Raw genomic sequence first — 70,301 nt, forward strand, 5'->3', positions numbered from 1 at the left:
AACATGATTTCAGTTTTTAAGTATAGAGAATGAATCTAGACAACCAATGTAATTACAGACGAAAGTTCATTTTTATGTATTTCAATATAAGAAAAATAACAATTTTCTGAAGTAGTGTTAGGCTCACTGGTTAGTATTTGCCGATAAATAATAGTTTAGCGTCATGGTATCCTCGATGTGTTTATATACTCACTCGAAAGTTTTGCTTTTCTAATTTGATATTTTTATATATACTTTTTTTCTTTGGGATGAGATATACAAACTATTTTATTTACTATTTTAAAATGCACATTTTTTTTAATAAACGAGGCCCGGGTATTAAAAGAATAATACGAAATTTTAAAAGCTTTTGTCGTAAATTTTAAAAGCTTAAATAAATTCATGTTTGTAACATTCCTTGGGGAATCATTTCGAATGCCAATCCTCCTATTGCAGGGGGACAAAAACAATCTATAATGTATGTTCAGCACAAGCGATGTAAGATTATAAGCTTAATCATAAATCCAAAACCTCAATACAAAACTGGGACTTCTCTAAGTGACACACTGGCATTTTATAAAACTGGGATCCTAAGTGATTGTTGAGTGAGTAGATCTCTCGATCAACAAAATTCTTGATAAAAGAATGTTAATTGAATTCTTACACTACTTGTTCAAGGGTTCCTCTGATAATCTAGCTAGTGCTTTCCTTGTGGCCTACTTATGACCGACTTAAATCCGGACTTGGCAACCTGAATCTACGAGCTAGTTCATCCATTATCGTATTTACTTCTTCAATTCCCTCTTGGACTTTATTTGACACTTTGAAATTGTGAACTATATTTTTCAAGTCCAAAAGACTGCTTCCAGGTATTATCCCTAACCTTCTTTCCTTAATCAGCTTTTGCACTCCAGAAACATTCTCCCATTGACCAGACACGGCATAAATGATCAGTAGAAACTGGTAACAGACCAGGTTCTTAGGATCCAAGTTAACAAGAAGCTTAGCAATTCGTTCCCCCAAGTACACATCCCTCTTGAAACGACACAAACCAAGCAAACTTGCCCATAAAAATGACTCACATGACGTATGCCCATCAAATTTTGCCATGCTATGCAGAAACTCTTCTGCCTCATCAGCAAGCCCCACATTCGCAAGAAGGTTTGCCATGCACCAAAAATGAGCATAATTTGGCTTCAGACCAAACACCTCAGTCATCTGTTTGAAGTAAGACCTGCCCTCAGCCAAAAGCTCCGCCCGAGCACAGGCACAAAGAATGCCAATGAAGGTTACTTCATCAGGGAGCAACCTCAAACTCTCTTCCCTGTCATTTCCATCCATCCCAACCATTACGCCAAACAGGCTTAGTCCATCTTCAGGATTCCCCTGAATGCAGCTCCCTAAGATCATTGCATTCCATGAAATCAAATTCCTTTCTGTCATCCTCTCAAACACTCTCCGTGCAGCCTCGACCCTCCTGCATTTAGAGTACATATCAATCAAAGCCGTATCTATGATCAAACTTGACCTCACGAACATCCTAACAATGCTCCCATGAACCGATCTCCCTTCCTTGAGTCTACCCGACCGACCACACGCTGTAGCCAGACAAACCATAGTCCTGGCATTACCCCTCATTCCCAACCCACCCATTGTGCGAAACAACTTCATCGCATATCCAGGGTTCCTACCCTTCAAATACCCGCTAATCATTACGTTCCAAGTAACCAAATTCCTCTCAGGCATTTCATCAAACAGTCGGTGTGCAGAATTCAACTCCCCAACCATCATGTGTCCATCGATGATCGAGTTCCACGAGACCAAATCCCTTGTCAACATGCCATCAAACAACACCCTGGCAAGCTGAACACTCCCACAACAAGCATACATGTGAATCAAAGAGTTCTGGACAGGCAACACAGAGTCAACACCATTCTTGGTGGCCTGCGCATGGCACTTTTTCCCATAATCAATGCAACCCATCTTCGCACACGAGCCAACGAGTGGAACAAAGGTGTGGCTATTCGGAAAGAACCCACGCATCAAAGAGCGAAAGTAAAAGATAACAGTTTGATGAGGTGCATCACTATCACGATAGGCGTGGATCACGGTGTTGACGCAGAAGGTGTCAGAGGAGTTAATGTGACGAAAGATCAAAAGGGTGTAAGCGACGTCGCATAAGCGGGATGCTCGACTCAAAACGGTGCGTGCCAAGAAGTGGTTGCGGAAGAGGCTTGAAGTGACGAGGAGAGCTTGAATTTGAAAGAGGTGGCGAGCACTTTGGCACGAGTTTCGAAGAAGCGTTTCGAATTGTGAGAAGAGCGAAAATCCTGGCTTTTTCGCTTCAGTGAGCGAAGAAGATGAAGTGCGAGTGGTGGTGATGGGGCGCGTGAGAAAGGTTCTTCGGAATGGGAACCGTTGGCGCGTGGAGATTCTGGCCATTCATTTGGAGATTGGGTTTCACAGTCTTCTTCCGATGAGGAAAGCTTAATCGCCATTGACGGCCAACATGCCTCTCTTCTCAGCTCGCCTCTTCTAGTGCGTGCCTTGTGTTGTGTTCATGATGCAAACACTAAACGGTGCGTTTCATCCAAGCATACCACAGACACTGTTTCAGGTTATGTTGCTTTTTTGTTACGTTAAACTTGTTATCAACCAAGTACACATTTGTAACTTTTAAAATACTTCTCAACAGAAAAAAAATAATTAAAAAACTAGGGTAAAAAATTATAAATTGTACTCATAATATTCATAATTAAATGGAGCATAAAATAGAAAAAAGTACATAAAAGAGTTTTTGTATATGAACTTAAATACGAATTAATTTGAAGTTATGAAAACAATAATTTAATATTTTTTTCTTTTAAAAATTTCTTTAAACAAATATTTAATGATGGCATAAAGTTATTTGTATTATTAATATATATTTTGTACCAGTTGAAAATAAGTATTAAAACCTAATATTTAGTTAATTTTATATATCATTTAAAAATTTAATGATTCAAAAGTGTATCACGTACTCTTCAAAATTAGGCCAAATCTAAATGTTTATGAAAGTAATCTTCGTTAAAAGAAGAATGTGAAGCACGTTTTCTCAATAGGCTGGTTTAAAAAAAAAAGAAAAAATCTTTCCTCATAAAAAAACATTACTTTTACATACATAAAATCAGCAATCTATTTCTTAACATAAATTTGATTATTTATTTTGAAAAATGGGACCTATCAGTCAAGCTTTCTCAAAAATTAAAAATTTTCATTCTTTCTTCCTCCATTGTATAAGGGTTTCCAAACATAATTTCTTAAAATTTAATGTTTTTAAAATTAATATTATTATAATTCTAGAAAAATTAATATTACTGTTACAATTAAGATGAATTTTCTTTGTCCAAAACCAAGTTGAAAATATTTTGTTTGATTTGAGTTAATTTTTTTGTCAAGATAGAGTTGAAACTATTTTTATAAAAACGCTACACTTAATTTTAATTGTAAAATTGTTATATCCTTATTGAGATGGAATAGATAAAAAAAAAGAAGTTGAAGATATTTGATTATGATATAGTGCAAAATAATATATTTCAGGTGATGGTAAATATGTTATGTGTAAGGTTGAAACGAAGAATAATTATAAGAGGAGGTGAATTTTAAATATTTTGAGATTTTGACTTAAATTTTAAGTAAGATAAAGTTTAAATTATTTTAACCACAACCAAAGTTAAAAATATCACAATCAAGACATACTTTATCTAAGTTGAATTAAAAATATCATGATCAATAGGGAGTTACTCCCTGTACCTCCCCAATTCCAACTCCCACCCCCCAACTTTTTTGGACTTTTTTTTAAATATAAAATTAATCTTTATGTTTTTTTATTTTTACCGTTTTACCCCTAATTAAACTACCCTACCTCTTTTACAGTCTGCTTCAGTCAAAACACACATACTCAGATTCCTCTTCGTATTCCCACCCCCATCCCACCAAAGCTTTTGAAATGCTCCTCCTCCAAACGCTCTGCAACTCTCACTCTCCCACTTCTCGAAGGTTCTGTTTGTGCGGCCTGGTGCTGTTGGGCGGTGCGGTTGTGGTTGCTGCACAGAGGGTGCTGGTGCGGCGGGTGTTGCGGCGGTGCGAGGCGGTGGTTCTTGCTTCGACAGGTTAGTTTCTTTTAATTTCTTCTTTTTTTTTTAAACGTATGCAATGTGTAGTGTAGGATTGGGTAGCTTTATCTGGTTGGTGTTTCTGTTTGAGTTCTGTCATCTTTGTGTTGTGCGCATTGAGGAAGAAGACAGGCACCGAAACACAGATGTCGACATCCGTTTCCTATTTTTATTTTTTTAGTTTATTTTATAAGTAATTATATTTTAACTTTTTATTTTCAATTAATTTTGTTACGTTTGTTTTAATTTTTTGTTTTATTAGTTTATTGTATTTATAATTAATTTATAAAGTATTTAAAACTAATAAAATAAAATCTTAAAATATAAATCTTAAAAAAATAAAACTAATAAAAACAAATCTTAAAAAATAAAACTAATAAAAACAAATCCTAAAAAATAAACTAATAAAAACAAATCTTAAAAAATAAAATTAATAAAAACAAATCTTAAAAAATAAAACTAACAAAAACATAATATAATCTAAAAACGCTTAAACGGATCTGGGAATCCGTCAACGGATGTCAACATCCGTTTAAGGATAAACGGAAGTCGCCATTCGTTTTAACGGTTTTACGAAAGTATTACTAACCTGGACTCCAAGAGGATCGCTGCTGAGGTTGGATAGAACACCACCACACCAATGTTGAGGTTGGATAGAACACCACCACATCAATGTAATGCAGAGATATAATAATTTAAGGACAAATTCTTTCAGAACAAATCGATATCTCAATTATCACTTGAAATACAAGAAGAATGGGAGAAAGAATTTCTAGAAAAATAGAACAAAGAATTTGTGGGAAGAAAGCGTAAAGATAAAAGCATGAACATAAAAAAAAAAAAGAATAAATAGGTTATGTGGGGGTGAGAGAATAAAATTATAAAATTGTATTTCTAAATATAAATTTTCACTAAAGGATAAAATTGGAATAGAAAAAATAGAGGAAAGGGTAAAAATAGAATGGGGTGAGGGTTGGAATTGGGGAGGTGCAGGGAGTAACCCCTCATCAATATTGTATTTAACATGCTATGGACAAGGTTAAAACACTATATTAAGACTTTTCGAGATCAAATAATATTATTTTATTAGGGATCAAAACAAATATATTTAAATAATTAAGAAAAAAACCATTTATTAAAATTGTAAGTTTTTAAAACTTTTTAAAACAATTTTATAATTTTAGCCAATTTTTAATTACCCATAATCTTGGTTCCTATATTTTGTTTTATGCAATTTTGACTTCTTAAGTTTTAACTATTTATAACTTTATTTATTTTTTATTTTAAAACGTATAAATCTTTCATTTTTACTTTACAAATTTAACATATTTATATTAATTTTGTAATAGACATATATGACAATTACTAAAAATTAAACATTACTTAACTGTTTTAAATATTAATAAATATAAATAAAATAAAAATTGGTGAATTAAAATTATATTTTTTTTCTTATACTAAGAATAAAATATATTAGTTTTTCTGCATTACATCCACTATTTATCTGAATAATTTATCCAAAAATATGAAAAAGAACTAATTTTGTTATTTTTCAGGAAAGTTATTTCTGAGTATTATGTCCGAAAAAAAATAATTCCTGTAAACACGATGGAGGAGCCTGAGACCTACAATAACGAAAATTCATTAGAGGGCCATTTTGCAATTTATGAAAATTACTTGATAGGGGTTGCCTGGCAGTCTAGCGTGAAATTGAACGGAAATGGTGAGAGGAAGTAAAGAGGTTCTGCAAAAAGCAGCCAAAACCCTATCCGACATCCTCGTTTGCCCTCTTTCTAAGCAACCTTTGAGGTTCCCCAATCAATTTCTCCATAACTGTTCATATTTTTCTTCATTTTTTTTACTAATAATCTTTCATTTGTTTTGCAGGTACTGTGAGGAATCAAATTCCCTGATCAGTGATGCTATTGGCGTTGCCTTTCCCGTCGGTTCTAATTCCCCTCTTCTCTTTCATTTCAATTTCACTTTCTGTTCCTTTTTTATCCTTTTGGGAATTTTAAGGATCCTTATCAGCTGACAATGTTGTTTTGTTGCCGAAATCCTAATTTTCTCCGCGAGGGTTACTGCATAAGCCCTATTTTCCAGCATCTATGAATCTGTAGTTTGTTCCATCTGTAAATTCAAGAATCTTGAAGGATTATAAAATATTTGTATTGAAAATGTTCATTACAGGGGAAAATCACCCCTCTCTCCAATAATAAACGTGCATATTGTTTAATGGTGAGTGTTGATTCATGTAGTTATGTTTTTTTTTTTTTTTTTTTCTTTTTACTTGTTAGATAAAAAATGGAGTACCGTGCTTGGTTCCAAGAGATGGGAAGATACTCGAGGAAGAAGATGCGTCAAAACATGATAGTGATACCAATTTATCAGCTGTGAATTAAGAGAGTCATGGAAGAAATGCCTAAGATTAAGTTGTAAGATTTTTCTCTGTTTGGATTTCAATTCCTTAGTGTTGGTTGCTGTTGTTCCTTCTATGACGATCAACTTTCTGTGACTCTGCTGACAGTGTTTTCACTTGGAGGGAAGAATCATGTTTTTCTTTTTTTCATCGAAAGAAAAGAATTTGAACAAATTAATCTCACTTTCCCCTTTCGTTGTTTGCATTAATAGCTGATTTGTATCTCCTAGAGTTCTCTAACTGTATGATTCGAGGTTTATTATTATACTCTTGTGAAAATTAGTAGTGAAAAACAAAAGTTGTAATTTGTTTGGTTCAATTACAAGTGTTGAGGATACTAACCTCTGTTAAAGTGATATAAGGTTATGGAGATCTATAATCAATAGCTTTATATAAAGATGAAGCTGGTCCATGGTGTAGGAAATCGAGAGCACTTCCAATTTCTTTTCTTTGGTGTCTTCTCCCTGTATATTCTTTTAACTTATCTGCATTTGTTGGTTTTTTTAGAACTAAGAAACCTAGAGTAACTTACTTGAAGGAAAAATACTTTTGTATTCTTTCTTGTGTTGTATTCTTTCTTATGAAATAATGAGAAACCGTCCAATATTTAAAACTTAAAAAACTACCCAGACATTTTTACCTTAATTTTAATCCACTACTCTAATTCATAATTCAAAAATTAACTAACTCCTAGAACAAACTTTGACTCAATTAAAATTAAAAATAAAATATTCTTAAAGCATTTTCCTAACACTCCTCCAGGAACTGCAAAAGTCCATGAAAGTTAATCTGGCTTCTGTAAAAAATCTCTTAATCCTGAACTGTGAATTCCAACATAACTCTTTGTACACCTCGTTTCAATAATGTATTAAATTGTTTCCTGATTTATCCATGGTTGTAATCATAACCCTAGCATTTTAGCTAGAAGGGGGGCATGTCCTTAACCCTATCGACGATTCTAATGAAAGAATTTGTTTTTCCTTCATGGCAAACTACAACCACAATGAAAAGGATCAACATTAATGTTGCAGCCATTGCTTCAAAATAAAAGAAACTCTTTGCACCCAAAATATGATGAGGATGACTTAGCTTTTTGTGCTAGATTTCCGTCACATTTTCCTTGAAAAAATAGTTTGCTCCTCCTTAAATGGTTTTAAAGCAAAGTTTTTACCTTTTATTTTCACCTTGAACAGATCAGCTGCATCTTTAATCAAGCAATTTTTGTCTTCAAAAATAACTCTAAATCCTCTTTCAATAAGTTGACCAACATTTAACAAATTTTGGACAATTTCAGGAATGAAAAGAACATCGGGAATAAACTGTGTTGTAATTCCAATTGTCCCCTTGCCTTTGACTGAGATATAATCACCATTACCTGGTACAACCGCTATCTATCAGCCAGTTTTCACTTGATTCACTGCTCAAGAAACAAGTAGCTACAAATAGCAGGTATTCCTCCTCATCAGCAGCCTTAGCTTCCTCTATTGATTTTTGCTCTTGCATATGATTGCTTCATGTCCCATTTGATTGCACTTGTTGCATTTAGCATCATGTCTTTGCCAACATCTAAATAGAGGGTGACCCAGTTTGCCACAAAGCTGACAAGCTGGGTAACTTTTCTTTTCCACCTTTTCCTTTATCGTGATTATTTGTATTACTCTGAGCGTTGGCTAGACGATTCTTGTAGTTTTTGGCTTGTTGGCTTTTGACTAGAAGAGCACCTTCAACAAATCTTCCCTCATCAAACTTCGTTGCTCTTGGGTTTGGAATGCATGTAGTACTTCTGCAAATGTGATTTTAGACAAATCTCTTGTGTCTCCAAGGAAGCAATAGATGCTTCATACTTTTCTGGCACCCTGACTAGAATTTTCTCGAACAATTCCTGAATCAGGAAAATTGCTGCTCAACAACCTTATCTTGTTGGCAATACCCAACAATTTGTCCGAGTATGACTTTTTCATGCTTTGCAACTCAAATTCCCTCATTAAATTAAGCACCTGCATGTTTCTTATTATTTCATCCCAGTGTACTCTTACTTTTGATAATTCCAAATTTCTTTGACTGATTTAAGAGTCATAATTCTTGTGAAGGTGGTTTGAGAAACACCTGCAAGTAGACATGATTTTTCCTTTACTTTTTTCTCTCCTTGTGAATTTTGATCGGTAAGTTTCCATTTTGATAACCCAAAGATCGTAGTTTTCTCCATCAAAAGCTGGAGGTGCAACTTGTGAGAAATTTGATTCAGCGTCCATTTTCACTGGTCCCGTATAATATTTAAAACTTAAAAGAGTAACTAATGACATTTTTATCCTAATTTTAATTCAGTACTCTAATCCATAATCCAAAAATTAACACACTTCTAAAAATAAGAAAGAAACTTTGACTCAATTAAAATTAAAAATAAAATATTTTTAAAGTATTTTTCTAACAGCATTGTAAATATATAGCACATTGAAATATAATGTTTTTCCAATAACAAAACTAGAAACTTCTGAATCTAATGGGGTCTTTGGTGATGCACCTCTAATGTGGCAGTCTATAAATCTTTGCTGTGTTGGTTTGATTTATAACTCAGTAATTCACATTTTATGTAGGTACAAGAAGATAAAGAAATAAAGACAAAAGATTGCAGTGACACCTATATAGTATAACTTTAACATATTATTACGTTCGTTATCCATCATAAGATTTAATTTTTATAGATATCAATAAATGTTATTATCATAAGAGAGATCAGAGGAAAAAAAGTAAGTATTAATCACAGGACTCTCAGAATTTTGCTTCTTATATCAGATCAAAGAAAGACACACTTTGTGATGTGTCAGTTCAAATATATGTTTCTTTGCAACATGACGTGGAAGTAAATGTTGCAGTGGTTCCTTCTAAACTCTACTATGTTTTGTTGGAGATAGATCCTTCATAGTGCATTTTGCAAGCGTGTTTTACACTAAAAGTTCAAGAGTTTTATTGTTTTACGTAAAAAGCTACATACCTGCACTGCACATAATAAAAATAACCAGTGCATTTTTCTTTAAAAAGGATTAAACTTAAAAAACTATCAACATGAACATGATGTTGAAATTTCTCCAGCCAATTATTCAACAGTAATTCCTTAGGATCCCTAATGAACAATATTATTTAGACAATATTTTTTTATAATATTTGAATCACTTACGTGTTATTTTGTGATTGGTCCATGGTGGTATTTATGATTTTTATTATTGATTGTGAAATAATTTTGAACCAATCACAGAATGACACGTAAGTGATATTCAAATATTGTCAAAAAAATGTTGTCTAAGTATCATTATCCTTATGTATCTAGTTAATTGTTAAAGTACCTAGTATGTCTGTACTCATCCAATAATTTTAAAGATAACGATACTTATATAACATTTTTTTGACCACATTTGAACATCATTTACGTGTGATTGGTCTATGGTGGTGTTTATGAATATTATTATTGATTGTGGAATAATTTTGGACCAATCACAGAATGACATGTAAATGATGTTCAAATATCGTCAAAAAAATATTGTCTAAGTATATTATCCTAATTTTAAACACACTAGCTAGATAAAAAGAAGATTTATATCTGTTTACATTTTGAGTTAACAAAAGGAAGAGGAAAAAAAGGACTCAATTGAAATAAAAAGAAATAAAGTAAAAAAGGAGTACTATGTTGATTCATGGAAATAAAAGAAAAAATTAGAGAATATTCTCTTTTCTTATTTTGATGAATAAAAAAGAAAGCTCAAAAGAAATAAATACATCATATAAAAATATTGTTATACAAACTAGAAAAAAAAGCTTTTACTTTTTTCTCTTAACAAAAAAAGTATTTAAAATTTTTTTCTATAAAAAGTTCTTTATCATTTTAAGAAATAAAATCAATTTGTACTATATTAGTTTTTCAATCATACAAATAATATTCATTAATCTGGTTACAGAGAAAGTAATCCTTTTTTTTAAAAAAAAAAAACCTTTAAGAAGATACTTCAAGGTATTATTAATAAGCATAAAAAGTTTTTAGTTTTACTTTCATTGATTCCTTTCACAACATAGTATAAAGGTGATTGTGTAGGATTCTTACATTTACAATGACTGTGCATGTTGATGGAAAACGTGGGCTGGGAACAGTAGTAGAGTATGAGTTTTCATTGACTAAGACAAGTATAAGATTTGGTGAAAATATTCAACATGAGTGCTCTACAAGCTAGGGGTCTCAAAATACCTATCTATCTCAATTAACCATGCAAGCTAATCATGCCTTCCCCGAACGCCATTCCAAATATATGAAAAGATCAACAACAAAAAACTAGAAAAAAAAACAATAAATAAAGTAAGAAACAACGAGGAGAAAGAAAAAATACGTTGAAAAACCATAATCAAACACGTAGTGGAAGACACCTGGTATTACACTGAAGTAGTTTATAGTAGTACTATTCTTCTACCTCAAAGGAAAGAGGTACTAGGTCAAATGTAACACTCTGATGTTGGTGTAACCGCTTTTGTGTTTGGACGATAGAAACCGTCACACAATCCTTATCTAACCATCCTTTCAAACCAAGCAAATATTAATTGTTAATTTTTCTTAATAGAAGAATTTAAATTTATAATTTTTTTTTATTCTTTTTATACGTTGTTAGTAGTGAAATTTAAATCTAACTCAATCTCAAAAACCAATTTATAGAATGAGATTTGCACTCATTTACATACACTTAAATAGTCTTATCTCTAGTTAATATGTGACTTTTTCGATAGGTTTTAAATATTAATAAGGAAAGGTAAACTGGTAATCTTTTCCATCTTTTGTTTGAATATTTATGACGAGATCAACCTTATAGTTCGGAATAACCATGATTATGATACTGTGAGCATTAGTTGAAACTCTTTTTCTTGATAAGGGTGTTCTTATTGAGATGGTTTTCGAAGGAGTAAATGAGATGACTCTGAAAGGCTTGGTATCACTTGTGAGCAATCTGATTGGCCTAGCCGAAGGACAAAGGAAAAAGGATGTCCCTTTACCTTCTTATATGAGCAATTTGAATGAAGATTGTTGGTGTTGTGTGTGTTTATCAAGGTTAAAGGCAAGAGATGAAATCCGTGTTCTTCCTTGCTCTCACAAATTCCATAAGATTTGTGTAAATAGATGGCTTAAGGGTCACCACAAAACATGCCCACTTTGCCGTTTCTCATTGGGATCAGCAGAGCAAAAGTCTCATCGTCCTGATATCTTCACTGAAGAGATGTTGATATGGTTTTCTTCTTTCCATATAGCTGGTATGTGATGCTTTCAAGTTTTCTTCATGCAACCCTTTCCAATCTCATATAAACCTTTCTTTCGAATCACCCTGTCTTCCTTTTCTCACTTCCTTTTACTTTATTGGGGTTCGATTCTCTTCTATATGCCAATACTTGATAATGAATTACATAATAAGGAATAGTATTCAAATATTCATTCTTCTCTTACGCAATTTCATTCAGCATCATGCTTTCTCTTTTCTTTAAGAAAAACATCATCTTCTCCATAACATTCATCCTCAATCTCTCTCACTCAGCAACTAATTCAATCGAGTAATAATACGATGACATATTTTTATATTTATTTAACACAGAATACAAGAATAAAATGGTTACAATAGTGTAATGTTTTGTATTTTTTCAAGGAGTAATAATACCATGACACATTTTTACATTTATTTGACACATGATACAAAGGTAAAATGGTCCAAAAAATGTAAAGTTTTGTAATTTTTCAAGAAAGAAGAGAGTAAAATGTAAGGGTAGTGTCAAATGAATGTAAAAAATTTAGGTATGTCAAAGAATCATTTCTCTTTTTCAAGAAAGAAGAGTCTAAAAAGTAAACAAGGATTATGTCAAATGAATGTAAAAAATTTAGGTGTGTCAAATAATCATTTTTCAATTCAATACACTGATTTACAGATCTATTTAAAGTCTAAAATTATCCAATAATTTGTTATATAAAAATGTTGTACCGCATACTTTATCATTAATTAAAATGATCAAAAATAGATTAAAAATTAATATCTTACACGCTAATTAGACCAATACATAATTAATTCACCGAAACACGGGACCATCAGGGCCCAATAGGTGAATGCAATAGCTATCAAGCCCAATGTCTTTTTTCTTTTTACATTTTTCTTTTTTGATTTTTTTGTTCAATTCTGAAAACTACATTGGGAAATTACTTCGTTAATCAGTAACTTTTTATCCCGATTTTTATATCCTTTCTCGTGTTTCTCTTACGTTTTGCAACCTTTTTCATCTTTCTATCTTTTTTTATCTTAGTACTCCCTTTTATTGTGCAAACCTTAACCCCATTATGCAAATATTTCATTCATAGTTTTTGGAATATATCTCATCATACTTACGACGATTAGTTTTCGAAAGTCCGAGAATAGGTTTCTTAAATTAGTATGCATGTTTTTCCACGGAAAACAATGTCATACTGTCTTCGTGAAGAATTGGGGATGAATTTTTCACGTCTCTTCCCACTAAAAACTCTCAACAAGTACCAAATTTTTTAAATATTATGTCTTCAAATTTATGAAAAGAAATATTTTATGCAGTCAAACAACCTTTAATACATTTCCAAAATTGTGTTTCAAAATTTTAATTAAATAAAAGTAATGAAGAAATTAAATACAAATAGAATCAGTTCAAATATGTCAATATAAAAAAAATATCAAATGTTTCCGTTGCCGGAAATCGAACCCGGGTCTCCTGGGTGAAAGCCAGATATCCTAACCGCTGGACGACAACGGAATCTTGCTTTTACATTATACATTTAAATATTTTAATAATTAATTATTTATAACTTATTATTATGTTTAGCTCTTCCTACAAGTTTGTGCGACCATGAAATTATAGCGCCGTAAATATTCCTTTTAATATATTTAGTATAGGTTTTTTCTGAAATCACTTTTACAATGTATATTTAACGTGACTTACACAAGATAAAGGTTTTCTTTTACCCTATAAAAAAAATTCTTAAACAACAACTAATTTTAGAAAAAAAAAAAATTATTATAATATATAGTTTAAATATTAATTTATAAACTAAAAATTATTGAGTGTAAAATATTTTTTATTATAAATATAAAACTATAATTGATTTGTGAAATAAATTTTAAATTGAGTTCTAATATTAACGTTATGACTACAAATAATTAGTGTTTTAATTTGTATCTAATTATTATTAGTAAGTAGAATATTAACTATAAGTTTTTAGGTTAAGTGGTCACATGAATATGAGAAGAATCAAAGGTGTAACCACGCATGATATATGAAAAAACCTTTTTTTATACCATATTACGAGTTAAATATCACAAAAAATTGAAAATAAAGGAAGAAAGAAACAAAATTATTGATTATGAAGTATAAGATACAACACAATACAGGAGAAGGATAAAACTGAATTGACTATTCGATGAAGAGAAGCACGTAATAAAAAATAAACCTCAAGAAAATAAGAAAATCATAAATTCCAAAAGGATAAAAATCTCAATTAAGTGAAAAGTTGCAATTTTTGTTCTGGGAATTTGATATTTTTAGCTGGAAGAAGATTATGTGAGAAGAGTTGGCGTGGGGGAAGTTAGGATAAAAAGGAAGAAAAACCAATCTTTCGTTTTGGTCAAGTCAATGGTTGTGTTGTGAGAAGGAACCTAGTGGGCCTCCATTGATATTCATGCAGTTGAAACATCGATAATAATATTCCACATCTGTTGTACCACATCATCTTTCCATAAAGTCTTTTTTATGTGAGGATAATGATATTTTAACAACCTTTTTTAACTATTTTTACAATTTATGTGTCACTGTTTCATTGGTTCGTATATTTAAAACAGACCAATCATAAATTATCACTTATTAAAAAAATTCAAAAAAAAATTCTTATACTGTATGAGATAAACATTCAAAATTAACACCAATAACACCCTTCTTCTACCCACGTCAACAAATTTTCTTATCATACAACATATCCACACCAGGGAGAAAACAATTCCTCCACTCTTTACTCAACAACAATTCACTCATATCACGCATAAAAAAAAAAATAGATGCTGATATTCTAACAACTTTTTTTAATAACAGGATACATGTCATCACTTTATTGATATATTTGAATTTACGTATAAAAAATATTTGAAACGGACCAATCACAAATTGACATGTTAAAAAGTTGTTAAAAAAATATTGTTAAAAGAACTTTTTTCAATAAAAATATCTATTCCATAAATAGAAAAAAAATTAACGATTTTTTTTAAGATTTTAAATTGACTATAAACCTTAAGTTACAAACTAGTTTTATGAAATTGAATTAAATTGAAAATTTACTTCTAAAGATGATATCAGAATTATGCCTTAAGACATATTTTAACAAATGTTTTTGTTTGTTTGGTTTATCATATATCACTCACTATCAAGATATTTATTATTTGTTATATATATATATATACTTTAACCTAAAAAACATATTAAAAGTTTGATATATAAAAATAAGTAAATATAAATTTTATCTTATAAACTTATTTTTTAAAGTTAACTCAGGCTTAATTTTTTTTTAACATAAAAGAAATTCCTTGAAAAAGAAAAAACAAACATGAAGGACCTGAATCTCATCATTCTCTGGGACCGCAAAACAACATTAATATATTATGTTGGAAGTGGCAACTTATCTGTTGTTTTTTATGTTGCACCTTGCGACAACCCAGATTCACAATAGACACTGGCCCAATCACACATGATAAACAGAGTGCTACAAAAACACATGTTATTTTGTTTCACAAATTATACCATGTAGCTGTCGGCACCTCATTGGTTCATATTTTGTTCTTGTTTCCATTACTTCCATCATCTTATTGCTTTTCAAATCCCATAATGCTCATACTTCTTTCTACCTTTCATTCATTTATGCCAAGTTTATTGAAAAAATTAGATAGTAATATTATTTGACAATATATTTTATCAATTTTTTATTTATACGTTAGTCATCTTGTTTATTTTCTTTTAATATAAAACTTCTTATTCATCTTAAATTCTCAACATATCATACCATTATTAAGATTAAAAAACATTATTAAAAAATTAAAAAATTATAATTAGAAACGCGAATTTTTATAATTTGTAGAAAATTTTTAATGTATGACTTCATCAGAAATAAAAAAAACAAAAGTTATGGTTGAATTTACAACTTTATAAATGAATTGAATTTTCCATATTACTATATTTTTTAATGATATTTTGACTTTCAAAAAAAATCCTTTAGTCACAATTGAAGCTATCCTTTACTATTATTATTTTTTTTTCACAAATATTATTGGAAGTTCTACATCAATAAGAGATAAAATCAATTTATAATATATAAATAAAATATAAATCTAATTTTATAAATTGGTTTTTAGAATTAAGTTAGATCTAAACTCACTTTTATAATAAATACAAAAATAATCAGGAAACCACGGTTTTTATACGGCGAAAATGATTCAAAATTCTTATGCAATTTTTGTTTGCAATTATAACATCTGAGAAATATTTATGACCACAGACCACCCAATGTCAACATAAATAATGTCGAGAACTAATCAAAAGGTAACTGGCACAGTTTTTTAATGGAACACTTCACATGGATTCTTATCTATATATAACTTAAACTTAAAAAAAAAAATACTATTTAACATTTTTTAAACAGATGAAAAAACAAGACATTATTTAAATGGCTATTTACTAAATTAACTTTATTAAACATGACAACATAAAAAAATATATTTTACTAGACTTTTTTGCCCAGTCCCTTATGTCAACCATGTCACGCTATAGTCATAATGCAAAATGATATTTCAAACCAATTTTCTACATCATTTTTAATTTAAAATCGTCCAACAACATTTTGATACGTGGATAATGTCAAAATAGTATAAAAAATTAGTGTTAAAATATATTTTGTGTAAGTAATTTCTTAAAAAAAAATTTGAGTTTTTAAATAACTGTTTGTTTTTCTTTAGAAAAAAGTCCAAATTAATGGGACATTATAATAGTTGGCGCCACGAAGCGAAAAGAACAAAACGTCTTGTCCTGCAAAATATCCTCCAGCATATAACACTTTTCTGGTCCCCTCTTCCACTAGCCGGAATCGTTAATGAAGTTATGTACGTTAACAAATTAACTTTTTTTTTTAACATTTTAATTAAAATTAAAGATCTTGTTGTTATATGCATTTTTTTAAATATATTTACGATCTTTTGTAAAAATCATAATTATACTCTTTATTAATGTTATACAATTATACTTTTTAAACTTAATATTTTACAGAAAATTAAAAGAATAAATGTTATACTAAATGGGTTAAAAAAAAGTACCAAAATGCTAAAGGCAATAATAAATTCTAAGTTTGATTACTATTTCAAGTATCGTTTAAAAAGTTTAAATTAACTAAATTGTTAATTCGTAGAACACATTTATGGTAAATAAACAGTTTTTAGATAAAGAAATTAAAGATTATTCGAAATGGCTCATTTTGAAACCTAGAAAGAGATCTACAAGGAAGACCAGACAGTTGATTAAATGTGTGAAAACTTAGAAAGTGTTTAAAAGTGATTCTCCAAAAGAAGATAATGGGTACCTAAATGCATGCAACATGAGTGATGAGATCTCAAAAGAGATAAAGAAAATTGGAAATAAAAGAAGTTGATGGGATAGAAAGATTAAAAAAGAAAAACATTAATAGAGGTTTTAAAGTGAGATGGTACGGTTACATATGTACTCATAATTAAAACATACATATAAAGCAATGTTGGATATGCTAGGGCAAGAATGGATAGTTTAGGAAAGAAACAAGAAACAGGAACATTACTTTCCGCATGAAGAAATTTTAGCGATAAAGAGGAAAAACTAAAGAGAAAGACGTTAAAACTCAAAACTAGTTAGGAATGCAATACCATAAAAAGGGCAATGAAAATAAGTAGGGAATGGAAGAAGCAAAAACCAGATTGTTGTTTCTTCTCTTACATTCCCCAAATTACTACTACACTATATACTATTACTATGTAAGGTCACAAAAGGAAGGAATAGGAATTTAAAGGTGGAAATGTGGCGACCACAAATCCAGAAATGCATTACATCATTATCACTGAAAAGGGTAAACCGAAGATTCAGGGGCATGTGGGCGAAGTGGGTTAAACCATCGAGGACCCTCCTCAAAATGGAGCTGTAGATGCTCGATATAGGCTACCCTTCTTCTTTTGCTCACTGGCTGCAACTTCACTCAGCTGAAATGCAGTCAAATAGGGAAACAATTACCTTCTACTACTACTACTACTACCAGTGCAACATCAAACCATCAACCACTGTTTTAGCTATACAATGACGTAGGACATTAATCTCACCACTTCTGGTTTTTTATAGTATGTTCCCAAATTCTGTCATTTTATCTCTCTTAATGTTATTTCTGAAACGCATTCAACCCCCTGTACACAAGTGGAAATTCTCCAACCAGAAACATACCTGTTTTTGCTGTCTTTTCAGCCTTGCATTCTCTTCCTTCAATTGCTCAACTTCTACCTCCAATTCATTCGTGTAAGCCTGAAGAGACCAAAAAAAAAAAAACAATGGAAACGATGTGAGGCGCGTAATACATCCATTTTTCCAATAGTGATATTTGTTTCATTTAACCTCATGACACTTTTTTTGTTTCGTTTTTATCCTCGACCTAAATTTGCGGAACTACTAGATTCAGTTAAACCTAGAATTGTCGGTCGGAAAAATTAAGGAGAGCGAAAAGGTGAAGGTAAATTTTTCCTGTTTCCTGGCTCGCGATCGTGCAGCAGACTCGCGGTTCTTGATCATGCGCTTGTTTCTTCTGTCTCCGAGGTTGCAATCGGGTTCTGCGAATCTTTTGGCGCCTAAGGAGGCGGTGGTTGGGGTGGTGAAGCAAGAGTGGTTGGAGGGTGGAGGAGGGTGGTGGGGGTGTGAGGGTTTTTGCGTGTGAGGGTCGAAACGGAGGTGGGGGTGTGAGCTCAAGCTGAGAGCCGTGAGGAGTGGTGGTGCCGGTGAGGAGGGGGCGGCGTAGAGGGTGGGAGATTGTGAGGAAAGAATGGTGTTTGGTGGATCGATGGTGAAGGGTCTGGCGAGAAAGTCTTGGAGGATTACTCCTCCCAAGTTGGAGTGCGTTGTTGTGGAGCGTGTGACTTGGTCATTTAAGGTAGCAAGATTTATGTCTTTCCACACCTCTTCCATTGTTGAAAGGATTTTTAGGGAATTTTATGATGACCTTGTTTGGTAGGATTCGGCAATGTTGCAAAGTTTTGTAGCTGAGAAGGAGAAACAGAAACAGAAACAGAAAGAGAAAGAAGAGGGTGAGTCAAGTTTTGGAGTGGCGTCAGTGTGTTTGGTGGTTGTTCTATATTTTGCAGATCTCTGTGCACTCTGTGTGAGTAGTCATGTCGGATTCTCGACACGTGACATGCGCCAGCCGAAACCCTAGCCAATGATAAATCATAACCCTCATTTTCTCACCTATTAAATTAAAAATTAAATATGTTTTTAGTTCCTGTACTTTTAAGTGATTTTAGTTTTAGTCATTTTTTCAAATTAAGTTGCAATTTAGTCCTTCAACTTTATAAAATTCTGGTTTTAATTCTTTATACCAAATTTTTTTAATTTTATTTGCTATTTCAAGCACGTTTCATTATAGTATTTGGATTGTTTACACTGTTTGACACATTTTTTCTTCAATTAACTGAGAAACCTATTTGAAACAGCAAATAAAGTTAAAAAATTTGATAAAAAGGACTAAAACCAGAATTTTCTAAAGTTGAAAGACTAGATTGTATCTTAGTTTGAAAGAGAAACTAAAACCAAAATCGTCCCACAGTACAAGGACTAAAAACATATTTAACCATTAAATTAGTTCGACTACACTTTCTTTTCACTTCATAATTTCATTATATACCTAGTTTTATCATCTTCTTAACTATAATTTTAAGATGATGATATTTTTACAATATTTTTAATAATTTTTTTATAACAAAATACATGTTATGATTTTATTGATCTATTTGAATTTACATTTAAAAAATATTTAAAACGAATCAATCATAAACATTATTAAAAAATTATTAAAAAATTGTTGTTTAAATAAATTTTTCCATAATTTTAACTCCCCACTGTGATTTCAAGAGACCATCCTGTCTTAAGTGCTTTTTCATATCTATACATCATCATCCTAATTCGCAATTTTTGGACCCTCTCTCTGTCTCTCTATGTATTAACGTTGCTAAAAAAGGAAGTTGGAAGATTGTTTTCAGTTTATGTAAATCGGACGGTTATTAAATTAATGTTGTTAAGTATATTTTGTTAGAGTTGTCAAAAGGGGTAATCTGGTTCGACTCACCCAGGCCCACCACTGATTGATCATTTAGTGAGTCAACCTAACTCAGCTCATTCATTAGCAAGAAAAATGTGAATCCGACTCGGCCCACCACGGGTTGGTGGATAAACGGATTAGCTCACTAGCCCATTTAATTAGAGTTTTTTTAAAATAAAAAAATTACAAACTTTCTATATTCAAATTTAAACAAATTTCACTCCAAAAAAAATGATGTTAAACTGAAGACAATTCAAAATAATAATAAAATGTACAATATAATTCAAATGTCATCCAATAGCAAATACAAAAAACATACAAAATGTTTCAGTGAAGAAGTGATAGTGAGAGCACCGTAAGTGAGAGCAAGTTCCGTGAGAGTGATTTGTGAGAGCAAAGGTTACTTTTTTTGTATACACAGTGAGTAAAAAAAGTATTTTATTTTTTAGGGTTTACGGGTTTAAATGAGTCAGGTTGAAATCTCACCCACAAAAAAAAATCAATTTTTTCAAACCCAATCTTACTCAAACCTGTGGTAAGCCGAATTGACTCAGGAATTGTAACCAATTTTGATGGCTCTAATATTTGTCATGTACTCTGAGTAACACTTATTTTAGAAGCTCTCAGAGGTTGTATTTTACAGTTCTGTTTTTTCTAACGTTAAACACTTCTTAAACAACAAAGTGCGGATTGTGAAATTAGGATTATTATCATGGTCTACAAGAAGAAAGTGATGTTGTGAGAAACGGGACCAGTCTAATGCTTGATCCTATGCACAATAGCAACTATGCATATTTTCGATGCATGATGATGTTAGCTGTTTGCCAATTGAAGAAACTCAATGTGGACCATCGAAGCTTTGCATGTGCCAACCAACAAAAAAGCTTTTCATGTGCACAATAAAGGACAATAATTAATATTTTTGTATTAATGTTTTCTCCAGAAGTTGTTCGTGTCCAGGTTTCTAAATAAAATTGACATTGATGGTGTGAATACCACGTTTCTTTTCAAAATAATAACAAACATTAAATCTTGAATTTCATATAAGCCGGAGGAATATTTAGATTCAAGCTAATAATCGGGGCATTGGGTTACGAGAAGGGAAAATAACGCCTGTTTAATCATGAAAAGTATCTTACATTTAAGAACCATTTTCCACTATTTGAAGACAAAATTCTTAATCCAAACATCGAGATATTTCGATACCTATCACATACGAGTTAACATGAGACAGGAACCGTACCTTTGTCTAATGTTGTTGTGGTAAGTAAATGTTCATTGTTAACACAAAGCATGACAATTAATTATCTTGATTTGATGTGTGCACAGTTCCAATACCAAGAAAATTGTTTTCATTACTGAAAGCTAAATAATATGTAATATGTATCTATATAATTTAAGAAGAAGAAATATTCTTTAACACAATTAAATTTTTTATATTTGATATTATTTTTTTATTTTTTATTCTTTTTTAAAATATAAAAATTTATGTTTTTATGGTATTTTATTATATTATATGTTAAATGAATGTAAAAGTATAATAATTTTATATATATATATTTCAAAAATTCATCTAAAATAATAATGAGATAACAATGCAATTTATATAAGATATTCACACTAATTTTAACTTCAAATTTTATGATAATAAGTTTTCAAGTATTACTTTTTCAAATTTTCTTATTTCTACGTGGTATATATCTCTGTGAAAATATTTAATATACGAACTCCTAATAGTTTTTTATACTCATATTAATATTTTCATATGTTTTAGCACGAAATGAGTGAAATAATATATTATTAATTTTTTTATTTCTTTTACAATTTATAATTATCCTTAATTTTTGTGTAAATTTGGACTAACTCGCAAAGTTAAGTCAATTAGAGTCTAGGTCGAACTAAATCAACTTTGCTTCATACTTAGGAAAGTTGTGTTAAGTCATTGTCATACTAAGACTAATCAAGACCTTGTTACGTTAAATTTGGATTGAATGAAATTATGTTGTGTATATATTGAGTCAAACTTAAATGGGATTGAGATATACTATATTAGGTTAGGACAAGTCTTGTCACTTATGTTTGATCGAGACATCAAACTTATATCGAGTTAAGATATTATATTAAAATGAGATTTGATTGATTATATATCTAGTTGATTTAATTAATTCAACATTAATCTTGATCTAATTTATGAAGTGAAATTAATCTAGACTCAAACTAATTTATGTAGGAAGGAAAAACTTCAAATTAATTTGTTTTAATTAAAATAAATATAGATTTTTATAGTTTTACTTGACATCGACTTAAAATAATATTAATTAAAATCGTGTAAAAGGAGTTTACAAATATCACTTAAGAAAATCTTTAAAGACTTTAATTGAAATAACATCAATTACAGAAAACAATCAAATTTATTTTTTATATTTTAATTTTCAACATTTATTCAATATTTAATAAACCTTTTGTATTTAGTAACAATTTAAATACTTTATTTCAATAAAATAAAATAAATTTTATTCAGCTTGAAATTTTTTTATGTAAAATTAATTAGAAAAGAAACTAAACTTAAATTCTATACATTTAAGAATCTAAAAAATGATAAAGTTTTCTATCAAAATAAAAAGTAAAGGTTTTTGTGAATCTCGTTTCACTAAAAATTTATTGACTAAAATTTGATGTTTCAGACTATAAAATAAAAGTAAAGATCTAGAAAACGATATTTTAGAAATAATAGTGATTTAAAAATAGTGAGACTCGGTTATTTTATTATTAACTTTTTTAAAGAAAAATAGTTTTGTTATGAAATTGTTTCATTATTTTGAAACACATAATCTCTCTATAAAAACTTTTTTTATAATTTTTTGACTTCTCTTTGAGAGTACTCTTTTTTGTTTGTCTAATTGAATAATCGACATTCTATTATGTGGCAAACTCTTCAAATCGGGATCAACTAGTACTTCATTCACATAAGTGAGTTTCAGTCCTTTTTATGTTATATGTTGCAAGTAAGTCTTATTCCACTTGCATGTATCTTTTTAGTCATATGTAAGTCTCTATGAATTAGTGATCATAACAATATGTCTTTAACATTCTATCGATACTCTTGTGTGTGGATAGAGTCAAGTAAGGGAAACTAGTTAGTTTAGTGTGCATAAGTTTGATAAATTGGATGTTTTGCATGTTGATGATTGATTTTATTTTGAGAATGAAATTGGACTATTAGGATGAATCTCATTGGTGTGTATGACTTGTTTGACTTGTATTACTTGGTTGATTGTTTTTGACTCGATTATTTTTACTTGATTTAGACAATTTATAATTAATTTGAGCAATTAAATAAATTAGTAGAGTTTTAATGTTTAAAATTGTTTTAAACTAATGTACTGATAAATGAATATTTTATCTCCAAACTGGCGGGTAAGCACCAATTTGTACTGCTAAGTGTTGCAATTTGGGAATTCTTTCATATTAAGCAACAACACGACATACTGAATAATCTTCTTTTGTTTTTGATATTTATTCAATATAGAAGTTTATCAAAAAGTCAAAGTTGATGTTGAAAGTTTTGAGAAAAAAAAAAAAAAGTGATAAATAAGAGGCAGTTGGTAAAAAATAGATTTGGAGTAACGTATATTGAGAATATATATAAAAAAGAGTTTGGTTTGTTAGAGGAAAAGTTAGAGTGTTGTACTTTGAATTGTAGTTAAAAAATAACTTAACTTATTTGAAAATAGAAGTGTCAGTATATTATTAAAGAACAAAAATTATATAACTCTTCAATATGAGAAAATTAGAATTTCAAAAAGATCTCATCTTTCTCAAATTAAATACTTTTCGCATATTATGACATAAGAGACGGAGAACAAATTTCTTTTTCAACTTATATCGGACTTACTTTATTTATTTATATATATATATATATATATATATATATATATATATATATATATATATATATATATGATGGCCACAAGAATAAAGAATAATAAATTTTAATATATATGTTTCTTTACACAGGGGAAGATTGATGTGAACTATAAATAAATATGACCCTATAAACATGAATAAAATCTTTGACACGTCCCAGAAGAAGAATAATAAAAAGATACATTCTTTAACTAGGAAGTACACTTTATTTAGTGAATAGCGCGACCAATTAAAAACAAATAAAATCACTATAAATAATATTGATAATTATTATTTATTCTAACTTAATCAATGGAATGTTTTTTAGATATCATTTCCCATTTATGTGTTTAAGCCTTATTTATCTTATATATATCTTCTACAACCTTACAGTTTGAATAATTACGTATTAAATTATATGTAAAAAAGCAAAAACACACAGCAATATTTTTTATGAATTCGAACTTCTTTTCTTTAAAAATATTAACATTTTTAATTAAAAAAATTCTAATATCATATATAAATTTTATTCACAACAGTTAATATATATATTTTTACTTCTCTTTTTCAAAAATTAATAAGAGACATATTTACTAATTATATCTCTTAACATTTTTTTCATTTTTTTAAAATTATTACATATAAAGAGTGTTAAAGGATGTGTTGCTAAAGCATTATCTCCTCGTCTGCGCTGTCAACTCTTTCACATAGAACTAGGGTATGTTCTTTTGAACAAATTCTCTTGTTCATGAAGATTACCAAGAATGGATGAAGGGATTTTTTTGTTCGTTTTAATAGATTTGTGAGGAATGAAATGAGAGGATGTATGCGGATTGTTGCTTTTTTTCACCCCCCGTGCACTGTGAAGATTTGGAAGGAATGGTAGGTATTTTCATTTTTAACCTTTATAATTAACTTTCATACTTTTATAATAATAATAATAATATAAATAATAATAATAATAATAATAATAGTAATAATATAAATATTAAACTTAACTTTAAAATATTTATTAATTATTTTATCATTTTTAAAATATATTATTTCATTTTTAAAATATATTATTTTAATTATTTATTAATTTTTTATCATTTTATATTATTTTAATAACTAGGGATATTTTGGTAATCTTTAATTTATATCCATTAAACTAATTTTTTAAATCTGTCACATTAATTAAATCTTACACTAATTCTCACAAACTTTACCCTCAAATCCATTCTCAATTACCCACAAATCCACTCAAAAAAACAACAAAAATTCAAATCTACTCAAATCCACTCAAATCATCTCCCCTAAATCATCTCCCTCAAATCCTACCATAAGAACAAAGCATAAATCAACTATAGAAATAACTGAAATAGTTCTTTTGCATGTAGATTATGAAAAATAAATTTTAATTTTAAAGAATAGTTTTATTTTAAGCGACAAACCCAACGAACTTCCTATTTTATACCGAGAAAACATATTTAAAATTTATTTAAATTAAAAATTGTAATTCAAAACTAAAATAATATAATAATAAAATTGATAATTCAATAATATATATATATATATATATATATATATATATATATATATATATATATATATATATATATATATATATATATATATATATATATAAAGTCTTTAATGTAAGTCTGATGATAAAAGAAAAACCGTACACATAGGGTTTAGCACGATGTTGTACGAATCTATCTGTTGAAAATAAAATTCAATAAAAAGAAAAGAAAGGCTGATGTTAACCCACTTGTTGAGCCACAGGAACAGCCGTTCCATAATGTTTTAAGGACACGCCGATTTGACACGTGCAGCAGTCCCTCAAGTACACATGTCATACATCCCATGCTTATTATACAATGCACTCCTGCATTCACTATTCACACTCCCCTTCATCCCAACTATCTCTCGACAAACAAAATAAATAATTAATAATACAAAAGACAAAATCCACTGGAAATATGGGTATTTTCATTGATATAAGACATATCAAATGATCAATAAATAAATATTATAAACTATGATTGATTTTTGGACTTTTAAAAAATTGTGAGTTTTTTTTTTATTTTTTCCTACAAATTAGTAACAAGTGAAGTCGTAATAAGTTAATGTTTTTAATTAAATTCCCTTTTTTCTTTAATTTTTTACTGTGAAATAGTTATTATTAATTATCATATATAGTGAGATGAAAATAATAATAATTAGACACGAAAAGAAAAATATTAAATAATATAATTTTTTCAATAAATATTAATTATAAACATATTAGTTTTTATTAATAATAGTAGAATCGAATCCAAAAGATAATTTTTTCTCTTCTTTTCATTTCTTCGTCATCTCGTTACTATCAAATCAGACTTATAGTCTCTAGTTATGATATGACTACCTAGAAGTGTAAAGGTTATGGAGTAAAATATATTTAAATGAGTTTTTCAACAACAACTTAAAAAGATAAAAAAAAAAATGTATAATCTAAAACTTAACTTGTACATAAATTTTAGTGTAGTTTTTTCAGATTTTTTTTTTAAATTTATAATTAATATAATTTTAATTTTTTTAAAATATATATAATTTAACCCTTTTCTTATAAAAGTTTTCATTGGAAAGTTTGTCTGAAGATTTTTTTTATGATTTTCACTGTATACGACACATGTGGTCATAGAAGTAATCGGAACCACAGTGGACTGAAGCATCACATAATATTCTTTAATGCTAGAATAGGTTACTAGATGTAGAAAACAAGAACATAAAAGTCTTTAAACCTATTTACCTATTTAAATTTTACAGAATCTAAATTTTATATTAAACTCATAATAATATACAATTTAAATCATAGTATAAAGTATTTTTCTATTATTCAAGATTTGAAAAAAAAAAACACTACTGAATTAAAAAGTAAATAATAAATGCAATTTCTCATTTTCTTTTCCAATTTTCCTAGTTTAAACAAAATCTTGGTCAGCTGTCTTTTTTAGTGTGTGAACATCTTCCTACACCACCAACTTCATAATTTTTTCATACTTGAAAATATATTTACTATTTATATAATTATTTGACATAAATATTTTATTATTGGATTAAAAAAATGTAAATATTATTAAATAAGGGTTTGATTGCAGGGCCCACGAACTTTTACTTTTACTGGAACGAATGAGTGTTCCCACACCTCATTTACCCATAAAAGTTTGTCTATGTATATGTTGATGTCAGGTTTTTTGTAGCCTATTACTACCTACAACTACTTCTACTACCAAACATCTGTTCTATTCTACTGTTTCTTTTTCTTCTTTTCTTCTTTCTTCTTCAAATTCATTACCATATGAAGACGAGACACAACTTCCTTTAAACACCCTTCTCTGTTCTTCTTTCTTACCTTACTTGGTACCTGCAAAACCAAACCAAAACATCAAACATCTTTGTTTCTCTTTCTACAAACGTTTGGGATCACCAAATTTGTTAAGAATCGCTTCAAAAATTAGGGATTCACTTCAACCAAATCTTCCTAACTTATAATAATAATAATAATAATAATAATAGTAATTCATACATACTAACGAAACCTTTCACGTCAAGAATGGTGTGATTGATTGAGACCCATCGACCCATGCCATGCCACCACTATTAATGCACAGATGCTCAGAATCAATGTGAAGTAAAGACAGGCTCTTGTTTTAGAAAAATTATTTTATGTAGACGACTGAAATATAATATTAAATTTTGTTGGAACTGTGCTGCGTGTAAGATAGAGGTAAAGTAGAATTATAATATATAAATATACGTGTATTTTATTTTATAAATCAGTTAGGTTTAAAGTTTAACCTTAAAGAATTATAATTATGAGTTAAGTTTATTTTAATCAAATTTATTATTGTATTTTTATCAAATCATTTAATTTTATGATCAAGCATATACATTAATATGAATAATAATATATTAAAATTGTTAAGAAGTGGAGTTTAACCTTAACTCAACATTATAAAACTGATTTTTAAAGTGAAGTTTGAATCTCACTTATATATTATAAATTAGTTTATTTTTAGTTGATGTGAGATTTTTAATACATCTTCTCATGTCAAAAAATATACATGTTAAACATGAGATTATGAGTAATTCGATAATGATCCGATAACAGGTGAAATACTGTCCAACAAAAATCTCATTAAAATAAGCTCTAACCTAACTCTGATACCATGTTAAAGAATGAACTTTAAATCTAACTCAACCTCACAAATCAACTTTATAAGGTGAGGTCTACACCCCACTTATATATTAAAAATTCGTTTTATCAACGTGAAATTTGGAACAAAATTCTTATTCAAATAAAATATAATTAATTTATGGTATATATAAATTATTTTTATAAAATTTGAAAAAATAGTTTTGAAAAAAAAAAGGATGGAGTTTATTTTGATTTTTGAGGAGTTGTTTATGGTACCTTAGATTGGATTAGAATCAAATCTTTGGTGACAGGCATGTAATGGATATTTGTCAGGTAGCACAAGGCAATGTGGTATTGTCCAGTGGTATGAAAAGAGGAATTGGTTAGTAACTGAAGGAAGAGAATAGAAAGTTATAATAAGGGCATGGTGTCCTACGTGGTTCCGAGTAAAGGTCCTGATAGCTACTTCGAAAAGACCATTCTGTGTCTTATAACATCATTAAAGACCAACACTTGGCCATTCCACTTCTACCAACCCTTTTTACATCTTAACACATTTTTACTTTATTTCATTCAGATTCTACAACCTCTCTCAACTTACGATTTTAAGTTTTTTTAAAACTATAATTATCATAGAAAATTCAAACTCTTCAAATTATAATATTCATATCTTTTATGCAAAGCAAAAACTAGTTTTTAGATATAAATTCTCGTTCTTTTAAATTTAAACTTTATGTGAAATTTATTTTAATAAGATCAATTAAAATATATAAATATAAATATTAATTTATAAATTTGTTTTTTAAGGTTGAGTTAATATTTGTTAGGTTTAATGTTTCGGTAGGTCCTTATTTTCGTCCTGAATCTCAATTAGGTCTCTTTTTTTTTCGACTTCTCAATTAGGTCCTTATTTTTGTAAAATTGAATCAATTGAAGGTCTACCATCAAATTAAACAAACCGCCGTTTAAATTTACTGACGTGGCATTAAAAACGAATTTTATATTAAAAATTTGAATTACACAAGTGTGAATTCAAATTTAAGAAAGGGCAAAGTGGACAAAATCTAAAATTTACGTGCAGCCCCTAACTTCAATCTTCCATGTTCATTTCATTCAAAAAATTATATTATGTTCATCAGCATCCTTCCCAAATTCCATCAGCGTTTCCATATCCTTATCATACAGCGACACTCATTCTCCAACTGACAAAGTTGGACTACCAACTTATCAAACTCCAGTGCCAGTCTATGATTCTCCTCCACGAATTTCTTCAAAGCTTGTACTCGCTTCAAACTGCTCTAAAAAACCCAGAATTCCCATCATCAAATTTTCAAAAAACAAAAAATGAAAGATAAAGATTCAAAAGACCAGCCTTGCATAAAACAAAATCAAATGCAACCAAAACAAAAAGTAAAAAGCCTTCCAATTCCAACATTAATATACAACCACTACATGATTGGATTAATGTGAGTATTTCAACAATTTACTGAAGCTTCACAATTGAGATTTCCCAAATGCAGATTAAAAAACGATGATAAAAGCAAACAAAGAGGAGTGCACCTCACCTCGTCTACATTAAAGTCTCGATCAACTAACCGGTGTCCCGAGTTCCCCAATTCATAAACCCTAACGCTCCTTCGAGTTTCTTTCGACACTTTCGCGACGGCGGAGTCCAAATACTTGCGGAGGAGCATCCCTCCCATGATAAATCCCTTAATTTGCACTTCGATTGTCTCCGCCTCCAATCCAATCGACACACTCACCCAACAACAAAATTACAGATCATCCCTCCTTCTCATTTTTTTCCCAACGGACAATTTTAATCCTCTCCGATTTGGCGTGGCCGTTGTCATCAACGAGGCTAGCCGTCACCGCCACTGTCAGAAATCCTCTTGTTTGAAGGCAAATAGCGTATTGGGCTGCGACGGAGAAGAACAAAATGGAAAGGTGAGACCTTGAAGGAGATGTGAATGTTATTGATGGTGGCCAAGTCGTTGAAGGAGATGACGTTGAATGGAGGATGCAGATGATGTTGGCTGGCTTCATTACTGAGAAGGGGTTTTAGGGTTTTGAAAGAAAACGGGTTAATGGAAGAAGAAAAGAGGTTTGTCTTTTTTGCCCCTCTGAACACATTTGATTTAACTTTGCTTAATTATTTTTTAATATAAAAATTAATTCAAATTTATTTTTAATGCCACGTAAGATAAATTTAAACGGCCGTTTGTTTAATTTAACAGCAAGTCTCTAATTGCTTCAATTTTACAAAAATTAGGACCCAATTGAAAAGTTAAAAAAAAAAGGAAGGTAATTGAGATTCAGGACGAAAATAAGGACTTACGGATGCATTAAACCTAACAAATATTAACTCAACATGCATTAAACCTAACAAATAATATATAATATATTGTCATGAGATACTACTTATTTTAGTTAAGTTTGTTTTTTTACTGTGTATTAAAGGATTCAAGGAAGTGTAGTTGAATTTGAAGATATTTGTAAGTGTTGTTTTTAAAAAAAAAAATGAAAGTGATTGAAAATAAATTTGGAAGTAATGGTTGTAAATTTTTTAAAAAAAAAATTGATTGATAAACGATAGATTTTAAAAAATGTTATAATAAATAAAAAATAAAGATTATCATAATAGTTCTATAAAGTGATATTTATGAGTAGAATGTTTTTTTATTAAAATTATTTGAAATATTAAATTTTAATATTATTATTATGTTTTATTCATTATCACTTTGTGTTGTTATTTTTATTATGTGTTGATTTCTTTCTTGAAAACATGAATACTCTTTAAACCACTTTCTCCCTATTAATCCAGCTTATCTCAGCAACTCAAATATACTAACCATCCAACACATGAACACCACAAACAAAATAGAAAATCAACATGCAAAATTATACATAACGATTTAGGGCAATTCAGTAAAAATACCTACCAAAGTTTAATTTTCCTCAATTATCCTCTCATACCAAATATATCATCATTCACATCTCTCTCAATTTAGCTATTGCAAATACATGCAAATATGTGAAAAGAAATGTCAAATCAATCTTTACAATTTCATCTCCTATAACAATATATCTACAGCTGTCTTAATGTCTATTCTTTCAAATATATATATATATATATATATATATATATATATATATATATATATATATATATATATATATATATAATTGTAACATTCTTATTTAGATAATGAATTTATAATATATAAAAAATATATCTATCTTCAATAATTTTTTAATTTTGTTTTTTAATTTAAAATATTAAATTTTTATTTTTAATTTTTTAAATATTTATTATTATTATTATTAAATAAAGACAAAAAAGTAAAAAATAAAAAGAAAAAGAAAAAAAAATTAATGGGTTTTTTCAAAAGCCAGGAATTTACTTAACTAACTTTGAAAAATTAGTTAAGACTTCAATTACTTTTTAATTTTAATGATTTTCGAAATTCATAAAATTTTTAATTGATTTTCAAAAACTGTGATTATTAATGAAAGATATAATGTTTGAAAACTGAGGGTGTGTTCACTTGGGGGTGATTGGGGGAGATGATTTGAGGGAGAGTGATTGGGTGGATTTGAGGGGATTTGAGGGTGTTTTTTTTTGTGTTTATTTGAGTGGATTTGAAGGTAATTGAGAGTGAATTTAGAGGTAAAGTTTGTGAGAATTAGTGTAGGATTTGAATGATGTGACAGATAAAAAAAATATGTTTAATTGGTAGAAATTGAAGATTACCAAAATGCCCCTAGTTATTAATATAATATAAAATGATATTTGTTAATGTTATATTTGATTGTAAAAAATTTTATAAAGAGTTAAAAAATTAATATTAATTATTAAAATTAATTTTAATATTGTACAAAATTTTTATTTTAGTAAAATGAATTTATTTTTAATTGTAATATATTTTTATTTTCACAAAGAGAGGTTACACTATAATTAGATTAATTTTTATGTAAATTAAAAATCATTTTAATATTCTATCATTGAGATTTACTTTTTTTTTTACTTTTTTTTTATGTATTTCATTGTACCTTTTGACAATATAGTAAAAGCTAACTATAAGGTATGTGGTTATACGTATTACATTGAAGAATTTCATTTATAATTATTGAAACAATATCATATTATTTTTGATTTAATTAGTAACTTTGTATTGTGCAAAAGAAGATATTAAAAGAAGTTATTAAATAAATTGTGACTAATTCAATAAATTATAACAATCTTAAAAACAATGACAAGAGAATTTCAAGAGAGAAAGAAAACTGTAATTGGAATTGATGAATAAGGAAATTAATTATAAACTTCAATCCAAGCAAGGTTTTGTAAAGGCAAAATTAATCATCCTAACTAAGCACAGCATAAACAAACAACAACACTGTGAAGGAGAGAACCCACTCAATGTAGCTCTGCATGTGCCTCTTTCATCACCTCGTAGCTTTGCATGTGCCTCCTTCATCACCTCCCACCGTTGCTGCAACATAAAAATGTAGTATTACAATGTTCAAGTGAGCATCACTCCATTCGAAATCCACATCAATGCCTCCTCCTTCACCAACCTTTCCCACATCAGTGCCTTCTTTTTTCAAAGTGGAAATAATAAGCAAGAAGGAAATAGATCAAAGATATTACACACTAAAGAAAATATGAAACAGATTTCCTTCGTGCACTGCTATGACGGCCATGGAGCTACTATCCATTCACCACCATCAACCTCCATGTGATGCTCGCTGCATCCTCTACCACCATGGAGACCTCCCTCCATCGTCTCGCACAACTTCGTCCTCCCTGCATCGTCCACCACTACAGAGAGCATCGTCCACCATGACGGAGATCTCATCGTCGCTGCGTCGTCCACCTTCAGGGTTCCAGTTGACGCCTTCCAACGTTGCATCGTCCATCGTGGTCCATCATTGCAACTCCACCGTCGTGAATATGCCTGAGTTTGATGTTTGTCATAGAAGTGTATCCGGATACGCTGGGGCTGTAACTGGATACAGCTGGGTGTTGATGTTTGTCATAGAAGCGTATCCGGATACGCTGGTGCTGTAACCGGATACAGCTGCATCCATCTTCTTTCAGAGGTCGCTTCTTCTTCTTCTTCTTCTGCAGTTTCTTTGATTCAATCACCTCCTTTCTTCATCTTCACTATTCCATGGCTGAATCACGCAGAACGTAGGAATCTGCACTGTTGAATCGTAGTCTTGCGAATACACAGTGAAATTACTTAGTGCAAGTGGCTGAGGGCAACGCAAAATTCTTTAAAATCATGAGGGCATTTTAGACTTTGCGTGATAGATCCCTCCAAATCTTCGCGTTTCAGCGGGTGAATGAATAGTGTAGTAATCTCGCAATTACGTTCAAATCATCACCCGCAATTCTATCAAAGTGAACACGTTTTTTTCTAAATTACTCGCTCGCAGAATACCGTGAATAGTAAATTACTTCGAAATGAACACAGTGTGAGAGATGGATGAAGAACTACTATAAGGAAGAAATTGCTATCAATGTACCATGAAAGTGTGACATGATTGGTAAACGACATTATCTCTTAAACATGTGGTCGATTATTTTAGTTATACTCATAATACAATATTTAATATATAATAATGTAAATAAATCGGTGTATATTGATTTTCAACAATTATAAATACTAGTTAATATTTTTATCTATACCTCTAGAACACGGTTTTGTTGCTGATTTGTTATTGAAATTAAAAATGTACTTGTTGATAAATACATACAAAAAGCAAAACTAGTTATTTTTCTCTCTCCAATATTTTTTTTACATCAATTTATAGGATTCATCTTTTAAGTTCTGTTGCTTCTCATTGAGTGTAATAAGTGGATTTTTTTTGCTTTTTTTTTTTTTTATAAATCTAGCTAATAATAACATTTTAAATATTAGAAAAATAATAATAGAAGGAATGTTGTACAATTGCTTGAAAGGTGTTGTTATACTGGACTAACTTGAGAAATTGCATAATTATTGTTTAATGTTTTTTTTTAATATTAGTTTTTGTTTATGTTGCGAATTTGAAATTTTGTTTAACGTTATTATCTATTGCATTCTTCGACTTTTTCATTTTTTAATATTTTAACTTTTTCTTGATGTTTTTTAAATGTCTAGAAAAACATAAAACTTTTTATTATTAATCGTCCGTGTAACATCCCAATAAATATAACCAAAGTTATAATTCATTTTCAGGAGTCAACATGAACAATAAAGGAGAACAGTAGTGAATAAGCCGAGAGGTAAAAGAGATAGGAGAATAGCATAAAAAAATTAAAACTGTACAACAATTACATTAATACAATATTTACAGAATAGACCGAACGGTCTTAGTTAGAGTTCATTGACCTAACGACCAATCATCAAAAGAACTAGAATGAAAGAAACTATCCTAAGGACCGGACGGTCCTGCAAAACTCTCAGGCATGGCCTCCACGAGGAACTCGGCCTGCACGACATTCTCCAGAGTGTCTTTCAGGGTAGCTTCCAAGGTATCCTCTGCTCACATCCAAAAGGATGATCATGGCCACGAAAAGAATAACTGAACGGTTGAATACCGAACATCAACATAGACAAAGACACAACAAATAAGGGTAAGCTTATGTAAATTTAATTTATCATTACGTTATACAAGTAAACATACAAACTCAAACCAATCAATCATGCAAGCATACAATTTCAATACATGCATACTATATTCCTTAATCATGACCGACCACTAAGACACTGTCTGGACGGTATGAACATGTAGCTCGGTCGTCCCTAGCACCCGGTGTGGTGTAGTAACTGCTTTTCCTTATCAGCTGCCACCCGAGGTTAGTCCTCTAACGGTTATCTATTCATATAACCGCGGACCTCCTGCCATTCCCACACATGAGTGACCTTTCTCTACCTGAGAAAGCGCCCTCACGGAATATCAGGATCAGGACGACACCTGAGTCATTCCCACGTTCATACTTTACCAATCATTACCAATTCATGAGACATTCCTCCAGTGGAATTCCCTTACTTAGCCAAATTCAATAAAGGTTCGTTATTACTTCCAAGTTGTTAGGGTGTTGAGAGAAGTACCAGATATCCCATACTGAATTATAAATAATAGTGACCGAACGGTTTAATCGAAATGGGAAACTGAGTATCAAGAATTCAAGTAAGTGGCCGGATGGTCATATCAAAGGTAAGACTGGATAACAGAAGAATGTCAAATGGTTGATAGGATGGTTTGGCAAAGAATGAGACCATAACTCAAGGATTGACTATAAATGATAGTCATCCGAACGGTTTGGCAAGTGTATCATAAAATAGGCACTAATAATGGTCGAAGGTTGGTCTATGACCAAACACTTATCAGACCGGACGAATTGAGAAAGAAGAAACTCTTTAAAGGAGTAAAAGGACTTTAGTCAAGTAAACTGAATGTCTCAATAATTAAAGGTTCACTAGACCATTTAGTCATTAAGTGACCGGACGGTATCAAAGGAAGAATATTAGATTTGCAAATTTTATAATTTGAGTGTCAGCCTAAGGCCGAACACTTGGAAAGCCGAACGCTTGGTTTATGACCAGCGTTCCTAAATAGCTATTGATAAAACACTTAGAGAAAACCAACTAAGTTTAGTAATCACACTAGGCCAATTAGTCCAAACAGACCGAACGGAAAAGGGAGGACCGAACGGTCCTAATGACCTTCGATCTCAGATTCATATTTTCTCTAAGTTTTCATACGTACTCTTATCAGTGCAGAATTCATAATTCATACTTATCATACAACAACATACCATATCTCAATCATAAGAAATCAAGAAGCATACTTTAGATATCAAACATACATTAAATCAGGCATACATTCAAACCATACAGAGAAATTATAATTAAACTTTATAAGCTTCCCTTACCTCTAATTCCAGCTAAGACTTTGAAAGTAGGTTGGTAGGTACTATTCTTCTAAGTTTCCCAAGGTCAGGTGCAAACTCGAAACCGGACGGTTCAAGTGAAAGAGGAGACCACCAGGAGTCTTCAAGTGTGATCTGAAGGGTGATCGGAACAGTAGATTGGTTAGAATTTTAGAGAGAAGGTTGGGAGGTTTAGAGAGAAGGAGGAGAGTTTGATATTTTCAGAAAGTTGGGTTTAAGGAAGAAGAAGAAGATTGCATGGAAAAGTGGCGTCAGGTTTCATTCTTACCTTAAATACTGCCTCCATTCCGAACGGTCGGCCAACTCCCAGCATGACACCTGACCTCCACTTTCTGGGTTCACTGCTCTGCTGCTACATGGATCACGAAGGAAGGGAATTAAAAGTTTGGCAGAGTTTGTCTTCCACTCACCAGAGGAAAACCAGACGGTTGACACATGTACCCACTAAGGAGGGGTATTTAAATGGGGTGTGACAGTCCGACTAAGGTTAAGTGGAAGGATAAGTCTGATTAATATATCTAAACAAATGAATAATGCTTATTTATACTGTAAGATGAATTTGGGACACTGTAAACAAAACAAGTGAAAAAAATTAGCGCAAATTTAAGTAATTGGATAATATTAAAATTAAAATACCATTTTTTTCAATTCTCAACAAATTGTGGTACTAAATTTAATTATTTAATTTTTATTTCCTTTCCATCAGCTATTTACTTCCCAATCCCAAGGAGACGACTTAACAACTCACTCTCCAACCCTTCTCTTGTTTCCGTTGAGCTTCGTCTCATCCTAAAACCTATGTTCTTTCACCAACCTAACCCAATATATATTTCCTCCAGCCCAGTTTCAAGCGTGTCACCCTGTTCAAACATAACCTTCTTTTTCTCCACTTCCCACAATTGTATCACGCATGGCAAATTTATCATCCTTTTTTCAACTGTTAATATTCTAGCGAAATCTACTCTAGATAAACACGTTGGAAACAATGCAAAATTCAATTAATGTATATAGACATACACATATTAATCAGTTCTTACCATCTCATCGTCTTCGTCGCTTCCTCCAGTCGAATACATTGGAATGGAGATTTTTTTTAACCACATCGACATGTCAATTGCTCAATTAAGAGGGGAAAATGAAGAGGCGGCGTGAACGGGAATGATCGATCAAATAAAGTTCGTAATCCATGCAACTTCATATCATAAATCTAAACAGAAAAATATTATACAGCTGTACCTGTATAATTAAAGTCTTAAATGACCCCACAGGGACCACTTGCGGGTTCGGAATTTTGGCGAGTTTTAACAGAAAAAGAAAAAATATAAATAGCAATGTCATAGCAGATATGATGTAACGGAAGATATTATGGCAAGTGACATGAAGCAATCACACTTTAAAGTGGTGGTAGTAGCAGCTCCAGCGGCAGAAAGCTATATTTGCTCTTCCATCAGCGGGGGCAGGTAGCTATCAAAAACATTCAACACCCGTGTCATGAGTGAACTTGATAAAACACATGCTCCTAAAACTGGTGGTGGTGGCAGAGCTGACCCCAGAGATTTTAAAAAGCAGCTGAGGGGGCAGTCGGGAACACAGACAAAAATTCCCCATATTGAAGCAAATATTTCCCCCGTAAGAGTGACAACATTATACCCATAAAGAAATTTAGTATTCACAAGAGTCGTGCAACTAGCTCTCCACAAACAAAAATAAACATTAAATAAAAAGAAAAAGTCTTTTCTGTACTTTTTTTGCTGAGAGGGGAGAGGAAGCTGTTACCGTTTTTTTTTTCTGTTTTATACGATGTATTTTTCTTCCGTTTCTCAATCATATTTATCCTAAATATGTCTCGAGCAATCATTTCCCATTGTGCCATAAGTAAAGACTTAGACCATTCTTAGAATCCTGCTTCACGTGTCCCTCTTAATAAGAGCTCTTCAAAAACACACAAAGTGCGAATGCACATCTAAAACTCTAATTTCTTGCTGGAATGGAGTGATGTGAACCTTGAATTCCTACTTGACCGGTACCCTCACCAGTGGAGAGCTGCAATGGACTACTCAAATCCCCAAATGTAGATCTATGTTGTGAAGTATCAGGTAGACCCTCTAGTCCTCCTGGACCATCATAGTTACTAGTCTCCAAAGCAATATTGTGTACTTGTTCTGCCAGCATGTCCGGATTCGACTCTTCAGGGATTGGAACATTAGAAAACTGAACAGGAGGCATGAGCCATCTCCTCCAATCATTTCGTCTCCTTATTTTGTCACCCTATAATAAAATGATAGTGAGAAATTTTAAAACAGCTTTAATAAATGATAGAATAAAGCAAAAAAGAAAAATAACTTTTTACTAAATACTATAACAATGAAATCATGTCTACAATCAAACTCAAATCTCGAGACAATATTCAAAGAAATACCTGCACCTCAACAGCAGATGAATTTCGAACAGCCTCTAATATAATCTGGATATTGTCAGTCAAGTACAGAACCTGACAGATAAAAATATTCATCATCATCACTGGGTAAACACTATGCGACAACTTAATGCTACAAATAACTCAGCGTTATGGGAAAATATTCATCATTGAGTGGTGACTATCAAATTAAGTCCGTAATTGGATAAAGAAATAATGCTACAACTCAAGTAGGAGAAATTATTAAATCAATGCATCACTGGAACAACAATATTACAAATTTTGTATGATAATTGAAGAACTGCAACACTAAAACAGTGACCATTACAAAGTACTAAAATTGGAGTTCAAACAGCATCTGACATAATATGTGCATATTGTAAGTCAAATGCATAAACCAGAGAGGAAAAAAAAATCATCATTGGTAACAAATAAGGCCACAACGCGCATCCAAACAGAAGATATTTAAACGAAAGCATAACTTGAACTGAAGCAATACGAAATTAATTTGATATTCAACACTAAACTAGTCACCAATACAAACTTCGAAAACTATAAAATAAAAGTCATTATACTCTAAACAATCACGCATTCACTACCCATTGCTATTTCACCTGTCAGTCATAATTAAGATTTAAGATTCTAGATGTTTAGTGAGATCAACTTCTGCATACACCAAAGAGTAAAATGTTTCAAGTTTTAGCCAAAAGGGAAAAAAGTCTAGACCAAATATACATTGAAAGTAATTATATCGATTAAAATATAACCAATCTAAGGTAACAGTGTCTCCAAGTCAACGTACATTTCCCACCACTAGACATACATCTTTAAGGATGAAAAATAATTCGGAACTAAAGTTTGAATATTATAATTTTCACCTCTTTTCTGTTCTATTGGATTTAAAAATCAATACTCTTTCCCTGTATTATGCATAACTTCAACTTGACTATCAAACTCACGCTTTCATTTCCACTATCCTTTTTATTTGAGAATCAACACAAGCAAACAATTTATGTGTCAGCACATGATATAAATGGTGCTGTTAAAAAAATGATATAAAGGGTTAAGAAAAAAGACTTGGATTACGGAGAGAATAAGGCTTTAGTAAAATAATGGAGCAACAATAAGCTTTTTATTTATTTAACCAGAACCTAACTTAACATTTAAAACATATCCTATCCATATGTTTAAAATTTTATGTAAAGTAACTTCTTTTTTTCCAAGTTAATTTTTTAATACACAACGTAATTGATCAAAACATGAGTCCACATCCCTTAAACAGAACATCATTACACGAGTCCATAATTGTTCAAAAAATTAGTGTAGGACTGACCTTGAAAAAAAAAAAGATCAAAGACCAAAACTTGAATCCCCAAAACTATAAGGACTAACTACCAGAAAAATTAAACTAGTACAGTGTAGGGTGCTAAAATCCTAGCACTTACAATGTACACATTGTTACTTCAATGATTTTAATGCAAAAACTTGATTTAGAGTCATCTTTTTCCTTAGTCGTTGAACATACTTTCTACTGAAATGGTGCAAACTGTGCAACCATATACATGCTACCAATATTTGTCATCCCACGAATGTATGGAATGGGCAACTAAGCAAAGACGTAATTTGATCAAATTAAGAACACTCCGGCTGTCTTTTACAGGATTGAAAGATCGTATAATAGCCAAGAAACATGCCAATCAATCAATCCAGTAGAAGACGTGTGGTCATTAGATACAATTTAATACATCTACACTAAAGTAGGATAATCATTATACGTTTTTCAAAAGCATATATTTTACGAGTCAGTGAAACAACAAAACAATCTATCTATTTCTCCTTCATAACTCACTTTGTTGAAGCCTGCAATTAATTTAATGGGAACCCAGCCCTGGTCATCCATGTTCTGCCGCAAGAACGTATCTTTAATTAAATTCTCATTACTGCGATAGACAAGTTTTTGTACAACTACAGTCAGCTTCCGGAACCGATTAAAGACAACAAACTAACAAAAGCAAAACACCGAAAGACCAAAGTAAAAACAGTACCTAAAATAGTAGTCAATCTGGGTGACTATCTTATTCTGCAACTGAGGGTCAGGACCTGTAAAGAACAGGGGATGATGTGGCATGGGAGGCACAAAAGGAACACTTCTGAGTGAATCTGGGGGTGGAGGTGGAGCTGCAACAAACACCACCGGAGGTGACAGTTCTGGAAATGAATACAGTCATCAGAGCATGTTCTATGTTGAAAGAAATCACCATGAGATTAATACACCATACCATGGAATCCAATATGGCCACCAAAAGGCCGCATTGGTGATGGATGAAAAAACTGAGTAGAGTTAGGAGGCGGAGGTGGCCGTATAAATCTTGGAACAACTCTTGGAGGCACATTGGTATCTCTACTGCCAAAACTTCTATTATTATTCCATTCTTGGCGCCTGTTCCCATAGTTATGATGGTGAGAACCATCTCCGCGCTGATGTGGGCCACCATTACGATTTCTAAACGAATTACGCTGCTGCGGATGATCATTGGACACAAATCCACTTCTCTGTGTGTGGTCCTTTGGAGAGGAGTTATGGGACCCAGTTGCAGCTACCGAAGCCTGGGGCACAGACTGTTGTGGGTGGCCACCATTAGAAGAAGCATTTGAACTGTGATTTTTCACTGATTTCTGCCGAGTTGACGCCACACTGTTGGTACTCTCGGTGCTTGTATTATCACTGACTTCCCTCTGTAGAGAGGAGGAAGAAGACGCGCTTCCCAAAACCTGCAATCAGCACTTAACAATAGCAATGTCCATGCACATACACACTAACCATATACGCCAACAAAGTTCACAGTCCATCTAGTTGTTAATACACAAACTAATCCAGTACCATTTTCCACACACTTCAAGCAGGCACATACATGCATTTTCCAAATTGTACCACATAACTACCTCTGTATATTAGTGTGATCAAGCCACTTAACACCATCAGAACACACAAAAAATCAATTCAACAACGCTACAGAAAAACTAGCTCCAACTGTATGGAACACTATAAATTGCAGCAATTTTTTAATCATTAAAATTATTATTAAAATAATAGAAACAATAGATTGAATGGCGTAAGAACAAAACCTGCAACTGTGGCACAGAAGATCCATCCAACAAACCCTTCGCCGATTCCGATTTCATTGCAGCTCTTGTTGACACCGACAACGCCGGCCACGAAAGCGCGTCAATCACAGGCTGAGCCTCGGAAGCCGCCGCGCCATTAGTAGAAGGCTTGTTCCAAACAGGCCTCTTCGCTGCGCCGCCATTGTCTGAACTCTCCACGGCGGAACTAAAATCGTCCACCGCCGAGACAGTGGAATGGAAAGCCTCCGTCACCTGATACGGCGCGGCGGGAGATGACGACGGAGGCACCGCAACAGGCTCCGATTCGCCGCGCACAACTTGGTTCCACGGCGAAGAAGCACTCAGGCGCCCCGCGCGGCGCGATTGGTGGTTATCGGAGGAATGGCGAGGGGAATGGTTACCGGTCATAGCCATAAAAAAACGTTTAGGGTTAATATCTCAGTGGACAAGTTGATCGACGAGACGAAGAGGATTCGATTCACGGAGAGTGTTGGCTGCGATTTACACGAACGCCCAGAGCGAAATGCACTAGATTAGGGTTCCAAAAATTGTGCGATCTGATCGCAAGGTAGAAGAACTTTGGTTCGTTTGTGTGCGTGGAAGAAAAGAATGCGTTTCAGACGAAAGATTGTTGCGCAACGCTTCGGATGCCAGGTTTTCTCCTTCTGCAACGCGCGAGATTACGGAAATGCCCCCGCGTTATTTCCATTCTCTTTCCGTTACGACTTTCGCTTTTGGCGTCCTAGCTCAGTTACTCTGACTGCCGTTAAATTTCCCACTCTCTCTCTCTCTCTCTCTCTCTCTCTCTCTCTCTCTCTCTCTCTCTCTCTCTCTCTCTGCGTCTTTTTCTGTCCCAAACCCAATTAGACCTGCGCGCCTTAATTAAAAAAAATAAAAAATTAGTATCATACATAGCTACCATTTGCTTGCATAACCATTAAATCAATTAATTTAATCACTCAGCTAATATTGTTACTTTTTTTCAACTATGGCCACAAAAAGGTGTTCGCATTTTCCACGTAGCTTTAGTCCGAAGAAAAAGCTAAGCCTAATAACATGCTACTGCACTCATAATTTCCCAGTAACGTACAATTAAATTAAATAATTCATTTTTTTTATTTATTTTAATCAATTCTACTAACATAATTAACTGGTAACTTGTCATCATTCTTTGTCATGTTTGTATAATTAACTTTTTTTTTTTGGTTGAAGGAGATCACAGTAAATTTACAAGTGTTTTCAACGTGACTTTTGTGTTTTATTTTACTTTGCTGTGACTTTTGAAGTATTTATGACACAACGTGGTCCTATGAAAACACCAAAAAAACTGTTAACTTTATAGACTGAAATATGGGCACACAAACCTAACAAAACCACCTTGCGAATGTGTCCACTAAAGAAAAATAATAATAATTTAACATCATTTGGTAAGTTTTTCATAGTAAAATAATGATAAAAAAATAATTTGTTTTATTTGTAAAAGAAAAAAAAGAAAATGAGAAATAATGAAGAATAATACTAAATAGGAATAAAAAATTTTGAATGTCGAAATAACATTATCCGTCACTAATTTTCTGTTCGTTTAAGCATATTTCACTGCAGATACAATTTAAGAAGATGGAAATGCAAAACTTTTGCTGTTTGCTTGAAAGGAAACTAAGGTAATGACGTAAATGAAAATGCGGGATTGCTTACCAACTCCCATCTCTCAATATTAGGAGAGATTTGAAGGGATTTGGTGTAATATTATTATATTACCCTTATGGCTTTAATAATAATAACAATAATAATAATAATAATATTATTATTATTATTATAAATAGTATAATAATAATAATACAATTTTTTTCATATTAAAAATTTATTTTTATTTTTTCTTTTCTTATAATAACTTTTAGAATTACATATAATATTAATAATTATAATTTTATATTATTTTTATGGGAATTTTAATAATCTTCAATTCTTGTTAATTAAAATTTTTAACTTTTACTAATTATAAATTAATAATTATAATTTTATATTACTTTAATAACTAGGGGCATTTTGATAATCTTTAATTTCTACCAATTAAACTAAATTTTTAAATCTGTCACATCAATCAAATCCTACACTAATTCTCATAAACTTTACTCTCAAATCCACTCTCAATTACCCACAAATTCACTGAAAAAACAACAAAAAAATTACTCTCAAATTCATTTAAATCATCTCTCCCAAATCATCTTCTTCCCATCACTACAAAAGAACACCCCTAAAATATTCATGTGTCAATGGTTTTTAGGAAATTGCTTCCAACGAATTATTGCTGATCTTTTAAGTACTCTACATCCACTTTCCACGAGGCTACTTCAATAGCAAGGAGAATGAGTAAAGTATGGTGTGAGAGTGAGACAATAATATTTTATTTTATTAAGTGTTAAAATGGTTAAAAAATCCACGTCATTTATTTGTATTCAAATTCAAAAGACATCAAATTTAACAAATAAATTCCGTATTTTATTTTCTTAACAAATCAGAAATCATAGGTCATCTTTATTTAAGAATTCTTTCTATCTAGAACTTGGTTGATCTGTCTTGTAATGGCAAATTCCTTTCTAGTTTTGTTTTTCATATATAAATTTTGAATCCAAAACTTCATAACAAAAACGAGTTCAGTCAATTTTGAATCTAAAATCAACATTAGAACAGAACTATGGACCAAAATTTAATAAAACAAAAACACAAAAAACGAGTTAACTAACAAACGACAGCGTTGCATAGATGAAAATTTCTTCTAGCACCCCGTATTTTCTTCCTACACTCTCCTATATTTTTAAAATTGAATTGTTGTAATTATCCTTTCAAGAATATTATTTTTACCCCCTTTAGATTGTACTATTCTAATCGATGCATATAAGGTACGGGAAGAAGTTCCTTAGATTGATGCATATTTGTTTTTTTTTTTCTATTGTTCCATTGCTCCAAGCAGCCCAATGGACTGGTGCAAAAATCCAACTATACAGTGTTTCTTCCTATACCATCCTGCATTTCTTCCCACATCCCCATATTCCAAAAATAATTTTTTCAGTGGATTTTTAAACCTTTAAAATTATTTTTTTTTAAAAAATTTTTAACAAATTTTAAAATTTATTGAAGAAAAAAAATTCAACGAGTTTCAAAATCTATTATTTATTTTTTTAAAACTTTAATGAATTTTTAATTCGTTAAAAACTTGAAAAATTCTTTAATAAATTTCGAATTCGTTGAAAAAATAAATGAAATATAAAATTTCTTAAAATACAAAAGATAATTTTGAAATTTAAAAAAAAAATAAGATGCAGAAAGATATGTAAAGTGGTGTATTTTAGAAAAAGTATTTAAATCTAATAGCCTCTAATATTATGATTTGTTTTTTATTCAATGTCACAATATTAATAAATTCATATATTATTGTAACACAAATGTGCACTTTCTCACTAATACCTTAATTAATTTAAACTATGATGAATTGTTAATGCCTCTGGTGTTATATTAAAAGGTAATAAAATTTAAGTATAATCTAACACCATAAATTTAATTCAATAGTTAATATTTATTCATCAACTATTTTTTTTTTGTTTATAATATCTTTTTACTAAAATTCTATCAACTTCTAAAAACATGGATTCACATCCAACAAACCTTATTTAACAAGTTCCATTATATGTAATTACATACTTTCTATTTTTACTATAATTAAAGAAAATAATTATTTTACTTATGTGTTTATATGTTTGGTTCTTATGATAAAGAGATCACATGTTAGTAATATTAAATAAAAATAAAGAAAATAAAAAATATATGTCAGATTTTACTTCATTTAGGTTATTGAGTTCATCTCTCATCTACCTACAGTGTATTTTTGTAGTTGTAATAAACCATTAACACTGTTTTTTAGGCTTAATAATTCTTTATAAATTTAAGTATTTTAAATTGATTGTCTATTGCTTTTTTATTTATTTACTGAGTATTTCTTAAAATTTTATAATTTTCAATTGAATATTTCTTACTTTATTTTTTTTTAATTGAGTGATGTAATTATCATCATTTCTCAGTTATTTTGTTTCCTCGTCTCCTTTATATAAGATGTGAAATTTTATAATTAAAACAACAAAAATCACTATAATGTTTGTCTTTACATTAATCATTGTTTTATCATAAACCTCATATGTAATAAGTAAAAAAAAAAAAAGGAAGTAAGACAATGTAACAAAATATCATTCACATCACTAAAATAATTAAAAAAATTAAACTAGATATATTTAAAATATATAAAGCTTTTGAGTAAATAATTTGAATGATACATAACTCATTTAAAAAAATATTAAACTTTGGAGAAAATAAAAAAAGAAGAAGTAAAGAGTCCATTAAAAACTTCCGAAATATTTAAAATTTAATTAAAGATTTTTTTATTTATTTATAATCTATGCTTTGAATTTTGTTTTACTTTTATGAATATTTGACCTAAATAAGCATCACATTTACGTAAGAATGGTTTGGAAGCCCCAAATTCCCCCTGAAATTTGGAGGTTTCAGTTAACTCCTTTTCGGAGATGGAAGGGAAAGATTGGGACGATGAAGAGTGCGATGACACTCTGACCATGACCACCGTTTCTCGCCACTGTTTCGGCGACGATTCTGAAACTCCGAGCTTCTCCATCTCCATCATTGAGGTTCTTCACTTCCTAACATCTCTACGCAGACCAAATTTCCCAACTAACTAACGATTACTCTTCTTCTGTTACTTCCGTGGCTTCAACGCAGAACATGAAGGAAGATTATGGCCTATTCGTCTGGCCCTGCAGTGTAGTTCTTGCCGAGTACGTGTGGCAGCAGAAGCATCGGTTTTCAGGAGCTACCGTTGTTGAGGTACGTCTTATTGTAACAAAAATTCGTGATAATGTGTCTTTTATCATCGTTTTTTCTTATTATATTCATGCAGCTGGGTGCTGGAACTTCCTTGCCTGGCTTGGTTGCTGCAAAACTCGGTGCTCGTGTCACTCTTACCGATAACTCCACCAGATTAGAGGTGTTACATTAATGCTGTGAAGTTACTGTTACTCGAAAAAGAAACATATTTTTGTTCCCTTTACTTCTGTTAAATATTGATTTTGGTTCCTAGAGTTTCAAATCAATGAATTTAATCTCTTTAGCTTGGGAAAATATGGGAATTTGGTCATTTTTTGAACTTTTTAATGATAAAAAATGCCACTGAATGTTTAAGTTTAGTTTAAGGATGCAAATGAACGAACTAAAGTCTCGCATTTCTAATGTAAGAGGATTAAAATTTTCAAGTTGAAAGTACGGGTCTAAAGCCCAAGTCGATTAAAAGTGTTTGACTTTGAGTCTGGCTGGATATGCACAGATGCGATGTTGATAAAATTTGGAAGAAGAACTTTGTTGTTCATTGGATTCTTATCCAGTTTGAATAAATTGTCCTTCATTTGAAGATATATGTGATCTTTAAAATAAATAAAGTAATTGCCAACATGACTATGTTCTTCATTAACAGTATTGTTATATGATTATTGTAAGCAAATGATTAAACTATTGGCCGGATCCCGAAATTTAGTAGATATACTATTCGTCGACTGCATCATGTTATGTTTTGGACTTGCAGGTTCTTGACAACATGAGAAGAGTTTGTGAGTTGAACAAGCTTGAGTGCAATGTAAGCTATCATTATAGTGATTGTTTCAACATATTCCAAATAACGAAGCCTGTGGTGAAAATGTGCGTTGTTGAATGTGTTAATGTTTCAGTAAAATATTATGGAAGTCTGTGTGTGACATGGAATTTCCAAAAGGTGGTGAACGAGTGGAAGCTTAATGCTTATTTGTGGATGTTCATGATGTTGAAATTTTCTTATATTGTTAATTGTTTATGTTTTCTAAATGTTTTGGCTTCTATTTGTAGGTGTTGGGATTGACATGGGGTGTTTGGGATGCACCCTTATTCAGTTTACAGCCCACACTTATTCTAGGGGCCGATGTGTTGTACGATTCTAATGGTGAGACGAAAAAGGAGTGCATTACTTATTACCTTATGGATTGCCTTCCTCTGTGAATTGGACTAAAGTTTGTTTTTTGCACATAATTTAGCCTTTGATGACCTCTTTGCTACTGTGACATTCTTGCTCCAGAATTCTCCTGGGTCGATTTTTATAACGTCATACCATAATCGAAGGTACCTTTCAGTCTATATGATCCTCTGAATTAGTGAGGAAGTTTCGTTGTTACTTCACAAGCAGAATATTTATTTTAGCTAATTAATTATTTGCAGTGGGCATCACCTTATTGAGTTTTTGATGGGAAAATGGGGCTTAAAGTGTTTGAAACTTCTTGACGGGTTTTCCTTCCTTCCATCTGATAAAGCATCACTACTAAGTGGTAACATTCAATTGGCAGAGATAACTCCTATCTCAAAAGATAATGCTTGAGGTAGCTCAAAACTGTGAAAAAATTAGCAGTTTTTTTGGTCGGGCGGCTGTTGTTATACAAATTCTTGTTGCTTTCTTGCATCTCATATCTATATGATCAAGAAATTGTTTAGGACATGATCACGCTACAGAAATGCCTCCTAAAATGGATATCATACTTCTCTGCTATACATTAGGTGAAGAAAAAACAATTTCTTTTTATTTTGTGGTTCCTTAATCTTGAGAAATAGTATAAGGCAACAATCTTTGTGGATGGGGAACTGGGATGGCAATTGTTGATGAAAACTTTAGTGTTATTTAGTTCAACATGTTTTTCAGGTATATTTAGTTTAATTTTTCTCTAAGATCACTTGGTGTGTTGTTTCTCATTTGTAAAAGGATGTTTACAGGTTGATATTTGCAGTGCTGTTAAGTGGCTAGAGCCTGAAAACCACATATAATTGTTGAGTTGATGATTTAAGAAAAATTTCTTTTGCAATGAAGGTAGTCACATTTTTCGCAACATTTCATCCTATATCTCAGAAACAACATCTTCGAACCGATAACAGTTTTGGGAGGAAAATGGGAAAGTGAACATTCAGACATGAACTATGCCTAAAAGTACCATATGCGCCAATAATGTTCTTTGAGGCTACATTGGATATATTCATGATAAGACATAGTAGCATTATTACTATGGAAGAAAATCATATCTGCCAATTTCCAAATCATAGTCGTTTGTGAGTTAAGTTTGTTTGGCTCGATTCTCACAAAAGTTGAGTTCTTAATCTTTACCTTGACTCTCATCCTTTGATTAAGCAGGGATACCTTCATTTGTCCGAGCTGAACCTTGCTTGACTCATTACTCAAGACTACCAAACTGATATTTAGGACTGCTAAATTAATTTCCCAAGACTTGCTTAATATTTTATTAACTTGAGATAAACATACCGATTTCTTTTTGTTGAGGAAAAAGATGCAATATTTTGCCCTTGTGGGAACTTTTTTCCACTAACTTCGTACTGAATAATATGGAACATCAACTTTCAAATTGATTTAATTTTTTAATTGATTACTCTGCAGTCCTTCCTAACCTCTTGGCCCCCGTTGATGTTACTCATTTTGATCATGGACTTTGCGAAAGCCTGATAAAAGGCCTTTTGTGAGGTGGCAAACTTCGTAACCAGATTCTTGGTATCTGGGTTATCGAGCAAAGCTTGATCAGAAGAAAACAAGCCTTTATTTTGGAGAATCAACCTGTAATATGTATTGTCAAAAGTTGCTGAAGAAGGATCCATAGTGGTGCCTGCATTTTTTGCCTGATTTTTTAGTGGACAAATTGATTTCAGTTTTGCTGCAAATGACGGATTTAATGAAGGATCAACATCATGTGTAGCATTAAAGCTGTGCAGTCTGCTCTTGAAAGACGAGCAATGAGAGAAACCCAGAGTATGCCCCCCTACACGAGTTAAAAGATATTTTAATCTAAACTCTATTTAGATATAAATTGGAATAAATGAAAAATGTTAAGTTTTGGTAGTTTTGACTTTAGGGATGACTTGCCTGACAGAGCTACCAAGTCTTCCCCAGACAGTCCTCTTTGAGAGAAACTTTGCCGCAGTTGTGATAAGTTGAAGGTTGGAGCTGGTAACTGTATGGTTTCACTGGCCTTAGATGTTCTTCCATCCTTTCTTCCTTTAGGAACATCCCATGTAGGTCCTCCAGACTGTAAAATATATTTATACCATTAGTCAAGACTTGTAAATACAAGTTAGCTTAGCTGCATTTATCAATTCTTAAAGACATAACAGTCGTTTAGAATTTAAATGATGAGAAATTTGGTACTTTAAGTAGATTACTTACCAGAAAAACTGCGTCCCTTGCTGCTAGAGCTAGGATATCAGCACAAGAGACCACACCAGGGCATGCAGCTTCTAATGCTTTCTTTGCTGCATCGATGACATAGAATGCATGCAAAGAAACGTTTGGTGGCCCATCTTTTTCTGCTTTGCTGTTTCCTTTTGAATTTAGCAGCACGGAGGCATCACACCCCTTCAAGAAAACAGGGGAACAAATAAGAAAAAATGATTTGCTTGATGACACATCAAATGAAGCCGAAACAGACAGTCAAGAGGAAAGGAGAGAGTCAAAATTCTGTTACCCGAACGAAACAATCATGGAAGTGCATTCGAAGAAGTGCTGCTGGAACAGTTTTGTCCTTAGCAGTGGCATCCTTCACTGCCTTGGCAACAATGCACTCCACTTTAGGGCATGAATTTTCATAGTGGTTTAAGCTCAGTGAGTTTCCGGTAGAAACTACTGAAAGTATGATGACCAAGTTCAAGAAAGCAGCCATGGTAGCCATGCCAATTTGAGTACTTTGATGATTTTAAGCTTTTAGCTGTGGAAATTAACGATGGGGGAAATGGTTTTTTATAGAGATAACAAGAGGTTAATCATTGTATGAGATATCGTGGCCCTGGAAATCAATTCGTTAAGAAGTACTATCAATGAAGAGTAGTAATGTTGAAGCATTCTCGTTACAAAAAGACAATCCACTTTATGTTCCGTGGACTAAATGAAGGTTATTAAACTTTTCTAGTAGCTTTCTGTGGCTTATGATATGTGATGGTCCTCTTTTATTACTTTTTTCACGTTACTCTGAATCAGAATAATGTAATTACATATTCATGCTGAATCCAGGCTTAAGCTATAGTTTCATGGTCTCCTCTCATCAAGGGTACGGTTGGTAAGATCGCAATTTCATCCCCTACTCCATAATACACCATTATGATTCATCGATTATGACAATTACACTTGGTCTTCTCATATTGCCATTGTGTCGAATGTGAACTATTTGATTTTAGCCCCAGCAACTTTTTGTGATAGAGCACTTGAGATATCAAGTTTAGACTTTTTGACGGAAATTGAGGACAACAACCACATGCCCCAATTGTCCCTGTGCTATTCTATTTCACTGTAATGTTTGCATTTGCAATTTTTTTTTTTTGTGAAACTCATTTATGATTATTTAAAACTATTATTCATAATTTGTGAGAAAAGCACTTGATGTTTCTTTCTTCTGGATTTTAACTTTTTCTTTAGAAAGTATTTATCTGAATTCTTTATAGAGAATTAATTGAAAATAAATCCATGTTTTTCTTTAGATGGCACGACACAGGAATAATAAGCAAAGGAAACTGCGCCTCAGATATAGGAATGTATGCGGTAGTTAAGGTTGAGCCATCGCAATTTTTGTTTTTTTGTTTTTTTTTTCTGTGCCAAAGCTTGCATTGCAAGTCTTTGTTAGTTATAATGGTAGCCAGGTCTTATCAAAACTACAATTATTATTATTGTAGGAGCTTTCCTGCTTATGTGAATCATAGTTCAGAGGAATCTAATTATTAACAGTACTAATTTGAGTCCAGAGAGTCCGGTAGCATTTGTAAAAAGCAAATAGTAAAATGAGATTTTTTATATGTTTAAGATGAAAAAAAGTAGCTTATTCAATCAGTGGTGCTATATTCACGTAATGAAGTGTCTGTAGTGCACTCTTGGCCTAAAAAAAAGGCAAGTAAATAAGCTGATTGTTTGTCAAAAGATGAATGGATGATACATAGAGTTGCTTGGTGTTGCTAGTAATGCGTGTTGTGCAGTTCCTATGTCTACTGAAACTGTGTATAAATCTAAGAAATTGTACTCTTAATCTTTTACCAGAATACCATTATACTCAAATCACTGTTAACACTAAATATGAATATTTATTTAAAGGTTTAATTAGTAATTTAGTTTTAATATTTAGGTCTTTAATTTTTTATTTATTTTTATTTTTTTACACAATTGAATCTTTATTTTTAAAAAATATTAATTAAGTCAGTTTTTGTTAAAAAATTCTATGTAGCCACTTTCATTAAATTGACATTAATATTATTTGAAAGTATCATGTATTAAAATTTGGATATGTCATTTATCAAAATTTGGAATTATCTTTTTACTTGAAAGGTATCATGTGTTAATAAGAGAGATTGTGAGATAAAAGGTAATGGTTGACAAGTGATAAATTTATATTTTAACAATACTTTTAAACATTAAGTATTTTTACCAGACCAGAAATTCAATTAAAAAGTACAAATATAAAAACAATGAATATTTGAATTAGAATTCAAATTATTAATAGTTAAAATGTTTTTTACTATTTTGTTGGCACTAATTCTTTTGGTTAGATTAAATTCCTAGAAAGGATGAATGTCAATAATGTTTTTAATTTATATGTTGTTTCTAAATTATATTAGAATTTGTTTATACAATTCCGAACCAAGAACAATGATTACATAGGAACCCTAACTGTTGTGCTATTACTTTATTTGAATTGTTTGTAAGAAAAAGATGACAACTAATAGGATAAATAATGTAGTAAGGCTTTTCATAAAGGTAAAGTTGTAAAGCTTTATTTTCCAAAGATATAAAGAGGATGGTAAAATGTAAGATGATTATGTTGTGATCTTGGCTTATATTGGTGTACCATGTGATTAGTCCTAAACAACTGTCCCTAATTGACGTGCTTCTTATGTCAAATCATATTTTTGGTCAAGGGATTTTGCTTAATTTAAATCATACTAAGATTGTTATTATTTGAATATTACTACTTTGCACATCTTCACTTAGAATAAGATTTTTTACTAATCTAAATACATGTTTTTCTTTTACTTATTTTTATCCATTTAAATAACACGTTTTTTTTTTCACCATAAAAAAACACAAAGGTAATTGACAAACAAGTAACCAATAATTGAGACCAAACAAGTTTTCATTAAGTTTAAAATGACTAAAAACATATTAAACAGAAACAATTTAATCTTAATTACAATAAGTTCAAACTAAATATGTTTAGTTATTCCAAGTCAAAGTAGTTAGAATGAAGAGTAATATTTAAGGAAAACTAGACTGGTAGACAAAAATAATGACAAAAATACTCAAATAAAAGTAAAAAAAAAAATATTTTAATAAAAGTTAAGTTGAAAAAAATATATTTATAAATTACTTGAAGTTTAATTAAACCGTATAATTAAATAAAGTTGTCATATGATTGTTAGCTATTTTGTATTATTTTTTACATATATAAACAATACATATGTATTTATAAATTTTTATCATTTGGTGACGAACCCATACTGACACATTATGATAATTTTAATAATGTGTGTATAGATAAGGATGAGAGATGTGATACTGATGAGGGTGCAACTCAAGAAGAAAATGACATCTTCCTTCAAAAGATGATGCAAACTGACAAATAACACAAGATCCAAGTAATAGGTGGAGGATTTGGACTTAAACAGAAGATGTTTATACTTAATTTGTTTGAAATTATTATATTTTTAAATGTATTCTTAACTAATTAATGTATGAATAAAATAATAGTAAGTTTTAATTTTCAAAATTAAATTCTTCCATGGTGTTAAGGAGAAAATTATTTATAAAATGTTTATGTTTTTAATTGTTACAAGCATAACTCGTCTGCATTTCGTTCCAGCAAAAACGAAATTTGGTAGTTTAAATTCCTCACATTCTTATATCACCCCTTGTTCTTAATTATGGTTATTTTAACATTATCAGTAAAAACTATTAATATAATTAAGGTAAAACGATCGTTTCAATTAACATATTATATTTTTAGGTATGTAATTTAATTAATTAGTATATTTATACTTTAGCATAAATAATATATATATATATATAAATATATATTTTTTCTTTAGAGATATAATTCATGTTCATGATATATTGAAACATTATATGAGATTCAATATTATATCATCAAAATTAAGTAAAATATAATATTAGAAGGAAAATAAATTACAATATAATAAATAATAACTATGTTACTTAAATAAATTATATTTCTGATAGACCTATGTTAATTTAAAATATTTTTTGATGTTTTAATTATATTGATTAATACTTTTCATTCGACGACTAAAAATGACAGAAAAAGTATATTTACTGAGAATTGAAACGCATAATTTGCAGGAAATGAATATATATTTAAATATAATATTTATTATAGTAGATTATAATAATTAAGATAAAAAGATAAAAAAAATCATTAATAAAAAGAAAACATTAGAAAAATATTGTGAAGAAAATATTAAATTAATATTTAAAGATGAAAATATTAAACAAGGTTTTCTTCGGAAAGATAGTCGGTTAGACAATTCTCCCTTATTAGAAAGATATCTAAGGGAAGTTGGAATAATGGGAATTTGAGAATGAAATTGGCTTTGGCGAAGAGATTAGTTTGAGGGAAAGAAACCACGTGTTCTCCATTTCGTACATGAGTTGTTTGAGTGTGTTGTGCATACGAATGACAACACGTTGGATCGGACATGAATAGTATTCATTCGTAATCTAATCTGTAAATAAAAATTTGACTTACAATTCGTCTACTATTTCGCGGATACCGGTTTAGAAAATATATGCAAATATTTTAAAATTCGTAGATACTCGTGAATACCGTAAAAAAAAGTATTTTATACATTTTTAAAATAAAACTACAAAAATATAATATAATATAAATTAAATTAAATATAAATATAAATTTAATTTTAATTAACTTTAACCTAATATAATATATTTTTTAATTAAATTTAATATATATATATATATATATATATATATATATATGTATATTAATTTTTTTATTATGTTTTGGGTAACGGGTATTCGCGAGTAGAATAATATAATATCCTACTCTTTTAGAAGCGGGTATTAAAATACTCCTTATCCATTATCTGCGGATAGTAAATATTTATAAACAGTAACTTCATATCGCAGATTTTATTTCTGAATATCCTGTCCTTGGAGTTTTTTATCATCCCTAATTGTGAATATGGACGTGGGTTTAGAAGGATAATCATTGTAATATTTACATTACAAAATCAACTTATACTAAAGTCAGAAGATTGATAGATGTTGAAGATGACCTATTTGGAAAACTTTGGAATATTAAAGCCTTGTCAACAACCTTACACTTTGCATGGAAAGTAATCTTTTTGGAGTACACTTTGTTTGCAATCTCTTTTGAAGTTACACATATACACATTTCTCTATCTGTGATTATGTTATGTGTTGTCTAGACTCAAGCTATATAGTCTAGAGATTCTTTTTGTAGTACACAAAGTGTGAGCTTATGGAACTGAAGAACATGCATAGAAAACAAAACAGAAGCAGAAGCAGAAGCTTTGTGACAAAGCTGGCTGAGACAGAGCTGTTTTCCTTGACCTTGTGGAATCTTCAATATTTCATCTCTGTTGTCTTTAGAAATCTGTTATGTTTTGCTTACAGAATAACTATGATAAATTGTTTATATCTTCTTTATGGTAGGTTATGGGTGATACCTTCTCCTTTAATTTTTCGTGATTTTGACCTTTGCTTGTTGATTATAAAAGGATTGAAACACCCCAACTGCTTCTTTATTTTATGTATTTTTTATTGCAGATAAAAAAAAATGTAGAATTGGGATATACATTATCTAGAATGTCAAGAGGCAAGGGCAAAAAGGGAAGGTGGTCTTGGTGAGAGATAAAATATTCAAATAATAGCTGCTGGTGGTCCACATCTGGCATCAAATTTTGAACCTGTGTAATTCATTTCGACAACTAACAATTTATGAATGTCTGCTGCAACACTTATTTTTCTTACCAACATTTATTGTAAATGAGAATTAGGACCTAGTTTTCCTTTGTCACAAATTCAACTGGCTTGTCAAAAAATAGCATCCAATATTTATGTAAAATGTTGAAAGAAAAACTTGGCACAAGTTTTCAACTTTTGAATCTATGGCTGCTTGTAAGAGTTCATAAATCTTTAGTCAATATCTGTTCATAACGTGTTGACCTGGTTTAAGTAGTTCCAGGTGGCATGATTTTCTTTCAGAATTATTAGCACTATTAAATGACTGCATTCCATAGATAACTCTTGTTTATATCAGTTGTTCTTTTGTGCACTTTTGATTCAAAATTTACAATAGGGTGTCCCTATGTGATGATTATTCATTTCAAATTGATTTTTATAAGATGTCAAAAGGGAAGACCTAACGATTGTTAAAAATTAAATGTATAGTCCATTTTCAACTATATGTGAGGATTTGTAACTAATCTGTCAGTTTTTCTTGCACAACCTGCACAATTTGATTGAGTCTTCTCCAAGTCATGAGTCACAAAGTGAAGTCACAAAACCATGCAAACATAATGTAAGAATGGAAATATGTATTTTCTTCATAACTATACTGAGATGTTTATACATTATTTACAGACTCATTATCAAATCAATGCTACTAATAATCCAAAAATGCATAGAAATAATATAACTCTAGCGTTGCTAAAAAAAATACTAATATTAGTGATATGACACTAAATAACCTAAGGTATGCTCAAAATATGGCCAAAAGCAAAAAAAGGGCCACCATTAAGACAGAAGTGGGTTTTATCTTAAATGAGAGATTAGGTGAAAGCTCATTAGGCTGATTTGATGTTGCTTGAGGATTCACAGCTATGGCAGGAGGAATAGCAGAGGAATGTGATCGGTTAACAGGTAAAGTAGAGAGTTCATCATCATAACCTGTGAATAACGTGTTTAATTAACAATACTAATGGAAAAAAGGATGCAGTGCACTGAAGCAGTAGAGAGTGAACTTCACTTACAATTAGATTCTTTCCAACCAAGAATCATGTTGTCGCGATCAAACACTATATGGTAACCAGTCATGAAGTTCTCTGTGTCAAGATAAATACTATGAATATTCAAGGCATGTATCAATACATCAGCAATAACAGTGGAAGAAGATATAGATGTTTTTTCCATACATAGTATTGATGCAAGATTTATCAAACAAAAACAGACAAACAAGATAGGCATTTGTGAATGTTACACAATTCCAGAAGAAACACAGATTTTATAAGAATGTAGAAACTGTGGTTTTTTTTATAAGAAGCATGAATAGACCAAAATAATTAAAAGCTTTCAGAACATATTTTAGTTTCTTCAATTAAAATACTCACGTCCAATGATATTGACGTTGTTGCTTTTCACCACACCCAAACATAGTAAGCTAATACCCTGGTTCATCACAATAAGCATTATCATGTTACAGGCTAAATAATCATAGGATATTAATATGAATGAAAACAAATGTTGGATTTCATTGTTCTCACCTCCCCTGTGACAGTTACTATAGGATCTGTGACAGTAAAAGTATCTCCTCCTTTCATGGTAAAATTGATGGGAACTTCAACAACCTGGTTTGAACTGCAGGTAAAGTCAAAATCAATGCCTATGGTTTTAAAATGAAAAGGGAGCGGAGGCTTCTGCTAAGCTATAAATCACCTTAAGTCATAGCAGTACTCGAAGGGGAGCTCATCAGAACTACTAGAAGATGAATGCCGTTGTAGTTTAACTACTGAATTAAACTGCAAAAATAACGGGAAAAAAAATTAAAAAGTCATGTAACATGAAGGCCTAGTTACCTTCTTAACCAACTATACTTAACATTACTTACACTGTTAGTAATCTGCGTATAAGCTGGGTCATTTAGGTATGTGAACGAGGTCCCAGAGTCAAATATGGCATGAAACTCAATATCAGCAACATTTCCACCCAAATTAATTTGGGATACAGTGATGTTGTAAGTAGGACTGCAAAGATGAACGAATGTTAAAAAAAACACTACTTAAGTTAGGCTCAAATACTCAACATTTTTTCTTCTATAGTTTCTGCTGTATGTGTCTTGCTTTTACCAAAAACTCAAACAGAATAAAACCAAAGACTACCTCAGCCAACATTTATTCAATTTTTTTGGGTAGGTTTCGGTTGCATTCAAGTGAAAGTGATAACTTCTTGTTATACTAAAGGGAAAGAAGAAAAAAGGATTATAACTACTTACTGCGATGCCCTTAGGTTGAATGGTGTTTTTCCCTGAACCAAGCTACTATTATCCCCAAATGTGATTCTTCCAAGACCATCAGGTCCAAAACACATTGAAAAAGAATTTGAAGTGAGCCCTTCTTTGGCTAAGATACTTGGCACAGATACATCACCCATTCCTAGTCCAAGGAGACCATTTGGGGCTGCCCCATCCAAAAAAGCACCAGTCTGAACTTGGCCACAACTGCAACATATTGAATGACAAATACCAATTAGCAGATTGTCAAAAACAAGTAAGCCCATACGAAGATGATTATAACTAAGACCAATAATCAAACAGTTTAACTTCAAGGACTAGATTGGAAACTAATATACTCTCCTGCTCAAAAAGGATGAGTTTATATATGATTATTATTGAGCTTATCATCATCAGCCTTCCTAGAACTGAACTTTTTGCTACTTCGGATACTCTAATTGCTATAGTCCAACTTCCTAAAGCAGTGTAATGCAGTATGGTCAAGAATAAACTCTAATGCTTCATATGTACATGTATTACCAATAAAATATCATAGTAAGATGTTGACAATTTTACCCAAAAGTAACTCGTGTATCAGCATCTTTTGCTTGATCATCGTCTGTAATTAAGTGCAGCACATCGTCCACTAGGAACCCAGAAGTTGAAGTGCCATTTGATAGATAGTTTACTTCATAAGGACAAACGCTACCAGATGAAGAGCATTGTTTCTGTAGCTCACATAAGCTGCTGTTGCACAAAACCTTTTCACTTGTGGATGATCCTTTAAGATCATAGATACTAAAATCAATTCTCTGGCAAATGAAAGTATTAAGAGAGTGTCATTGATTCAAACTTCTACATCAGTTTTGTACCCTTGTTCCCAACTGATCAAGAGCCCACAAAAAAAACCCTAGAATAACTATCAAGAAATCCTTCAGAAACTAATAATGATGCAGACGAAGTTTCACACCAGCACTAAAAAATTGCAAGCATTCAGATAAAGTATAAATTAAAAGAAAAAACAGTTAAAATGATAAAAGAGATTGCATACCTGGTTTGATATACCTATAGCACGCACACATTTGGTACAATTGCAAGGTAACCAGAACAAGTCACTACCAGTATCCAATGCCACCAGAAACGATAAAGGTGGAGTCCCAACAGAAACATTGGCAAAATGCAAGCTGAAATTCAAATAATAGAAATTACTAAATGAATATACAGAAACCACCCAAAGCATGCCACACAAAATTCATTCCAAAATTTCCTTTTTTTCTTAAAAAGAAAGGACAAAAGCTTCAAATAAAAGATTTTCACACAACCCAAAAAAAGGAATTCTTTTGGAAAATGGTCTATGAAAAAAAGAAAAGAAGGCATATCCCTTTTAGATTCTCTTCCTGCATCTTTTAAAGCAGCAAAATCATAACCCATATTCTATTCCTCTCCTTCTTATTCTTTGCACAGATCTGTATTCTCAAAATTCTAGTAAAATACTATAACCCATAAAACATAAAAAGTAACTAAAATTTTGCAAGTGACCGAAGAACTCGTACAATCCGAATGTTCCAATCTGATAAGTCTCGTTGCTGGGGACAAAAGTAAGAGGAGTGTGGTGACCGCCGGCGAGACGCCGGCCCCGGAACATTCGGTCTCTGTGGGCCATGACAACATAGTACTGGCGAGTTCCCTTGACGGGTAAGTCACCTGCGCCGAGAACCTCCTTAACCGGATCCGAAAAGCGGTGGTGTATGTCGAAGCCGAAGGAATGAAGCGCGTGGGAACTGTGTGAAGCTAAAGTCGTCAAAGCCAGCATGAGCAGTGACAGAGAAAGAAAATTGTGTCCGTGATTATGGTTGAAACTGAAAGAAGGAGCCATGAGAGTTGTTGAAGAATGTGATATGAGAGGTTTTGCTTAGCTGAGAGACCGAACAGAAGCAAATAATAATAACAAGGTTCCGTGTTTTTGTTTGTCGACTTTGGTCGTGGACAGGAAATAGAAAGAATTAAAATAAAGAAAATAAAGATAGTGAAGAAGGAGAAGAAAGAAACGTCAAAAGTCGGTTGAGTTTGGTTAAGCATCCTCGTTGCTATCGGGGGAATTCACATTACCACACTTTTCCTCCCTTCTTCATTTTCTCTATCAATATGTTTCTTTTTCTACCTTCTATCTTCCTTTTTCACATCTCATCTTCTTGCATTAAGTTTATCTTTGCTTCATAAATTATAACTAATTATTACAACATCCATGTAACATTATTATTTACATTCATATGGTTAAAATCCAAAAACTAAGTTAAGGAAGGTGTTACCATAGATCTAATAATCTTACAAGTTAAGATCAATAAAGGTCTAAATATATAAATTTTAATTTTATATTATGATTTTAGAACTAAAAGTCATATTTAATATTTTTTATATTATAAAATTTACTTCTTAATATAAATATGTATCTTGGACATATAAATATAATATTGAAAAAACTATGTCAAAAAGTCATAATTAACCATCTCTACATAATTTACATAATTTGCACCTTGAAACAATTATAATTCAAATTTTCTAATTAAGTAAAAATAGTTTCATGGTTTTAAAACTGTAATTAAATGAATAAGTGAGACAATTTGTTTACCCACCAACCTGTGATAGGTAAGATTGAATTCGATTTTTTCTAACTTACAAATAAACGAGTTAGATTAGATTGAATTGACTCACTAAGTTACCAATCAGTTTATACACTTCACCATATTGGACCGGATTAACCATTTTTACAACTCTATAGTCCATTCAAGGGTTTGAAAAAATTTCTTGTAAATATTAAATCTTATCACGCACCTTGTTTCAAAACAAATCTTATGAAGTTGATTTTGCTGGCGAAGCCAACAGCACCTGTTGAACCGTTCCCAAATGTTGTTTATCATTTGTGTCAGCACCGTCGGTTTTCATGATTCAGAAGGAATGTTATTATATGGTCCAATATAATCTTATTTTAATCCTTAATTCTTATATTTAAACCCTTTGTGGTGAACAATTGGACCAACCGAACATGGTAGAATATAATAGAAGAAATCCTGACACCTCAAAGTATAAGTTTGAAAAGGAAAAATAATATATAAAAAACAAATGCCTGCATTAGAGGGAAGTTTAGACATTATGAAAAAGTAACATATTTACATAAAATGTCAAAGAACGAACTTTTGTATTTAAAAATAAAATAATAATATCAAATAAATATAAAAATTTTGTATGTTTTAAAATATATATTTTTATTATTAAAATGAACGTGACTCGGAAAATTGAGGTGAGTTGATAGCTTTCAATGGTCACATTTTGAATTCAGATACTTATAGGATGCTTGGTTTTGCATATTTGGATCTCATTAAGGTTCTTTCTATTTTATTTTATTTTTCAATGAAAAAGGACATAAAATAATGTGATGGATAATTTTTTTTAACTTTTTTAAATATTAAAATTATTTCCAAAATGAGTAATTAAAGTTTATTTATGTTTAAGAAAAATGAAAAATGATTTTTTTCCTAATAAAAAATGAAACTAATTAAATGTTTATGTGTTAAGCAAAAGATAATTAACTTATTATTTGTACTATGGCAGATCAGTCCAGGACTATGCTACCAGTTACATGGTTTTACATTTTGAAGACTAAAATATAATATTTATCTATTTCGAAATAAATTAATATTTGGAACTGAAAAATCAATATCTTTTTTAAACTGTAAGAAAAACATTTTCTCACTCTAAAATCATATTTAAATTTATATAAAAACTATAGATAAAGGTGTAACTCCTAACAAAGAAGGAAATAAAAAAATGGCAAAAAAGGCTGCTATAGAAGTTGACATAAAAGTTGTATGATTGAATATAAGGTATGAACACGAAGGAAGAAAAATGATGCTGTAGCGTCCTTTCTAAGCACTCATACTTAAACTCTAAGAAGATTTATTTGTCACTCTTTATTGTCAAATTTAATATTGAAATTCGTTAAAAAGTTTCATATATTATAAATAAATTAATGTATAGCATATAAATATAACAATTTTTATTCTACAAATTAATTTTATGAAAATAAATTATATTCAAATTATTATCAAACTATTTGTTTAGAAGTGGATTCTAGGCCTAACTCAACCCCACAAAACTGGCTTGTAAGGTGAGGTCTGCACACGCCGATGTATATACGACTAGATATTAATGGGTAGTCCGATAACGGTCCAATAGCGGGTGGAACAATCTGCCCAACAAATATCACTAGGATAGGCTCTAACCATAACTCCGATACCATGTTAGAAGTGGGTTCTAGGCCTAACTCAACCTCACAAGGCCAGCTTGTAAGATAAGGTCTCCACCCCACTTATATATTATAAATTGGCCTTATCTCTATTCGATGTGGGACTTCCAACAATTTGTAAATATTTACTTGGTTTAAACCATTTTTTGGTCCCTAAGTTAAGTTCTGATGTTCAGTTTAGTTCCCGCTTTTAAAAATATCAACCTAATATGAAAAATATATCAAATCAGTCTTCATAACTGTACTTAATGAACAATAAATCACAAGTTTTCATACCTTCCGTTAACAAATCACAACATACTCATGTATTGACATTTTTAAAAGCTAAGACTAAACTGAACATCAGAACTTAATTTAGGAAAAAAGAAAGATTTAAACCTATTTACTTTCATATAAAATACTCATGTATTGTATAACTAAAAAATAGTTTATTATTATTATTATTATCAATCTTGTTTTTTATATATATATATATATATATATATATATATATATATATATATATATATTTATGTGTCTATGTATATGAGAGGTTAATTTCTTATAAACATACGTTAGGATATGATGTTCCAGTAGTAGCAATTTAATATACAAATATTTCACAAGTCTGTATATATAATACATTTTTATCATTTTAGTTTAATTCAGAGACCTTTAATCCTGCATGACATATAAAATCATTTCGTTGCATTAAATTGAAATTGTATTACTACTTATTTGTAATTATATATTATTTATTATATAATATAGGATTAAATATATTATATTATTGTATTTACAATATAATTGAGAAATGATTATGAAATGTGAACTAAATTTAACGAAATTTGATTAAAAAAATAAATTAACACGTATTTAAAATTTATGAATTAAATGGAATTAAAATTTTAAAAAAATTAATTTTAATTTTTACTTAAAATAAAAAATCATATTTAATTATTTAATATATAGTATTAGAGATATATTTAGCTTTGAATAATTTGATTATGACTTAATTATGAGTAGATTGATGAGTATAAGTTAAAGTTTTTGATTGATGAAGAAACAAAAAGATGGGTATTTATGGTTGAAGGAAGTGAGAGTTGAAGTGAAATTAAAAGAAAAGTGAAGTATATAGAAAGGAAAAAGACATCTCAACCAAAACCATTGGATTCTGAGTTCAAATTATTTTAAACAAAAATTTGGACCCTTTATTGTGGCTCACTTTCTATCTTTTTCCATTCACCAGATTCAACCCTCAAGTTTCCTTCCTTTCCAACTGTAAGTAAAAATGGCTTATGGACCAGAAAATTTTATAATTAAACAAAATTTATTCATACGTACTAAAGGTTTTTCTTTTCTTTCTTAAGCATCTCATAACCTAAAGTTAAATACTAATTTATCCACCTTCAAATAATTGACTTATTAGGTTATTATGTTAATTTCCTTGATTTGTCTTTTTTTTTTTTTCAAAATTTGATATATTTTTATCCTAATTTTTTTAAAAAATATATGTAGATAATCACCTTAATCCAATTGTATTATTTTGTTTTTTTACATATTAAACATGTTTTAGGACGACGTTTGGTTTATTTACACTATTTTGATATGTTTCAACTCAAATGACAATCTAAAACGTTATTTAACAAACCCAAAAAACCAACATTGTTATGTTAAAATGACTATATAGTCATTCATTCTTAAATTTTAGAAACCATAATGTAACAAGGTTTTAGATATAGAAGAATTCTAATTTCCTATCCAAATATAAAAAGTAGAAACATATTTAACTTGTACTTTTAATGTAACATCCTATTTTAATAGCATAATACTACTAAAATAAAATATTTCATTACAAATATTCTAGAAAATAGTTTATCCAAGATATGTCTTATATCACTATAGTCATCCAATATATAAGAATATAATAATATAAGACTTGTACATCTTGAAGCTTCTATACTGTGATTCTATTATCAAATTATACCTAACATCATCTAATATCGACCATGACCCAGACAATTGGTTCTTCATCCATAAGAGGGGTCTTTATACCTGCATATTAATCTACTCACACCAATAAAGTGATTATTACAAAAAGAAAAAGACAACACAACAACCTCAAAACACACAAGGTAAGCTAGCAGGGAAAAAGACATAACATACATCTATAATAGAATGACTCATTCAATTATCACATAAAAACATACATACAATCAAACTCTTCTAGAATTCAATTTATCTAGATACACGCTCTGATAGGAAATAATATATTTGATTATAGTTTACCTTATTTAGTTTCTGCATAATTGATTTTGTCTTAAATAATTGATATACTCTTTCCTTAATTATGGTTATGTACATTCTATATATTGTACGTTGGTTACTCTTTCAAGATCAATAAAACACATTTGTTACAATCCTTACATGGTATCAGACTAATTTCGATCCTTCCTTACCCTTTCTTCCTTTCTTTTCTTCCCTATGACTAATATTGATGGTGCTTTTTCCTTTAACACCATGATCCACGTGTTAAACATACGTCTCACCTCAACCAATTTCATTCTCTAGCGTCGTCAGCTTCTTCCTCTTCTCGAAGGACAAGCCCTTTATGGTCATATTGATGGCTCATCATATCTCCTCCTGCGAAATTGCCTGCTGCTGATGGATCTTTGACGGTTCCTAATCCAGCCTTTATTACGTGGAAACAACAAGATCAAAGACTTGTAAGTCTTCTTTAGGCCTTCCTTACTGAAGAGACTCTAGTCGAAGTACTGCACTGTGACACCGCACAATCCCTCTACGGTGGTGACTCCAAGCAAAGAGAAATTGGGATCAAAGATCAACTGTTGCACCTTACAAAAGGCTCATCCACTGTTAGGGAGTTTTCCAAAACGTTTCGAGGCTTATGTGATCAACTCAACCTTATGGGTAGACCAGTGGATGATTTAGATAAATTACACTGGTTTTTACGAGGTTTAGGTCCCACTTTCACTAGCTTTGGTGCATCTCAATTAGCCATGCGACCACTGCCTGTTTTTCGTGATCTTCTTTCTGCTGCCGAGAGTTTTGAAATGTATTTACATGTCGTTGAATCTACTCCCTCTCAAGCTGCTTTTAATACCACTACTCAACGTTCCTCTCAATCATCCAATACACGTTTTCAATCTGGATTGCGTTATTTCTCAACTGGCAAAACAGGTCGTGGTTACCAATACTCAGGTCGTGGTGGTCGCAACAGAGGACGCCGTCCTATTAAGTCATATTAGTAAAGTCATGCACTTGTGATGTGATGATAAGAACACTACTTTATCGAGTTGACATATACAAGAACACAACATGTCGTAGTCATAAGAATGATGGGTCCATCCTTTATTTTTAAATTTTAAATTGATCTTTTATTCATTCACTTTTTTATAAACCCTTATAATAATAAAAAAAATGTATTCCAAATTCATTGTAATATTAATATCTTCAAATATTTTCTTAAATGATAATTAAAAAAACAAATCATTCAAATGGATCCTGTGCAACATTATTTTTCCTAACGAAAGAAGCCGAATTTTCCAACTGATTTTTGATATCCAATGTCAAAATGTTTTTTGAAATTTAATTTTTCGAAGACCCAATTTTGGAAGGATTTTTTTTTATTTAATTTTTTTTAAAGAGTTAAAAAAATTAAAAAACATTAAAAATTAAAATAAGATAAAATAATTAAAATCACTGAGATTGATATTTGTTTTTAGACAAGAAAACTAAAAAATAATTTAAAGGTGAATAAATTTTATTTTGTAATATAAATTTTACTGTATAAACATTATTATTGATCATAAATATTTTGTATTAGAATAACTTTATTTTTTAAAAACATCAACAATAACAAATTTAATTTCATATTACATTAAAAAAGTATAAATTATTTTTTATATATTTTTCCTTTTAAAATGATTAAAATTTAAACTCAATACTTTTAGTTAATTATTTTAAATTTATTTTTCATAATTTTAATTTTAATATTTTATTTTTCCTTCCCATTTTAGAAAAAAACAAAAAAATCACAAAACTCTAAGCAGGTCTATTTGGAAAAATAATATTCCAATGGATCAATTTTAAAGAACTTTTCTTTAAAAGAAAAAAAAATCAGGCATGAAAGCCTTTATAATTTAAAAAAAAAAAAACTAAAATCAAACATTTTAAAAAATATATAAATTAATGAAGAAACATAGAAGAACAAACTTTCGTTAGATTTATAAAATTGGACCCAAACCCACCAAAATAACATTGTTAGGTTTTGGACCAATTGTAAGTCCTTTTCTTGTGTGTAACACTTATGTTAAACCTAACTTTTCATTCCAATGGCTACCCCAAAAATTATGAAGGACAATGATATTTTGACAACACTTTTTGACAATTTTTTTGACAACAGAACACGTGTCATCATTTTATTGGTCTATTTAAATTTATGTTTAAAAAATATTTAAAACGGACCTATCACAAGCTGCCACGTATGCGTTGTCAAAAAGTTGTTAAAAAAGTGTTGTTAAAAGAAGTTTTTCCAATTATGAACCTCGAATGGAAAACAAAGATGGACGAACGAGATTTCTGATGCAAATTGAAACATTTCCATTCATTTACATGTTTTTCACATTTGTAAATGTAATCTATCAAATGAATGCCAGCAAATAGTATTTTAAAAATTAATAATTTAAAATATATTTAAATAACTTTTAAAATCTTTACATTTCCAGTGCTTTATTAAAAGAATACAATAATCATAGATAAGACATACTTTATCAAGACAACCCTCTATAAATCAATATTAAATAAGTAATATTTTTAACTGCACAAGTATCTTCACTTTACACTAATTAAATTCAAATCATAGTTTAATTGAGATTGACAATTTATTGGGCATTTTATTTTCAGCATGGGAAATTTCAGGGAAGCAATTGTTTGATCCATGAAGGAATGCAGAACTTCAACACAAAAACTGTGTCTGGTTCTGTTTTCCAAAAACTGAAGATAAAATAAGACAGGAAAAAAGTGGACAATGGCTGAGAAAAGGGTCAATAACTCATCCATATACAACAAGTGGAAAGTGTTTTATCTCAAAATTTTCTTTACACTAATTTAGTACAATGAAACCACTCAAACTGCAATGGCTCCCACTAGATGTAAGTCCTAGAATGAAATGAGCGTATAAACAAAAACCAAAAAAAAGGACTTTTTTAGCGGTCTATGCATATACAAAATTACAGATCCCTTCTGCATAATGGGCAAGAACCATGTCTAAAGAGCCACTTATCTATGCAAGGAAGGTGAAACATGTGATGGCAATGAGGTAAGCTTCTTACTGTTTCTCCAAGCTGAAAGTCCTGCATAGGCACAAATGTAGAAATGTTTATAACATAATACAGAATCATACAAACATTAAGGTATAGACATCAACTGATACTGACAAGGGAAAGTGTAAAAACTAACCTGCAGGCAAACTGAACAAGAAACTCTGTCACCAGATGCATCAATATTGTTGTCAGTTGTAATTTTTATTTTTGGGATTTTTTCAACCAAATCTCCAGACAAACCTTTGGCACCACCGGTGTCAAAGATGTTTTGAACCTCATCAAAGCTGGTTTCGACAGCACCCATCTGATAAGAAAGAACAGAGGTGTCAGAAGGAAAATAAGTTCATAAGAAAATCTCAATCTCATTACTGCAATAAGTGCATGTTTGGATTAAAGTTTACAAACTAGTGTTTGAATGGATTTCATTTTGCTTGCTTAGTTTGCAAAAGCAACCTTGATATTGTTACTTTCAATTGAAAAACTTTGTTTCAGGTTAATTATAACCAAACCGAGTGTATGATTCAAAGGCAAAATGGTAAATCAATCATGGCCTAGTTCGTTTAGGCACAGCAAATTACCTGATTTTGAACAGCACTCAACATGGCTGGACCTATCCTCTCACGCACAAGTCTCCCACTCAGTAAGCTGGCGATAACATCAATCTGCATAGCTCAAAAATATCAGGCTACGCCACATGCAATTCTATATGATAAACAATTATGCATAAAGGTTTTTGTGTTGTTCAACAATTAGTACTGGAATTCCGTTTGGCTAATCCACATAATGAAGGTTTGCATTTAAGGATTATGTAAACTTATGAAGGAAAACACTAATTCCATTTGAACAAAAGACATCAAAGGTACCTAGGAAGTTGTATTTAAAATCTGTACATCAACAAGGCCCTGAAAGCTAAGTAAACTCACCAAATATAACACGCAGCCAATTCCAGATTCGTCAGATTGCCAAAGAACAAGAGACGATTCAAACACTTCAATGGAAAATACAGCTCCTGATATGGCTCCAACAGCAGCCCCTCGAATGAAGCCACTCTCGGTTTCTTGTCCTATCAAAGCTCCAGTCAAGGCCCCCAACAAAGTTCCCACTGCAGATAAAACAATCCATCAAAACTCGTTGTACCTTAAGCATAGCACATGGTGCCAATAGGATAGGAAAAACATTAACCACACAACACAAATTTGTATGTCTTTGAAGATGAAAATAACAAAACAAAACAACACAAGCAAAACAATCCAACCAAGAAATGGCGCACCTCCACCCCATGTTTCAAGTTTCAATTTTTATAAAAATAAAAATACGCATTTCTGTCTCAATCGAAAGCCCCCAACATCACACAACAGAAGACAATGACAACAATCCACCCAAAAAGATTAAAAACACGACAAGAAAAGGCAAAACCCATGACGATAGGAAGAAAACAGAAGCAGATCAAGAGTTTGGATTAGATTATAAAATGTAACAAAAGGAGAATGGAAATAAACAGAAGAGAAAGAAGAAGCGAACCTAATGCAAAGCAGAAGGTCAAGATCGCAGAGAAGATGTTCCCAATGACGGCGGAGACGGCGAGGGTACCAAGCTGCTTAACCCTCTCGACGAGATTCCCGAGCGAAGACGAACGCAAAGGACAGGGATTTGGCTCAAACTCCATCTGGGTGTGTGAGAAAATTGAAGGGATTGGATACAAATTGAAAGGGAGAAAGGAAAAAAGAAGCAAAAGGGTAGGGTCTGATGTCACCAGATTCGGGTTTAAGGAGAAGTTAAATTAATATATATGTTAACATTTACAAGATGAACAATAATAACGATAAGAATAAAAGACGCGCTCTTGTGCAATGCTTAGTCTACAAGCATGAAAGAAGATTGAAAGAAGGTGCAATCAACCAACTCGCATTTAAAACTTGGGTGCCTTTAACGCGACCCTTTCCCTCTCTTTATATCTTTATGGCTAATTTTTTGGGCTTAATCTAAATTAATTTTAAAAAAAATCGCTTTCAGATGACACGGGACGGTGATAAAAGAGAAGAGCGTGGCAAACCAACCACGAAGAGTCACGAGAATTTAGTTTGGTTTTTTGATTTTTCCATCACTCGTTTATGTTTCGGTTTGAAGCTTAGACTTGGAGTTGGAGGCTTTGATTGGCTACGGTTTTCTCTGCAACTTGTACGACCGCACTGCTTATTTTTCACATTTTTCAATATCTCATTTAATAGTTAATAATACAAGGCTGTTACTTATTCTTATTTTATTTCTCTGGTCCCTCTCTTTCCAAAATATCTTCCTCCCTTGGGTCCAGTAGGTGTGTAGCACCAGACTTTGCTCAGTGCCTTTGGGATAATGTTAGATATATATACTCATCCCTCTCACACAATATTATTGCACTCTTCCTTATAGTTTAAAGCCATCAATGGTAACTCATAATAAATAAATAAATAAACCATGAAGATATTTTCTGAGTAATTTTTAATATGGTAGGTGATCTCATGTTAGGAAATGATACATAAAACAAATATTTTAAAGTAAACTTTATTCAAAATTTCACTTTTTACAAACAAAAAAAATAGAATTAAGCTAGATGTTAAAAGTTCACATCAATTAAAGATAAAGTCAATTCAATTATATAAGTGGTATAAACTTTAATCTATAAATCAGTTTTGTAAGATCGAGTTAAGTTTAAAGTTCACTTCTAACATAGTATCAAAGTCATTATTAAAGATAAAAGTCTCACATCGACTAGATAAAATTAATTCAACATATATATTGAGTCAATTTTATAAAATTGAGTT

General features: G+C 30.9%; 9 protein-coding genes, 1 long non-coding RNA gene and 1 other non-coding gene across 22 annotated transcripts; 3 read left to right on the plus strand and 8 right to left on the minus strand.

Moving 5' to 3' along the window:
* Positions 1-365: 365 nt before the first annotated feature.
* LOC106777146 (pentatricopeptide repeat-containing protein At3g51320) lies at positions 366-2,655 on the minus strand. Its single transcript, XM_014664673.2, has one exon. It carries the CDS (start codon positions 2,419-2,421, stop codon positions 700-702), a length of 1,722 nt encoding a protein of 573 aa, XP_014520159.1. The 5' UTR covers positions 2,422-2,655; the 3' UTR covers positions 366-699.
* A 3,119-nt stretch (positions 2,656-5,774) lies between these two features.
* On the plus strand, positions 5,775-9,439 carry LOC106777073 (UPF0434 protein Mmar10_2939). Of its 5 annotated transcripts, none has more exons than XR_001376918.2 (5): positions 5,776-5,942; positions 6,021-6,075; positions 6,431-6,568; positions 7,847-8,001; positions 9,147-9,439. XR_001376918.2 is itself a non-coding variant. In XM_014664591.2 (4 exons), exons 1-3 carry the CDS (start codon positions 5,854-5,856, stop codon positions 6,533-6,535), a joined length of 249 nt encoding a protein of 82 aa, XP_014520077.1. In that variant the 5' UTR covers positions 5,775-5,853; the 3' UTR covers positions 6,536-6,568; positions 9,147-9,400. The 5 variants fall into 5 exon arrangements, 3 of the variants coding, with proteins under 3 accessions (XP_014520077.1, XP_014520073.1, XP_014520074.1); XR_001376917.2 differs by lacking the exon at positions 9,147-9,439 and adding an exon at positions 8,240-8,627; XM_014664591.2 differs by lacking the exon at positions 7,847-8,001 and having other exon boundaries at positions 5,775-5,942; positions 9,147-9,400.
* Positions 9,440-11,421: 1,982 nt separating this feature from the next.
* Positions 11,422-11,990, plus strand: LOC106777444 (RING finger protein 44). Its single transcript, XM_014665026.2, has one exon. The coding sequence runs from the start codon at positions 11,475-11,477 to the stop codon at positions 11,841-11,843; it is 369 nt and encodes a 122-aa protein (XP_014520512.1). The 5' UTR covers positions 11,422-11,474; the 3' UTR covers positions 11,844-11,990.
* A 1,282-nt stretch (positions 11,991-13,272) lies between these two features.
* On the minus strand, positions 13,273-13,344 carry TRNAE-UUC. Its single transcript has one exon. It is a non-coding gene; the product is annotated as a tRNA-Glu (tRNA).
* A 4,034-nt stretch (positions 13,345-17,378) lies between these two features.
* Positions 17,379-19,041, minus strand: LOC106776683 (protein FD-like). The gene is made up of 3 exons (XM_022775736.1): positions 18,376-19,041; positions 18,082-18,159; positions 17,379-17,846 (listed from the first exon to the last, which is right to left on the minus strand). The coding sequence occupies exons 1-3, from the start codon at positions 18,811-18,813 to the stop codon at positions 17,775-17,777; spliced, it is 588 nt and encodes a 195-aa protein (XP_022631457.1). The 5' UTR covers positions 18,814-19,041; the 3' UTR covers positions 17,379-17,774.
* Positions 19,042-34,382: 15,341 nt separating this feature from the next.
* On the minus strand, positions 34,383-36,521 carry LOC111242766. Its single transcript, XR_002670062.1, has 3 exons — positions 36,224-36,521; positions 35,938-36,069; positions 34,383-34,583 (listed from the first exon to the last, which is right to left on the minus strand). It is a non-coding gene; the product is annotated as an uncharacterized LOC111242766 (long non-coding RNA).
* Positions 36,522-37,126: 605 nt separating this feature from the next.
* On the minus strand, positions 37,127-42,278 carry LOC106777851 (la-related protein 1C). Of its 2 annotated transcripts, XR_001376990.2 has the most exons (7): positions 41,498-42,278; positions 40,651-41,143; positions 40,417-40,579; positions 40,221-40,311; positions 38,375-38,446; positions 37,732-38,223; positions 37,127-37,419 (listed from the first exon to the last, which is right to left on the minus strand). XR_001376990.2 is itself a non-coding variant. In XM_014665652.2 (6 exons), exons 1-6 carry the CDS (start codon positions 41,909-41,911, stop codon positions 37,927-37,929), a joined length of 1,530 nt encoding a protein of 509 aa, XP_014521138.1. In that variant the 5' UTR covers positions 41,912-42,278; the 3' UTR covers positions 37,127-37,926. The 2 variants fall into 2 exon arrangements, 1 of the variants encoding a protein (XP_014521138.1); XM_014665652.2 differs by having other exon boundaries at positions 37,127-38,223.
* A 3,715-nt stretch (positions 42,279-45,993) lies between these two features.
* LOC106777814 (methyltransferase-like protein 23) lies at positions 45,994-51,461 on the plus strand. 7 transcript variants are annotated; one of them, XM_022787450.1, is made up of 9 exons: positions 45,995-46,191; positions 46,283-46,387; positions 46,461-46,547; positions 47,139-47,189; positions 47,435-47,528; positions 47,620-47,704; positions 47,801-47,958; positions 50,640-50,685; positions 51,104-51,461. In XM_022787450.1, exons 1-7 carry the CDS (start codon positions 46,072-46,074, stop codon positions 47,955-47,957), a joined length of 699 nt encoding a protein of 232 aa, XP_022643171.1. In that variant the 5' UTR covers positions 45,995-46,071; the 3' UTR covers position 47,958; positions 50,640-50,685; positions 51,104-51,461. The 7 variants fall into 7 exon arrangements, with proteins under 7 accessions (XP_014521067.1, XP_022643171.1, XP_022643172.1 ...); XM_022787451.1 differs by lacking the exon at positions 50,640-50,685 and having other exon boundaries at positions 51,104-51,458; XM_022787449.1 differs by lacking the exon at positions 51,104-51,461 and having other exon boundaries at positions 50,640-51,087.
* On the minus strand, positions 48,566-50,628 carry LOC106777813 (peroxidase 64-like). The gene is made up of 4 exons (XM_014665579.2): positions 50,098-50,628; positions 49,800-49,988; positions 49,500-49,662; positions 48,566-49,395 (listed from the first exon to the last, which is right to left on the minus strand). The coding sequence occupies exons 1-4, from the start codon at positions 50,299-50,301 to the stop codon at positions 49,001-49,003; spliced, it is 951 nt and encodes a 316-aa protein (XP_014521065.1). The 5' UTR covers positions 50,302-50,628; the 3' UTR covers positions 48,566-49,000.
* Positions 51,462-56,188: 4,727 nt separating the features above from the next.
* On the minus strand, positions 56,189-59,990 carry LOC106776439 (aspartyl protease family protein 1). Its single transcript, XM_014663897.2, has 10 exons — positions 59,427-59,990; positions 58,925-59,057; positions 58,450-58,685; positions 57,877-58,101; positions 57,493-57,628; positions 57,321-57,403; positions 57,149-57,242; positions 56,996-57,053; positions 56,639-56,710; positions 56,189-56,555 (listed from the first exon to the last, which is right to left on the minus strand). The coding sequence occupies exons 1-10, from the start codon at positions 59,747-59,749 to the stop codon at positions 56,368-56,370; spliced, it is 1,548 nt and encodes a 515-aa protein (XP_014519383.1). The 5' UTR covers positions 59,750-59,990; the 3' UTR covers positions 56,189-56,367.
* Positions 59,991-67,183: 7,193 nt separating this feature from the next.
* On the minus strand, positions 67,184-69,641 carry LOC106776496 (NEP1-interacting protein 1). Its single transcript, XM_014663973.2, has 5 exons — positions 69,022-69,641; positions 68,424-68,602; positions 68,079-68,162; positions 67,637-67,804; positions 67,184-67,530 (listed from the first exon to the last, which is right to left on the minus strand). The coding sequence occupies exons 1-5, from the start codon at positions 69,164-69,166 to the stop codon at positions 67,408-67,410; spliced, it is 699 nt and encodes a 232-aa protein (XP_014519459.1). The 5' UTR covers positions 69,167-69,641; the 3' UTR covers positions 67,184-67,407.
* Positions 69,642-70,301: the final 660 nt, after the last annotated feature.

The sequence above is a fragment of the Vigna radiata genome, chromosome 11 (genome assembly GCF_000741045.1).
Source record: "Vigna radiata var. radiata cultivar VC1973A chromosome 11, Vradiata_ver6, whole genome shotgun sequence".
NCBI classification, from domain to species: Eukaryota; Viridiplantae; Streptophyta; class Magnoliopsida; order Fabales; family Fabaceae; genus Vigna; species Vigna radiata.

Excerpts from the sequence above, each read along its gene's own strand:
- LOC106777146 (XM_014664673.2), bottom strand. The coding sequence starts at position 2,421 with ATGGCCAGAATCTCCACGCGCCAACGGTTCCCATTCCGAAGAACCTTT.
- LOC106777073 (XM_014664591.2), top strand. The coding sequence starts at position 5,854 with ATGGTGAGAGGAAGTAAAGAGGTTCTGCAAAAAGCAGCCAAAACCCTA. Across the intron at positions 5,943-6,020 it reads CTTTCTAAGCAACCTTTGAG|GTACTGTGAGGAATCAAATT; the intron begins GTTCCCCAATCA and ends TTTGTTTTGCAG. Across the intron at positions 6,076-6,430 it reads CTATTGGCGTTGCCTTTCCC|ATAAAAAATGGAGTACCGTG; the intron begins GTCGGTTCTAAT and ends TTTACTTGTTAG.
- LOC106777444 (XM_014665026.2), top strand. The coding sequence starts at position 11,475 with ATGGTTTTCGAAGGAGTAAATGAGATGACTCTGAAAGGCTTGGTATCA.
- LOC106776683 (XM_022775736.1), bottom strand. The coding sequence starts at position 18,813 with ATGGAAGAGGTGTGGAAAGACATAAATCTTGCTACCTTAAATGACCAA. Across the intron at positions 18,160-18,375 it reads GATCGCGAGCCAGGAAACAG|GCTTACACGAATGAATTGGA; the intron begins GAAAAATTTACC and ends TGGTCTCTTCAG. Across the intron at positions 17,847-18,081 it reads TGAAAAGACAGCAAAAACAG|CTGAGTGAAGTTGCAGCCAG; the intron begins GTATGTTTCTGG and ends ACTGCATTTCAG.
- LOC106777851 (XM_014665652.2), bottom strand. The coding sequence starts at position 41,911 with ATGGCTATGACCGGTAACCATTCCCCTCGCCATTCCTCCGATAACCAC. Across the intron at positions 41,144-41,497 it reads CTTCTGTGCCACAGTTGCAG|GTTTTGGGAAGCGCGTCTTC; the intron begins GTTTTGTTCTTA and ends TGCTGATTGCAG. Across the intron at positions 38,224-38,374 it reads CATCTGCTGTTGAGGTGCAG|GGTGACAAAATAAGGAGACG; the intron begins GTATTTCTTTGA and ends ATTTTATTATAG.
- LOC106777814 (XM_022787450.1), top strand. The coding sequence starts at position 46,072 with ATGGAAGGGAAAGATTGGGACGATGAAGAGTGCGATGACACTCTGACC. Across the intron at positions 46,192-46,282 it reads TCTCCATCTCCATCATTGAG|AACATGAAGGAAGATTATGG; the intron begins GTTCTTCACTTC and ends GCTTCAACGCAG. Across the intron at positions 47,529-47,619 it reads TGTGTTGTACGATTCTAATG|CCTTTGATGACCTCTTTGCT; the intron begins GTGAGACGAAAA and ends CACATAATTTAG.
- LOC106777813 (XM_014665579.2), bottom strand. The coding sequence starts at position 50,301 with ATGGCTACCATGGCTGCTTTCTTGAACTTGGTCATCATACTTTCAGTA. Across the intron at positions 49,989-50,097 it reads TCCATGATTGTTTCGTTCGG|GGGTGTGATGCCTCCGTGCT; the intron begins GTAACAGAATTT and ends GTTTTCTTGAAG. Across the intron at positions 49,663-49,799 it reads CAAGGGACGCAGTTTTTCTG|TCTGGAGGACCTACATGGGA; the intron begins GTAAGTAATCTA and ends TATATTTTACAG.
- LOC106776439 (XM_014663897.2), bottom strand. The coding sequence starts at position 59,749 with ATGGCTCCTTCTTTCAGTTTCAACCATAATCACGGACACAATTTTCTT. Across the intron at positions 58,686-58,924 it reads CTATAGGTATATCAAACCAG|AGAATTGATTTTAGTATCTA; the intron begins GTATGCAATCTC and ends TTCATTTGCCAG. Across the intron at positions 57,404-57,492 it reads ATACGCAGATTACTAACAGT|TTTAATTCAGTAGTTAAACT; the intron begins GTAAGTAATGTT and ends TTATTTTTGCAG.
- LOC106776496 (XM_014663973.2), bottom strand. The coding sequence starts at position 69,166 with ATGGAGTTTGAGCCAAATCCCTGTCCTTTGCGTTCGTCTTCGCTCGGG. Across the intron at positions 67,805-68,078 it reads TGAGTGCTGTTCAAAATCAG|ATGGGTGCTGTCGAAACCAG; the intron begins GTAATTTGCTGT and ends CTTTCTTATCAG. Across the intron at positions 67,531-67,636 it reads CTTGTTCAGTTTGCCTGCAG|GACTTTCAGCTTGGAGAAAC; the intron begins GTTAGTTTTTAC and ends GTGCCTATGCAG.